The sequence below is a fragment of the Balaenoptera musculus genome, chromosome 15 (genome assembly GCF_009873245.2).
Source record: "Balaenoptera musculus isolate JJ_BM4_2016_0621 chromosome 15, mBalMus1.pri.v3, whole genome shotgun sequence".
NCBI lineage: Eukaryota > Metazoa > Chordata > Mammalia > Artiodactyla > Balaenopteridae > Balaenoptera > Balaenoptera musculus.
In genome coordinates this window covers 27738141-27809971 of record NC_045799.1, presented here as the reverse complement: position 1 = coordinate 27809971, position 71831 = coordinate 27738141, and the positions used below count along the sequence as shown (strand labels likewise).

General features: G+C 44.0%; 2 protein-coding genes across 3 annotated transcripts; one reads left to right on the top strand and one right to left on the bottom strand.

Annotated features, from left to right (window-relative positions):
* Positions 1-17601: 17601 nt before the first annotated feature.
* Positions 17602-20883, bottom strand: ZCCHC3 (zinc finger CCHC-type containing 3). Its single transcript, XM_036827467.1, has one exon. It carries the CDS (start codon positions 20275-20277, stop codon positions 19063-19065), a length of 1215 nt encoding a protein of 404 aa, XP_036683362.1. The 5' UTR covers positions 20278-20883; the 3' UTR covers positions 17602-19062.
* Positions 20884-30350: 9467 nt separating this feature from the next.
* C15H20orf96 (chromosome 15 C20orf96 homolog) lies at positions 30351-48912 on the top strand. Of its 2 annotated transcripts, XM_036824119.1 has the most exons (10): positions 30351-30543; positions 31062-31179; positions 38185-38297; positions 42277-42435; positions 42914-43013; positions 43926-44083; positions 44164-44265; positions 44426-44512; positions 45230-45348; positions 48571-48912. In XM_036824119.1, exons 2-10 carry the CDS (start codon positions 31152-31154, stop codon positions 48629-48631), a joined length of 927 nt encoding a protein of 308 aa, XP_036680014.1. In that variant the 5' UTR covers positions 30351-30543; positions 31062-31151; the 3' UTR covers positions 48632-48912. The 2 variants fall into 2 exon arrangements, with proteins under 2 accessions (XP_036680014.1, XP_036680013.1); XM_036824118.1 differs by lacking the exon at positions 31062-31179.
* The last annotated feature ends 22919 nt before the right edge of the window (positions 48913-71831 follow it).

The window sequence follows — 71831 nt, the reverse complement described above, 5'->3', positions numbered from 1 at the left end:
TGGACTCTCCAGAGACGCCTGCCCTGACCACTCTCTGCTGTCGCCCACCCACATTCCCCTGCATCTCAGGTACACAGAGTTGTTGGTCTGTGACATTGTTATCATTGTCCACGATTGGTTCAGTTCATGTTTGTATATATTTATTTATATATAATATAGTAAAAACCAGTGAAATCAGCAACCCAACACAGGAACTGGAACATGGATAATAACCCACCTTTCCCTATGAACTTCTCTCCCATCCCATCCCCTGCTTTCCCTCACCTGATGTAATGTCTATCCTGAGTCTTCCCTTACACTTAAAAAAAGCTTAGCAGCTATATTGAAATACCAGAGTATTCATGCATTTAAAGTATACAATTCAATGACATATTAAGGGAGCTGTGCAACCATCACCACAATCAATTTTAGAATATTTTCATTGGGACTTCCCTGGTGGTCCAGTAATTAATACTCTGCGGTCCCAATGCAGGGGGCCTGGGTTTGATCCCTGGTCAGGGAACTAGATCCCGCATGCAGCAACAAAGATCCCGCAACTAAGACCCAGTGCAGCCAAATGAATAAATAAACATTAAAAAAAACCCCAACAAAATATATTCTCTTGTCTTTAGCTTTAAAAAAAGGGTATCATAAAGAGGAATAAAAAAAAAAAAGGATATCATGCTGTATGTAATACTCTGGTATTTACTTTCTCACTCAATGTTATAGTGGTAAGATTCATCTAAATTATTGCACCTGTGTGGGGTTCATTCATTTTCCACTGCAGGAATGTACCACAATTTTTCTGTCTAGTGTCCTGTCCCTGGACATTTGTATTATCGCCAGGTTTTTGCTCTTATGAACAAGTGTTCCTGTTAACAATCCTAAATGTGTTCCTGGTGCTCAAGTGCAGGAAGGTCTCCCAGGTATTTTATGGGAAGTGTGGTGGCTGCATCTGAGGATATGTGAGTGCTAACTTTTATAAGGTGATTCGAAACTTCCAAGTTGTACCAATTTACTTTTCCACAAGCAACATAGAAGAGATCCTCTTCGTCTACATCCTGTCCAAAGTTTGGTATTGTTAGACATCTTAATTTTTGCTTGCATTCTTCTAACCCATCACCCTTTCTATTTGCTTCATAGCACTCACCACATTCCGGAATTATTTTATTTGTTCACTTGTTTTTTGCCTATCTCCCCTCCACTGGAATGCCAGCTCAAAGAGGGCAGAGATTTTTGTCTGTTTTTTTTTTTCCTGCTCTGTCCCTAGGAGAGTGCCTGGCACACAGTGGGTGCTCAATAATTATTTATTAAATGAAAGTCAGTGCTCTATCATAAGTGTGCTCAAATTCCTCCGGGAGCCCAGAGGAGGAAGTGAAATTTTGGAACCCAAAACCCAAAACTCTGGTCTGCCACTGGGATGTGGTATTTATCAGTGCACACAGACTATCCTGAGTCCTTTCAAATGGGTGCCCCAGAGTCTAAACCTTGCCGGCCACAGGAGTTCAAGGCTTGGCTGACCACTGAGCTGTTCAATCCGGACTGTGGTAGATAGATGGTAAGGTTCTTGGAGAGATGCTGACCACTGCTGCCCGACTGGTCCAGGCCACCATCATCTCTTATCTGGGTACCTGCCCAGCCTCCTTTCTGGTCCCTGTACCCAGCAGATCTCCTTCCATTCCATTCTCCTCCCTGAAGGCAGAGTGATGGTGTCTTTCAGTCAAAAATCTGATTGTGCATCTTCCCTTGTTAAAACCCACCAGTGGTTTCCCCACTACTCTCAAGATAAACACCAGTCTTTCACCTGGCCCACTAGGCCAAGCTTGGTCTGACCCCTGCTCACCTATCTGACCTCCTCTCCCGGTTTCTCGGTCTTGATCCACTCTCTAGTCACACAAGTCTCATTTCAGTTTGTGGAACAAGCCAAGCTTCCCCACACAGGGTGTTGTGAAGTCCATTCCTTCACCCTTTCCAGCACTCCTGCCTCTGTCTGCCTCCTTAGAGCTCTCCTAACCCCATGTTCCTTTTCTTCAGTGCACCAGTGACCTGCCTAGCTCATTTGACACTCAGAACAGATGGCTCCCTTAAATGACATTATTTTCAGCAGCAGTCATGAAATACAATGAATGATACTAATGATAATGGCCAGAAAAGAAATGCAGATGGTGACAATACTCTTTTATTGAACTTTGTATACATAATCATGTCGGTAAAAATAAATATTACAGTACAAAAAAGGAAAAGAGTATTTGATCCATACTTTTCAATTATATTACTATATTTCTTTGAAAAATAAAAGAAACACACCCACACAGTGGTCTGTTGCAATAATAATTCCATTCCATTCCATTAATTACATTACAGTTTAAAAACAAATAAGAAATCACTTTAAAAATAAGAATCAATTTTAATATTAAATATATGATTCAGGGGCTTCCCTGGTGGCGCAGTGGTTAAGAATCCGCCTGCCAATGCAGGGCACACGGGTTCGAGCCCTGGTCCGGGAAGATCCCACGTGCCACAGAGCAACTAAGCCCGTGTGCCACAACTACTGAGCCTGCACTCTAGAGACCGCGAGCCACAACTACTGAAGCCCGTGTGCCACAACTACTGAAGCCTGCGCGACTAGAGCCCGTGCTCCGCAACAAGAGAAGCCACCGCAATGAGAAGCCCGCGCACCGCAACGAATAGTAAGCCCCCCCCGCCCCCCACACCCCAGCTCGCGGCAACTAGAGAAAGACAGGGCACAGCAACAGAAGACCCAACGCAGCCAATAAATAAATTAAATAAATAAATAAAATAAATCTATTAAAAATATATATATGATTCAAATTCGGTAAAACACAATTTTACTAAATAATAATATTATATATAATACTATTTTACTAAATAATAAAATTTGCTGTTACCACGCTTGGCCGTTCACTCTTTGTTTCACTGTTTTAAATTTTAAATACAAAAGCTTCAAGTGGTCACATAGAATGACAGAATTGAAGCAACTCAAGTTCTGGTTCTTCAGCTTCCTAATCACTGTGCTATCATTGTTTATTTTGAATCTATTGTTTAAACACAGCCATATGTTGTACCAAAGGGGCTGGAGACACAAGTACTCAGGAAGCGAGCTTGAACAATTCCGGACTGTTACGAACTTATTCTCAAAACTAACGCGTGTAGCTGTGTCTGACTTGGTGTGTGTTAGGGGCTGAATGTATAGCTGTGAGTGCTCTGAATTATCTTCCTTGTAGGCGATTATGTTTATTAGTGTACAAGTGATTAAAATATGCTGATTCGAAGCTTACAAATATATCATTAGGACTCAAGGTAGACCAACAACTTGATTTTCAGAGAGGAGTGTCTTAACACTGACATGGTTTAGAATTGCGGGCACATGGTAATAATAAAATGCAGAGAGATGTTCAATCAGTTTTATTGTTCTCAAATTCTCCGCAGACAATACACCCTTTCATTGCCTGCAGAGCCCCACTTGGTACACCACAGCAGAGCAGAAGCTCCATGGGATCAAAGGACCCACCTGATTTCCACTCTCCCCAGCACTTAGCAGATCTTGGCACAACACAGACTCTCAATACCTGTTCGGTGAAGGGAGGAAGGAGCCAAATCGGGTGTGGGCGTGGCTGTCACAGACACCATCATGCAACTCCACCCACCCCAACTGTGTCTAGCTCTAAAACATCAGTCTTTGAACCAGCACGGTCCTCAAAGACATTCATAATAAAGAGGGAGAGCAATAAGAACAAGGTAATTCATTTCTTGATTCATCTAAATGTCTTCTTTGAAAAATTCAAAGATTATGATCGTGTGTGTGTGTATGTACATTACAGGGCTCTTTTACTGAATAATGTTATAGAACTGCACATGGGGCTCTTGAGCACTTAAATATGGCTACTGCAAATTGAAATGTGCTACAGTGCAAAATTCTCACTGGTTTTCAAATACTTAGCAAAAAAAATTAAAATATCGTATTAATATTTTTGAGATTATAACATTTTGGATATATTGGGTTAAATAAAATATGTTAAAATTAGTTTCACCTGTTTCTCTGATTTAATTTTTTTTTTACTTTTTAAAATGTGGCTTCTGGAAAATTTAAAATAACACTTACGGCTTGCATTATATTTCTAAGAGGCAGTACTAATAGAGAAGATGGAGGTTTTCCTCATCCTTACTTGGCAAAATAAAAAGTTGGCAATTTTTGTCCATCTCCAAATTTTAAAATAAATAGTTTTTTTCAGGGGGTGAGAGGAGTTTTTTAAACTTCTCTGTGAAATCCCAAAGTCTTAAAGATCCTGACGGAATTCTGGGTTGCCTGTCCATAAGATGTAGTTTGAGACTCAGAGAAGCACAAGGCAGCAAGGAGAGACCAGACCTGGAGGCATGTTCATGGGGAGAAGAGGACAGCATCAGGGGCATTCTAGCAGCACCAGCAGCGCTGATGGAATTGGGGAATCATCAGATTGGGGAAGGAAGGGGACGGTGACTAGGATGGAGGAGCTGATTTTACCTGGACAGTGGGTTCCATCTGGTGACTCACATCACACCCCATCGGTACATCTCCACATCTCCTAGAGTACAATTCCCACAACCTGACTCTGAAATTCATTAGACTTTTCCTTTGGAGGTGACCATATTCTTTATCATGAAAGGGGACACTATTAATAATTATGCTGGAACAACAGAAATAAACTGGGACTGCCTGGGGAAACTGGGAAATAAGTCATTCCCACCTTATTGGATAAATATAGAGGACTCCCATAGGTGACTCAGAAGTCAAGCATGGAAATACTGGGGCTTTAAACAATCAAAGCACCCAGTATTTGAAGTCAAACTTTGTTCAATGTTATGAGTTTTTAGGGAGTTTCTTCAACTTATTTGCCTCAGTTTTCTCATCTGCAAAATGGGAGAGCATAATATTTCAGGACATGGAGCATGGTAAAGAGTCAATGAGTTGTGGGACTTCCCTGGCAGTCCACTGGCTAAGAGTCCGCGCTGGCACTGCAGGCAGCGCTGGTTCGATCCCTGGTTGGGGAACAAAGATCCCACATGCTGTGTGGCGCCGCCCAAAAAAATAAATTAAAAAAAAAAAAAAAAGTCAATGAGTTGTAACAGGAGCAACAACAAAAGTACTCTATTGTGTGTATTCTCTTTAAAAGAAAATGTACAAAAAGGCAAAACTATAGAGATAGCAAAAAGATCTAATGGTTGTCAGGGTTTGGGGGGGAGAGGGTTGGATAGGTGAAGCACAGGGGACTTTTTAGCGCAGTGAAACTCTTCTGTATATTATAATGGTGGATATAAGACCTTATGCATTTGTCAAAACCCATAGAACTATACGTTAGAAAGAGCAAATCTTAATGCATGAAAAATTAAAAAATCATTTATGACTGGGGAGAATCCCAAAATGGAATGCAGAATGTGACAAAAGAAACTGTATTACAAATGTATGAAACAGCCTCATTAAAGGGGGTGGGGGAAAGGAGCTTGACTTAAGCAACTTTAGAAATGAGTGGGGTCTGTAAAACTAAAAGCAAAAGAAAGTGTACATAAAGTTGATAATATTTCCCACAGGGGTATGGGTTGCTATACATTTTTCCTGGTGAATGCTGGGAGCCGGTTTCTCATTGTTGGAGTGGGAATTTACAGATGAGCAAGGGGAGGAGGCGAGAATGATTCATGTGGTAATGGATTAGAGCTGGAAATATAAATAGGACCTCACCTTTAGCTTAATATAGATGCAGATGGTTACATACAGAAATATTCATAGATATGTTTATGTACACAGGTTAGCATATACACATATATTTCTTTGTTCTGTTAGTTGAAATAGGAGGAATCTGGACTTTTGAGAAACAGCTAATTCTAGGACTGGGGCAGGGAATATACAAGATGAGTCTGGGGCAACATATAGTGCCAGAAGGTAAGAAAGTGCTCAAGAACAACAAGAGACACACAAAGATGGGAATATGTCAAAGGGACACAGGAGCCAACTAAAAGAGCTGCCAAAGGCCAAATCTGGACCAATTTGAGCAACAAAATTAAGCAGTACTGGATTATAACTGAAAGTATGAAATAAGTATCTATGAGTCCATTGATGTAAATAAATGACTAAATAAATAGAGGAAAAGAAACACATCTTCAGTGCAGAAAAACTACAAATAACTTACATAGATACTCCACCCTCAAGGGGGTAGAACATTACTCCCCACTCCTTAAGTGTGGGCCAAGCATAGTTACTTCTTTCCAAAGAGGAGAACATGAAAAGGGGTAAAAGAAGAGCAACTTTACAGAGGAGAAACCTGACAGATACTACCTCAGCCAGGTGATCAAGATCAACACCAACAGTGATAAGTCCTGTTGATGTCTGAGAAACTGCCACAGCCAAGAAGAATCTAGGAGACATGAGATAAATGCAATGTGGCATCCTGGATGGGATCCTGGGATAGAAAAAGGACATTAGGTAAAAACTAAGGAAATCAGAATAAACTATTAATGGTAACTAATGCACCATATTAATGTAAGATGTTGATAATAGAGGAAACAGGATGGGTTGGGGATATAGGAACTTTGTACTATCTTTGTAATTTTTCTGTAAATCTAAAACTATTCTAAAAAATAAAGTTCATTTTTAAAAAGATGGCACAGGGTTTTAAAAACACATTTAGTTTATTTAGACTTTAGAGTGTTAAAGCAATTACATAGTCTGCCTTAAAAATGGAATTTCTTCAATGGATTAAGAGAAATATTCATTTATCCTACAGTTTTAATATGTTTTGTCCAATAAAAGTCAGCTACCAATTACTTAGGTCAATGTCTCAATGACTCAGCGTCTTTCATTTGTATGCATTTGAAATACAAACAAGGAAAGATGACTAGCTTTTTGATCATTTAAAATTAAATGAAAATACCTATATTGAAAGAAATCCACGTAGAGCAGATATCAACCCCATTGCCTAAATTTTCATTGCCTAAAATTGTTTTAGTAGAGAACGACATATATTGTTGTCTAATTGGAACAGTTTTGCTGTCCTTAAATAAAATACCAGCCAAAGATTATTCAGGCTGCAACTGACAGAGGCGTTACTGCTAGTTCCTTCTAATTTGGATAATTCCTTTTTTTGAAAAATCGAGTATTGTTGCTTCATTGAAGCTGGAGGGAGAGCAGGACCGAAGCTCACTGGCGGTGTCCCTGAGCGGAAGGCAGGACTCTAAGCCAAGGGACCTGCCCATTGGTGGGCTGCCGGGCAGCTGTGGGGCGGGGACGCCTGGGATGGAGCTCATAGCCCATTGGCTGCGTCGCTGCAGGATGGTGTAAAGGACCGCCAAGGCCTGTGCTGCCGGTTTCCACGGCAACGGAGGCTTGAAAGAGCCACTCAGATTTCGGCGTTCGTTCCCAACTCCCCCCTTCCGGAGGGGGGATGGGCGGCCTGGATTTGAGGGCTGGTGGAGGAGGCGTGGGGGCTGGGAGTTAAGGGGACAGGGCTTTCTTCCGACCAAACCAACCAAGCAAAGCAGCATTTGAACTGGGTTCGAGAAACCTGGCCTGCGTGCTCACTGGAAAAAAATCAGACAAACAGAAAGGCGTTAAAGACGAAAGAGAAGAATGACATATAATTCCATCCTCCCTTGACCTCTCCATTGGTAACATTTTGCATGTGAACGAACACAAAGCCTAGCACAGAGTAGGAACGAGATACTTAGTGGGAGGGAGAAAGGGAGGAAGGGAGGAAGAATGAGGAGAGAAGGAGGGAGGATCCCTGATGTGGGCAACGTGGCGTGAGACAAGTGCCCGCCCTTTGAGGCCGAAAGTCCGCAGACAGACCTGACGGGGTATGACAGCCTTCAGTATGGGGGCTTGAAGGAGAGAGGTCTCGCCGGCGCACTGGAAGGACGGAGGGGGCGGCAAACAGGATCGTGACTAGGCATTTGGGAGACCTATCTCTGTAGTAAGACCGGGTTCACATTCCCAATGGCCCTGCCACTTACCAGATGCCAGTGCTTCAACTCTCCAGATACCAGTGTCCTTGTATTTGGGGAATGATAAACAGTACCCACCTCGTTGTGTTGGTGTCAGAACTGAGTTGAGATAATGCATGTCAACCTCTTAAAACGATGCCTGAAACTTAGTAAACTGCAGTCACCAGCAGCTATTACCTTAATTGAAGACAGGGTAGGATTTGACTAAGTGGAGAGAATAGGGGGTTATCCTTATGTGGAGGGAGGAGCAGTGCGGAAATCTTACAAAAGAGACCAGTTTGGATGTCATATAGAAAATCATGGGAGATGTTAGCCAGAGGACAAAAAGGAAAAAATAACGATGAGAGCTATGTTTACTGAGGGTCTGGCACTCTGCGAAGCCCTTTACATGAATTTTTATTTAATTTTCTCATCAGCCCTGATAAGGCAGTTACCATTAAACACACTTTTCTGGTAAGGAAACAGGCCCAGAGAGCTTACATTTCTTGTCTGAGCTAAGAAATGGTACAACCAAACAGGGGCATTTGTAGTGCCCAGGACAAGAGTTCAATTGGAGGCCCATATACCACATGTCTCTGTAGTTAGAAGTGATACATCCATCATCAATCTAAGGTGTTAAATGAAATATGTTATATTCTCCTCCTTGACGGATCTACTTTCACAACAACTTGGAAGAGCCAGGTTCGAATTAGAATTCCAGGACCCTTGGAGGTCTGTGCCAGGGTGTGTTGGCCCAGGGAGGGCTACCCCCTGGATCCTGCATCCAACCCCTGTCCGGCTACCTCCCATCCCATCAGTGAGGGACCCAGCACGTATGAGTGGACACCCCAGCCTCCACATCCAGCTGTCTCTTGCAAACAGCTACTCTGAGACCTAAGCCTCAGGTCTGTAAGGGGTGCATCAGGCAGTGCAGCCTGCCCTCAGCTGAGATGAACCCAGGGATGAGGCCACGAAGGTTCTAATTGAGCTTAGGGATATTTTGGAAGGGAATTCTGGGGTTTCAGAGAATGGTCTGGAAAGGGAGGGCACAGACTCTGGGTGGGCAGTTCCTCTTGTGCCTACAGATTCCCACCCCACCTCCTGAGGAGGGGCAGGGCTCAGGGCCAGAGCTACTCTTGCCAGGGATAAGGGAGTGTTTTGTTGAAGCTAGGTATTCACAATCCACTGTGCCTCACAGTGCGGGGGACATGCAGGCTAAGTCTCAATGATATGCCCTCAGAGGAATAGGGGAGGATGGGCCTGACCTCCAGGCTGAAGGAAACCCTTACCAAAAGTGAGAAGACTGAAGGAGTGAATTCGATTTTTGTTTTGTTTTGTTTTGTTTTTTACATTGAATTTTTAAAATAATTATTTATTTATTTTTGGCTGTGTTGGGTCTTCGTTTCTGTGCGAGGGCTTTCTCTAGTTGCGGCAAGTGGGGGCCACTCTTCATCGCGGTGCGCGGGCCTCTCACTATCGTGGCCTCTCTTGTTGCGGAGCACGGGCTCCAGACGCGCAGGCTCAGTAGTTGTGGCTCACGGGCCCAGTTGCTCCGCGGCATGTGGGATCTTCCCAGACCAGGGCTCAAACCCCTGTCCCCTGCATTGGCAGGCAGATTCTCAACCACTGCGCCACCAGGGAAGCCCTGAATTCGATTTTTAAAAAAAAATTTTATTATTATTTTTTAATTGAAGTATTGTTGATTTACCGTGATTCAGGTGTATAGCAAAGTGATTCAGTTATGTATATAACTTTTTCAGATTCTTTTCCATTGTAGGTTATTACAAGTTATTGAATATAGTTCCCAGTGCTATACAGTAGGTCCTTGTTGTCTATCTATTTTATATATAGTAGTGTGTATCTGTTAATCCCAAAATTTGAATTTGCTTTTTTTTTTTTATAAGTTATATATTTTATTTTATTTTATTTTTTTAATCAGTTATTTATTTATTTATTTATTTATTTATGGCTGTGTTGGGTCTTCGTTTCTGTGCGAGGGCTTTCTCTAGTTGCGGCAAGCGGGGGCCACTCCTCATCGCGGTGCGCGGGCCTTACACTATCGCGGCCTCTCTTGTTGCGGAGAACAGGCTCCAGACGCGCAGGCTCGGTAATTGTGGCTCACGGGGCCAGTTGCTCCGTGGCATGTGGGATCTTCCCAGACCAGGGCTCGAACCCGCATCCCCTGCATTAGCAGGCAGACTCTCAACCAGTGCGCCACCAGGGAAGCCCTGAATTCGATTTTTAAAAAAAATTTTTATTATTATTTTTAATTGAAGTATTGTTGATTTACCGTGATTCAGGTGTATAGCAAAGTGATTCAGTTATGTATATAACTTTTTCAGATTCTTTTCCATTGTAGGTTATTACAAGTTATTGAATATAGTTCCCAGTGCTATACAGTAGGTCCTTGTTGTCTATCTATTTTATATATAGTAGTGTGTATCTGTTAATCCCAAAATTTGAATTTGCTTTTTTTTTTTTTTATAAGTTATATATTTTAATTTTTATTTATTTATTTATTTTTGGCTGTGTTGGGTCTTCGTTTCTGTGCGAGGGCTTTCTCTAGTTGCGGCAAGTGGGGGCCACTCTTCATCGCGGTGCGCGGGCCTCTCACTATCGCGGCCTCTCTTGTTGCGGAGGACAGGCTCCAGACGCGCAGGCTCAGCAATTGTGGCTCACGGGCCCAGTCGCTCCACGGCATGTGGGATCCTCCCAGACCAGGGCTCGAACCCGTGTCCCCTGCATTGGCAGGCAGACTCTCAACCACTGCGCCACCAGGGAAGCCCCTGAATTTGCTTTTTGAAGATGAATGAATAAGCCCTTATTCAGTAGAGAGTCAGTGACAGGTGTGCTAAGGGATACTTTGAGTGTCATTTACAAAGGACAAGGAGGATACACACTACTGTACATAAAATAGATAAACAACAAGGACCTACCATACAGGGAACTACACTCAATACCTTATAATAACCTATAATGGAAAAGAATCTGAAAAGATATATATATGTAAAACTGAATCACTTTGCTGTATAACTGAAACGAACACAACATTGTAAATCAACTATACTTCAATTAAAAAAAAGGAATAAAAAAAGGATAAGGAGGTACATATCCTGATCTGTAACCACAGCTAAGTAATTTCTAGATCATTCATGCAATAAATATTTATTGGGCTTTTACTATGTGCCAGGCACAGTGCGAAATGTTGGAACTCTAACCAAGAGCAAAAAAAGTCCTGGTCTCTGCCCTCTGGGAGCTCAAAATTGAGAGACAGAGGCAGATATTAATCAAACCATGGCATAAATAAACATATCACTGTACCTGCAGTGACCACTAAAAGGAGGGGAGTGTAAGAGGGTTTTGTCTAGAAGGTTAGGGAAGGCTGCCGTTAGGAAGTGGCATTAGAGTTGAGCGCCAGGGAAGGTAAGGGTTAACCACGGGTCTGGGAGGGTGAATTCCTGGAATGAGTAGCAGAAGCCCAGCCAGGGTGAGGGGGTGAGGCCCAGAGGAGGCTGGGCGGCCAGGCAGGGCCTGGTGGGCCCCAGGGAGGACACAAAGTCTTTGAAGGTCTTTTAAGCTGGGGCTTAATGTGATCAAATTTTGTTTTGGGGACGATTTTCCTGGGTGGAAGGAGACCAAGCTTGGAAGCAGGGAGACCAGTGAGTTGGCTTGGCTGCTCTAGAGTTTTAAACTTTCCCATCAAAATGTCTTTTTTTTTTTTTTTTTTTAAGAAATTCACGTTCTTTTATTTATTTATTTATGACTGTGTTGAGTCTTCGTTTCTGTGTGAGGGCTTTCTCTAGTTGCGGCAAGTGGGGACCACTCTTCATCGCGGTGCGCGGGCCTCTCACCATCGCGGCCTCTCGTGTTGCGGAGCACAGGCTCCAGACGCGCAGGCTCAGTAATTGTGGCTCACGGGCCCAGTTGCTCCGTGGCATGTGGGATCTTCCCAGACCAGGGCTCGAACCCGTGTCCCCTGCATTGGCAGGCAGATTCTCAACCACTGCGCCACCAGGGAAGCCCAAAATGTCTTGTTTTTAAAGATAGAGGAAACGGACTCCTGTTTCTACAGAGTCTACAGGAATTTCTTTGAAGTCTTGTGTTGTGTTTTGCATTTTTTTGTTGTTAATTTTTTTTTTTTTTTTGCCAGAGATAATACATGAAATAGAAACAAAACCAAAGAAACCCCCCAGGGATATACCGTGGAAAATACATTTTCCTTCCAGCTCCAATCCCAAATATCCAGTTCTTCTCAGAAGCAACAGTTATCAATTTCACTAATATCCTTCCAGATTATTCTATACATAAATAAGCATATGTATATATTTATTCCATCATTTTAAAATGTAATATGTATATCAATTATCACATGGTACACTTTAAATATCTTACAATTTTATTTGTCAATTACACCTCAACAAAGCTGAAAAAAGTAAAATTAAAATGTAAACAGTAGCATACCATATCTTGCTTTGTTCACTTTAAAATGTGTCTTAGATGGTTTTTAATAGCCGTTCTTTTTAACAGCTGCACAGTGTTACACTATTTGAATGTGCCATAGCCTAACTACTATTGATACATAGCTGATAGATAATCAGGTTGTTTCCAGTCCTTGGTACCTTAAGTAATGCATCAGTGAACATACATAACATCTGACATATAACATCTTTGTGTACCTGTCCAAGTTTAGCTATAGATTCATTTCCTATGACTGCTGTGTTAAAGATTATGTAAATTTAAAATTTTGATAGTACCAAACAAACTGCTTTCCAAAGATGTTGGTCCATGTTTTATTTTAAAACTCTGCAAAGTTTGCATTCTCCTCCATAACATATCTGTTTATTTTCATGAAACATGTCCTCCCCCAAATATTCTTAGTCACTCTGACAAGCCAGCAAGTGGTGCTGTATGGATCCACTGGCTCTGCCCACGTCTGGTAACGCTCCCGTGGAATTCCACCTTCAACTTGGTATGATCTGACTCCTTACCTTCCTCTTATACCATTCCACACTCCATCATACTGAACTCCTTCTGGTTGCTCTTTGTCAGCCATACCTGAAGTTGACATGAAGTAGGGAAATGGGCACTCTGGCTGACAATAAAGTCCCAAAGGGGCCCAGAAGCCTCTTGCAAAAGGAATTGTATGCTAGGCTGACTCCCTAGAGCAGTAGAGAGCCCCAGAGGGAGTAAAAGGGTCAGAGTGCTAGATTGGCATTTTAGGAAGATTACTTGTTCCTTAGTCCACCTCTTTCTCCCAACACTCTAAAAGGTCTTCACCAATGACCTCCACATTATTCAATCCAATGGGCACTCTTCAATCCTGACTTATGAATCTTGACATTTCTCAAGGCCAATTTTACTTGACCTCTTGCAGCACTCAATACAGTTAATCCCTGCCACTTACAGCTATCCTCCCTTGGTTTATGTATCTCTACACTCTTGTTTTCCTTCTCCCTTTCTGGCTGTCCTTTCTTAGTTTGTCATGATATCTTTTTCCATCAGGGAAAACTCTCACGTGTCAGAGTTGCATAAGGTATGGTCCGAGTTGCTATAATCTTTTTCCCCTATGCTTTTTCTCATGACCCATTAGGAGATTATAAAATCAACTTAACGGGTCATATAAGCATTTATAAAAGAAGAAGCAATAGAATAGAAAATATCAGAGCACACCACCCACAGAGATCATATTATTTCTTTCTATATATAAACTTGTTTCTATGTATAAACTTGTTTATTTATATATAAATATACATATGTATATGTTGGATGGCTGCAATGTAAAATGTATGCCTTCTGTGGAATGTGGTTAAAGAGTTTGAAAACCATTGCTACAGGACACCTGTGTTTATATCTCAAGCCCAGAGCTCTCCTTAGAATTTAAGGCCTGTGGATATTGAACCACCCATCCCACACCTTCTTTTAGATATCCTCTACAGGGACCTCAAACTCAACACAGCCAAAATCAAACTGAAGACCTTCATCCCAAACTTGGATTTTCTCCTCTGTTCTACACTTCAGGGAGTGGCCCCACTATCTCTCCAATTGCAGAAGCTGGAAACCTGGGTGACATCCTTGGTACTTACTTTTCCTCCAGCCTATGTCTGTCTTGTTGACTTAACCTCCTAAAAATCTCTTTACCCTGCCTGCTTTTCTCTATCTGCATCATCCAGCTCCAAGGTACCCTCATCTGTCACCTTGGTAAACTGGACTTCTCTACACTTGGGCTTCTCTCTGACCCATTCTCTACAAAGTATCCGGAATGGTCTTTTAAAAATATAACCCTGGGGACTTCCCTGGTGGCGCAGTGGTTAGGAATCCGCCTGCCAGTGCAGGGGACACGGGTTCGAGCCCTGGTCCGGGAAGATCCCACATGCCGCGGAGCAACTGAGCCCGTGCGCCACAACTACGGAGTCTGCGCTCTAGAGCCTGCGAGCCACAACTACTGAGCCCACGTGCCACAACTACTGAAGCCCACGCGCCTAGAGCCCATGCTCCGCAACAAGAGAAGCCACTGCAATGAGAAGCCTGCGCACCGCAACGAAGAGTAGCCCCCGCTCGCCACAACTAGAGAAAGCCTGCGCGCAGCAACAAAGACCCAATGCAGCCAAAAATAAATAAATAAAATAAATTTATTAAAAAAAAAAAAATATATAACCCTGATCATGTCACTTCCTTGCTCAAAAATTTTTCAATGGCGCCTCATCATTCTTAGACTCAAATGCTAAACATGGCTGACCAGACCTCCCCAAGAGATCTCCAGTCTTATTTTGTACCATCATCTCCCTCCCCCTCTCTGCATTGTAGCCACACTGGCTGTGCCAGATGTGGTTGGTCGGCAGACAGCTCCCATTCCCACTGTTAATGTGCTTTCTGTGCTACTCATGCTGGAAAGCAAAAGCATTTCCTGACTCCCTTGCAGCTAGGGCTCCAGCAATTAGGTACACTTACATGAGGTTTGGAAGGTGGTAGTAGGCAGAAGTCAAACAATTTTGGCTGTTTTTGCTTTTAAGTAAGGCTGTGGAGACTCTAGTGTATGATCTCTGGCTTCAAGGGCTTGACATTCCACTGTCCTAGCAGTAGCATTGGCAGTGGCATCCTGTCCTTGAGAGGCAGCTTCCGCAGCGTGTCCTCAAACTCAGCCTTTCCAGTGATGGCCTCCTGGCTCCTTTCTGACTGTGAGAGAGGTAGTAGCTCCCCTGGTAGGTCAGTTCCATGGTGTTCTAGGAATCATTCCTAATATACAGCCTAGAGCCCATCACTTTCCTCAATACCTAGAGTGGTTTGTTTCTAAACACTGGCTTTCATTTGGTTTCTAGAATCCACTGTGCCTCCTCCCACTATAGGGTTGTTATACTTACGCAAACCTAGGCTCATACCCTTACCACCACTTAACCCCCACGCCCACCTTTCAATTAACTTTTTTTTTTTAATTAATTAATTTATTTTTTTTGGCTGTGTTGGGTCTTCGTTTCTGTGCGAGGGCTTTCTCTAGTTGTGGCAAGCGGGGGCCACTCTTCATCGCGGTGCGTGGGCCTCTCACTATCGTGGCCTCTCTTGTTGTGGAGCACAGGCTCCAGATGCGCAGGCTCAGTAGTTGTGGCTCACAGGCCTAGTTGCTCCGCGGCACGTGGGATCTTCCCAGACCAGGGCTCGAACCCGTGTCCCCTGCATTAGCAGGCAGATTCTCAACCACTGCGCCACCAGGGAAGCCCTCAATTAACTTCTTATATGGTCTTTTGATCTCAGTTCAAACATTTTGTCTGGGAAGTTATCCCTGACCCCTCAAGAACAAATCAAGTTTTCCTTATTAAACATGTCACTCTGTATGTTTCTTTCAATGCATTATTACAGATTATATATTGTGTAACTCTAGAATTCCAGCCCCAAAGGACTTGACTATTTTGCTGCAATCCATTGCCTTGAAAGAGTTGGTGCTTAACATACGAGTGTTAGAGTGTTAAATGAATGGAATGAAGGCGGCCAGAGTGGAGGGTGTTAGGACAAAATCAAGCCTCTTATTACACTGACAAGCTCTGTCACTTCCTCTTGGCCTTTTCCCAACCACATCTTCCTGTGACTCTCCAGCCAGCCTGAACACACCCTGTGCTCTAGCCTCCAGGTCTTTGCACAGGCTGCTTCTGTTGCTTGAATATCTTTTCCTTCTTCACTTGACTCCTTCATTTTGCAGGTTTCAGTCCAGACATCATCTCTTCTAGTAGAGCTGCATTTGAAACAATTCTATACTCTTTTCTAGAACATTAAAAAATACTTAATATTATTTTAAAAATTGCTTCCTTATTACTTATCTGTAGCTCTCTCTGCAAGTGCACAGTCTTATTCACGGGTGTATGCAGAGTGCCTTGTGTGGGGTCTGGCTCTTAATGGCCTTCAGTATTGTTGTAAGCTGAACGAATGAACGTCAGCTAGTCAGCCAGCCTCAGCCTGGGGATCTCGACACACTTCCCAGGAGCCCATGAACAGTGAGGGATTGTAATTTGGGGGCTGCTAGGTCAGGAGAGGAAGCTGGGGGAGGTTTGTTCTGCTCCAGCCCGTGGCTCAGTCCCCAGACTGCCAGGCTGGAGGCCCTGGAGCGGATGGGGGGTGGGGAAGGGAAGGGCAGGGAAACAGTTTCTTCCTCTGCTCTCTCCAGTAGAGTTGGGGGGGAGGGGCAGAGGGAAGATTCCTTCCAAGGAGGCTCCTTGGCACAGTGCCTGCTAGGAGGAAGGGGGAGGGGACTATGATGAATACAGGCTTTTTCCCCCCACGTCAGGCCTCCAGCACTGTGAGGGAGGGAAACCCGTGGCAGAGGATGGGGAGAGGAGGGGGAGAGAGAGGACAGAGGGAGGGAGGGAAGGAAGGAGGAGGGAAGACTGTGTTTGCCTTGGGAGACAGGAAGGAGAAAGGCTGAGCTGGCTCTGTAAGGCAGGATTCTGAAGAGCCAACCAGGCCTCAACTGTACCAGATCAGCTCTGGAAATACCCTCAAATCACTGAGTCAGAGAATCAATACACTGGGAACATTAATTCTTAGGATCAGATCATCTTATCATCTCAGAGCTAGAAAATCCCTCAGAGGGTTGTATCTGGAGTCTCCAGGGCTAGCTTGGAGGAGTGAGTCAGCTCTACGGGAAATTTCCTGGACCCTTTCTCTCTTCCTCCCTTATAGTTGGAAGAGATGGCATTTTTTCTAAAGCCCATGAATACTTTGTATCCAATTCAGTACACTTACAATAACTGTTAAGATGATGAAACTGACATCCTACCTCAGTTTTTCCCACTGGTTTGTAATCTCCTGAGGGCAGTCCCTCTCAGTCATGTTAGTACTATTCAGAACTGTGGTCTCAAACCTGGCTGCCCAACAGAATTGCTAGGGGTGCTTACTAAAAATATTTCACTCACTCCAGTGATTCCGATTGCTCGGAACTGAGTTAGGACTTAACACTTTAGTTTTAACAGTATGCTAAGTGATTTTGAAGCAAAGGTTTAGGTAACAACTCCCAAGGGCCTGGGAAAACATAGTAGGTGTTAAGTGTTGCCTGCAGGGCTGGAAATGTATATGCAGAGTAAACAAATGGAGTGTGGGAAGCCTTGGTTGAACTAGGGTCTGTGAACCTATGCATCGAACATTTCGAAAGGAAATAGTGCAGCAGTGTTAGCAATACAAAAGATAAATATTTATTCAGAACAAAACTTTAAACAATCGATTTTACATTCTAAGCCACAAGGAAATAGCAAAACATAAAGGAAAGACAAAAACTAAAAGAAAAGCAGTGTACTGTCTTTTCTACTTTAACTTGATAACACTTAGTAGACCCAATGCCCTCTAGCTTGGCCTATTTCCCAAGTACATTTTAGAGTTAACAGCTCATTTGGAATTCCGTTTTTCTCCTGAGAGTCCGGAGGTTGCAGATGAGCTCCAGTCAGCTGCTTCTCTGGGGACGCTAGCTATTGAGGCTAAGATGCAAATGTAAACCTTTCTTTACTCAGGAGCACCTCTATTTCTCACTGGTGGCAATGAACGGGGAAGGGGAAGGCCACAAAGGAGCAGGGCCACTTTAATCCAGATATGGTACCCCAGGGGGCAATGAGTACACCCTGGATTATGTTCCTTTGTCCCTTCCGTATCTCCCAAGTATTCTGAAGCTCCTGCCAAATCTTCTGCTTCCTTCCCCAGATGATTTCTTAGCATTCCTCTGGGCTCATTATTCTGGAAAGAGCAGACTTTCTGGGCCCTCAAGTGTTGAGGAAAATGTTGTGAGGTGTGAGAGGTAGTGGAATGAGCACCGGGCTTGGGGTCAGGGAACTCTACTCTAGGCTAGCTCTGGCACCAGACAGCTATGTGATTTTGACCCAGTCATTTAACCTCTCTGGTCCTGTTTCATCTGTTGGAAAACCAGTGGATTGGTCTAAACCAATTTTTAGGTCTTTTCCAGCAGGAAAATTCTAGATTCCATGATTCTGTGAAGAATGGTTTCTGAGCCACTGAAAGTGCTGTCACAAAGTCCATGCATTTTAATGCCGTAAGAGAGGCCCTTGGCCACCATTCAGAGCTTATTGACTCAGTTTACATACACTTCTAACAACACTGGTTTCACAAATTCTCAGACCACATAGATTAGAAGCAGCAAATTAAAAGGGGACGGGATGAGCTGCAAAAGATAAGACACCCTGACAGAAGCCAGGGTCAACAATGTTCTCAATTCAACAAACACTGATGGAGTGCCGACCATGTGCTGGGCCCCTACCTAGCACTGGGGCATAAAGATGAGCAGGGCAGCCGGAGAATGAAAATCCGGGGAGAAGACAAGGGGTGGGGAATAAAAAGTACCAGAAAAAAAATCTCCAAATACAAAAATGAAAATAAATTTTAAAAAAGGGAGGGGAGACATATCTGCACACTACAGTTCTCGGTCGGTAGTCGTTACTGATGAGAGTCACCAAATTCAGGAAAAGCTGAAATGGAGTAAACTCAGTTTAGGAAGGCAAAGTGAGATGTCTCTTGTAGTTTTAAGAAGATCTCCTCCAAAAACGATAAAAAATGGTTTAAAAAAAAGTTTTGGCACTTAAGAGGGGTAAGCTGGCTCTGTGTTCATCCTGGCAGGCAGGTGGGTGTTCAGTGCCCGGCCACGCCGGTTAGCTGAGCTGCCACGGAATTGTGAACCGCTTTGGGACACTGGGCAAAGGCGTGTCCTCGTTTGCCACAGAGGTTACACACGATGCCCTTCCGGCAGTAAGGGCTCAGGTGCCCCTCCTCCCCGCACCTGAAGCACCTGTCCTGTGTGCAGCTGCCACTCATGTGGGTCCGGGAACCACATTTAAAGCACGTCTTGGGCTGCCCCTTGTACCAGCTGTAGCCCCTCTCGGCCCCCAGGAAGAAGGCCCCCGGCAGGTGCCTGACCCCGCCCTCCCCCTGGCGCAGCTCGATCTCGCACTTGTACTCCCCGGTCCAGATCCCAAACCTGTCGGTCACTTTCACCGGCACGGCCAACACATCGCAGTGGCGCTTGAGCCAGGTCACGATGTCCTCCACGTCCACCGTCTCGTTCCGGAAGAGGATGAAGAGCGTCTTCAAGCTGGACTTGCTCCGCCCCAGCACCACAAAGTTCTCCCAGCAGTCCTCCTGCTCGCGCTTCTCCTCGTAGACGCGTAAGAATAGGGCCAGCTTCTCCGCCGAGCGGAAGCTCACGTCGAACTCCCGGCTGCCAGGGATCTGAATGACCGCGTAGATGTCGCTCGGATCCATGCCGATGGAGCGGAGGATGAGCGCGCCCACCACGAAGTCCCGGGTTGGGCAGGCGCCCTCGTCTCCCTGGAAACAGATGCGCACGAGGAAGCGGCCCTTGCCCGGGCCCGCCGCGGGGCCAGCCGCCGTCGCCTGCTCGTCCTGGGGGGGCCGCTCGGCCGCGTCTTCGGCCGCGTCGGGCTTGGTCGGGGCCGCCATGGCCGCCGCTTCGGCCTTCTTCCTCCTGCCCGCCTCGGCTGCACCCTTCTTCTTGCGGGCGTCCGTCGCCTCGCCGGCCGGGTCTCTCCGGCGGCCCTTCGGGTCCCCGCGGCCGGCAGGGGGGAAGTCACCGAGGCCCGGCGCCGCCAGGCCCGCGGGGGCGCTGAGCCCGCCGCGCGCGCCGTTACCGCCCTCCTCCTCCCGCCGCGGAGGCCGCGACTCGCGGAACTCGCCCTTCTTCTCGGCCAGGTTCTTCACCACCTGGGCCCAGCCCATCTTCTCGCGGCCGCCCTCGGCCTCCTCGGCCCGGGCCGCCGGGCGCGCAAGGGACAGGAGCTGCGTCCGCCCCCGCTTCCTCTCCTCCTCCGCGCCGCCGCCGGTGGCCATTTTACCTCCTTCCCAGCATCCTCCACTCGCTCCCGCAGCCAAAGGGCGCCCATGGCGCGCGCCCGCCCGCCCGGGGCTGTGGGGGTTTGGGCTTTTTTTTTTTTTTTTTTTTTGAAATTCGACGCTTCTCTCCCCCGCCCGACTAAGGTATTTACTTGCGGCGCTCGGCGGTCAGCGGCCGCGGGCCGGGAACCCCCTGGTAACGGCCTGGCCGCGTTTCCGTTAGTGCTCGCTCCAACCCTACCTCCTCGGCACCGAAGTGGGATGCGGAGCTTGGAGCGCGTCCCTGTCCCTCGCGAGGGTTTGGCAGCCTTGGGCCTCGCTCTCGAGGATTTGGTATTTCGCAAGCGGTCCTCGATGATTTCATTCAAGCAGTTTTACTAACGGCCCACAGCCCGAAGGCGGGAGAGAGTTGAGGAAGATTTCGCCCATTTTGTTTTCATTTTTGTACCTTTTCTATTAAAAAAACAAAGACAAAACTCCTACCTCCCTCCTCCCAGAGCAGATCACAATGCATTATTTTTCCAACGGTGGATTATGGACATTTTCAAACATACAAAAAGTGGAAAGAATTTTGCAGTGAACATTTTAACTTTTAAACTATTTTATCTTTCATTAAAATTTTGCTATACCTTATCACACTGCGCCTGTATCCATCACTCCTTATTTTTTGATACATTTCCAAGTAAGTCATACTGAATTATTTTTTTAAAAAACCTCCATCATATTCATGATGACAGTTATAGTGAGCGCTTAAGTGTTCGATACTGTTCTAAGCACACTGCAAGCTTTATCACATGGAATCTTCCAAAACAATGTTGTAATTATACCCATTTTACAGGAGGCAGGGGCTTGGAGATGGGAGTTAAATCACTTGGCCAAGTGGCAGAGTTAACAGGCAGCCTCCACGCGTAGGTGGCTTATACTTCTTCTACATCTTTGCTCTGACATTTTGGATAGACTCTTTGGATCACACTCTCCAGGAAACGCCGTTCGCACAGATTCCCTAACTAAAGTTAGCACTGGACACAATCCTTATTCCTCCCTCATCTGTCTCAACTGGTGCTTCAGAAGCATTGATAAAATTTGGGTAGTTGAGGGGGTGGGGTTAATACCACCTTTTGTCATCTTGTTTTCTTTACCATAGCTGCTTGTGTTTCAGGGTGCTCCAGTGATCTTTCTGGGTTTAGTGAAAGAAAAGGATTGTGGAGTCAGGGAGACCCTAGTTTGAATCTGACTGCTTCAAATCTCAGCTTTGTCACGTGTGGCCAATGACCTCAGTTTTCATAGCTCAATTTGCTCATCCATAACAAAGGGATATTAATATCTACTCTCAGAGGACGAATGTGGGGGTCCAAGGAGATAACCTGTGTCAAAGAGCTTAGTCCACAATGGGTTTCCAGGGAAGGTTATTCTTCCTTTCTGCCGGTGTTGGATTTTTCCCTATTTCTCTTGCAGTTCTGCTTAGCATCTGGGAGTCCCTGTGAGTTCTTAAGATCTTTCCCTTTACTCCGATTCCAGTACTGGTTTCAGGAAGACAGCATCTCCAACTCTTGTGCTATTTGGACCTTCCGATTCCTTCACTTTATAACTCCCGACGTGCTCTCATCCATCCCTTCTCTGCCACACATCCCCAGGATCGTACTGGGATCATTAAGCAGAAGCATCAAAGTCTTAGATTCACACATTCCACTCTTTTATTCTTTCTGCTTGCCTGCTCAGATCTTTCCACGGTGAGGGTATTTACATAGCCAAACAGAACTCTTGTATTTTAAATAATCTCTTTTATTCCTCTCACCCTAACTCCCCACCCCAGGTAACTAGCACACAATCAAATATCTACGAGGCAGGTACCTTAAATAAGGAAAAGTGCTGGGAGAACTGGAGGGCACATATTCTACCTGAAGGGGCAGCTGCTAGTCAACTCCAGCTAATTATCGTTCCCACTGTGGCCAGATTTTCCTGTTTTTAAAGTGAAGCCTAACTCTAGTTTCTTTTTTTTAAAATGGGAAACATTCTTCCTTCTCCTTCTTCTTCGAGGTTGTCTCAGCTATATTTGGATCCTCTGTATAAATTTTAGAACCAGCTTACTAAATTCCAGGAAACCACTTTTGGGGATTTTAATTGGGTTTGCATTGCATTTATACAGAATTGCCATATTGTAATGCTGACTCTCCCCATTAGTGACCCTCCTGGATTTCTCATTTATGTAAGTCTTATTTTATGAATTTCAATAACATTTTATAGTTTTCTTCCTAAAGACTTTGTATAATTTTGGGGGGGATTTATTCCAAGGTGCCTTGGTTGCTGTTGTAAATGGTATCTTTAGAAATCACATATTTGTTTTCGGTATTTAAAGGAAACACAATTGAATTTTTTGTATTGAACTCATATCTAGCAACAATGCTGAAATCTTTTAAGATTTCCAATGGCTTTTGTAATCAATTTGCTTTTCTATGTTGACAATCATATTGTGTGCAAATAACGAAGGTTTTTTTCTGTTTAGATCTTACACTTTTTCTTGTCTTACTGCGCTAGACAGGACCCCTCATGTAACCAACATATATTAGGCATTTTTGTTTTGTTTCTGACTATTAAGATATCTGTTTGTGTTTTGAAAAGGTTTGATCTGTGGACTGGGGTCTGGCTCCATCTCAATTTTTTTTATTTTTTTTTTTATTTTTTTTATTTTTTATTTTTTATTTTTTTTTTTATAGCTGTGTTGGGTCTTCGTTTCTGTGCGAGGGCTTTAGTTGTGGCAAGCGGGGGCCACTCCTCATCACGGTGCGCGGGCCTCTCACTGTCGCGGCCTCTCTTGTTGCGGAGCACAGGCTCCAGACGCGCAGGCTCAGCAGTTGTGGCTCACGGGCCCAGTTGCTCCGCGGCATGTGGGACCCTCCCAGACCAGGGCCCGAACCCGTGTCCCCTGCATTGGCAGGCAGACTCTCAACCACTGCGCCACCAGGGAAGCCCTCCATCTCAATTTTACTAACCATATCTTCTTCTATCATAAGATTTTGTTGGTATGGGTATGGCCATTATTCTTTCCATCAATGCCATTTTTCTCAAGTCAACTTTTGCAGATCCAGGTTTTCTATATTCTCTTTTTACTTTTATTTCTTGTTGATGATCACTATCAGCACTGTGAATTGGATAAAAGACTGAACTTTTATATTTATTTCTCACTGAATTTATTCAAAAATTGTCAGCCATTCTCCTCAGCAGTGCTCCAGCAGTCACCTTGGTCTATTGTAGAGATCACTGAACCAGGAGCTGCAGGGCCAGGCAGGTATCCTGCGAGCAAAGCAGTGCAGATGGGCACCGAAGCCATCTGAAGATGGCAGCCTTTACTCATTTCTGGCAGATTATCACCACAGAGGGTTGTCAGAATTGGTCAGTTTGGCATCTCAGTCTGGCTTCTTATGGACAGAGTTTTGGAATTTGCGCTATTTTTAAAAAGCTAGTTGGGAGACTGGGGAAGAGGCATGATTTGAGGTGGACTTTGAAAGAACAGGTTCTGAAGAGCAAGAGAGAAAAAAGTCTGTGGGTTAGAATTATTGTTCGTATTCACAGATGAGGAAATTAGGCTCGATCATGGAAGTGAGTTGCCCAGTGTCACAAAGCTTGTAGTAGCTTAGTGATTGTTAAAATCTGAACCCCCATCAACCCAACTCTAAAGCTTAAATGGTTAGCCACTTATGTGCTTCTGCCTCATGTCTGTGAAATGGAGATAACCATGCCTACATCAAAGTTACTGCTTACTGACAACTTACATTCATGGTTGTATTAGCACACAAGCTAGGCTCCTTTTTTTTTTCGCAGATGCTGATTACACCTGTTTAATTAATTAACAATACAGCAATTTTAACAGGGTGACATGGTCCAGAGAAAACTGTTACATTATGCACTTGATATTTCATTAAAAATTTTCCCTTAAAACTAAAAGGTTTCATTATAACAGATACATTTCAAATGTACTTTATTAAATCATTGCTAATTAGAGCCTAAGCAATTATAAAGAAATTACGCAATGATATTCAACCAGAAGTTATTTTTCTGGACATATAGACATATTAATGTACTTCTGTTGAAAAATTTTAATCTCCAGCAAAAATAACTGCATGTAGACATTATTCTGTTTTCTGGGAGAGATCTGGGAGGACAGGAAAGGGCTGGGTGTGTTTATAAGAATAGACCAGTAGGTGTTTCCATCAGGGAGGTGGTACTAATCAATATTGAGACTCAATACTCAGATAAATTTCAGGTTAAAAACATTTGTTAAGATAGGTGATAATTGGGCTATTTTTATATTGACAATTGAGACAAGACTATAAACTGTCAGTCAGTGTTTAGGGACCCAGCATCAAGGAGGGCCTTACGGTGAGGTCATCAGGTAAATAACTAGCACATACAAATCAAAGACTGTGTTCAGGACAACAGAGCCACACCCACTGCCTGATGGACAGGATTCACCTATTAACCTCATCACTTTATAGAGTCTGCCTAACACGAGAAAGTCCTCCAAGTTCTGATAGCCAGATACCGACAAGAAAGGCTGTTGAAACTTATTTAATTAGACACATTGAGGTACTACTGCTATTAGGAGCCTGTTGATAAAGATTTTCCATCATACATTATTACAATATTTTTTCAGGTAAAAAACTTGGTTTCAACTGTTACGGTCATAAAAGTATTTCCCCTGGGGTTTCCTGCACGTAGAGAAGTTATCCATATAATTATTTTTAAATAGTCTTCCTAACTTTGGGAAAACTTTGCCCTCCCTCCAACACACACACACACACCATGTGTGTGTCTTCTTCAGTTACTTTCATCAGTGTTTTGTAGTTTTCATTGTACAAATCTTTCACTTCTTTGGTTAAATTTTTAAAACATTTTATTGGCATATAGTTGATTTACAATTTTGTGTTAGTTTCAGGTGTATAACAAAATGATTCAGTTATACATATACATATATTCATTCTTTTTCAGATTCTTTTCCCTTATAGGTTATTACAAAATATTGAGTACAGTTCCCTGTGCTATACAGTAGGTCCTTGTTGGTTATCTATTTTATATATAGTAGTGTGTATATGTTAATCCCATCCTCTTAATTTATCCCCCCCACCTTTGGTAACCATATATTCGTTTTCTATGTCTGTGGGTCTATTTCTGTTTTGTAAATAAGTTCATTTGTATCTTTTTTTTTTTTCAGATTCCACATATAAGTGATATCATATGATATTTGTCTTTCTCTGGCTGACTTACTTCACTTAGTATGATCATCTCTAGGTCCATCCATGGAAATGAAATCATGAAATGGTCAGCCCATGTGCCCAGTAAAAATTCTAATACTACAGAAGAAGGTAGAGTGGATATTGGAGGTCATTAGCAGTCTTTACCACAATGGTGCTAGTCAGTCTTTAAAACGAAACAGTGAAGTAGGCATTATTATGCCTATTTTACTGACGAATATATTGAGGTTCAGAGAAATGAAGCAACTTGCTTAAGGGTGAGCTGGGATTGGAACCCTGACTCATGTTTGACTCACCATGTTCTACTCCCTCCCCAGTGAAATTGTTCCTTTGTGAGTTTTGCTGCTTCTCTTTTGTTTCCTTCTCACTCGGTAGTGCAATGTTAGCATGGATGTCTACACTCTCTGGGCTGTGAGCCTTCCTCCAAATGCTTATTCTCTGGCATAATAATCATGTCCCAGAGGGAGAAGATAGTGGACTTGCAAAGGCTGGGTGCCGTGGGGCCACATGTGTGAGCTGTTACTTCAGTATTTGCAACAGATGTTGGAAAGCAAGTCTATAAACTGCAACCTCTTCATGAAAGAGCAGTGTAGCCAGCTGACCCAGGAGAAGGAGGCCAAGGCCAAGAGAAGAAAGAACCACTTGACTCTCAGGGTCTGAACCTGGATCAACATCAGCCTATTCCATGGGAATGAGAAGCTGGTAGAGTCCATGAAGGGGACATGATCAGAAGCCCAGTATTATGTCCACGTGGACAAACTCTTTGACATTTTTCTGAGACCTGTCTTGGCAGTGGGTGTGGCTGGTGCATGTGCATGGAGAGTGAGCTGGAACACAGGTACAAGAGCACCTTCTGTGATATCGTCAGGTTGTACTGGACTCTCAGCAGACCCTGCCAGCAAAGGAGCACCTTGTAGAGTATGACTTGGGGTCCAAACTGATAGTTTCCAAGATGCTCAACTGAAGATGCCAAATCTATCTCATCAGCATGCAAGCAAATCCTATCAGGCTATGCACATTGATTCTGGCTCTTTAGGACTACTTGACTAAGTTTGTCCTCCTATAGCCTCTCACCACCAAGTGGGTCCAGGAGGACACCCTGTTGGACATCTTCACTGTGCTCAGGGAACCCAGAGTCTTGCAGACTAGTATTGATGATATTTCTTCGTCCAGACTGACAAGGGCTCACACAGATGTGGCCAAGCTGAAGATGGCCCATGAATATGACAGGGCTCCGTGGCTTGTAGACGCACCACTCTGATCTCTGCCTCTCTCGTTACATGGCATTTTCACTGCGTCTGGGTCTCTTATCTTCTTATAAGGACATTAGTCATATTGCATTAAGGGCCCAGCCTTTTCCCAGTATGACCTCCTCTTAACTAATTACATTTGTAACAACCCTAGTTCCAAATAAGGTCATATTCTGAAACTCTGGGAAGGACATGAATCTGGGGGGAACACCATTCAACCCAGTGCACTGTTGACTGCTTAGATGCAGAGCAATGACACACAGCACTAGCCACAGGGTCTGTAGTTTGTTCAGATGATGAAAAACTCAACTTACCATGAGGTTATCTGCCACAGCCCCCATGAAGCCATGTTTGTCTGCAAAGCCAAGCTTGGCCTGGCAACTCCAAGTCACCCCAGGAAGTTATGCTCACACTTAGGACTGGATAGGATTTGAAGAGGGAACAGAGACAACTGAAGAATAGCATCCATGTGCAACAAGAAGACAACAGAGAGATGAGACCTGGGAGTGAATTCAATGTTGTTCTTTCACATGTAGCTTTCATTAGAATGTTTTTGGCCTGAAAGTACCAGAAAACTCAACTCACAATGGCACACTCAATAAGGTGATTTGTTACTTAATCTCCAGTACTTTCTAGATAGGTGACAGGATTGGTTAATTTAATGACTCAGCATTGCTATTAAGGAACAGGTTTCTTCAACTTTCTTCTTCCATTTCCAGGATGTCCTCTTCAGCTAACTCTCCTCACAGTCCCACAATTCCAGCAATGTCACACAGGTATGATGATGTCTAGTAATAGACAAGGGAATGTTTTTCTGCAATGTCTTTTTATAAAAGTGTGATGACAGTCTTTCCCCAAAGTTGCTGAGTAGACTTCCCACCCCATCTCCTTGGTCAGACTTTTATCCCATGCCTATTACCAAACCTGTAATGGCAAGGGAAATGGGCCCACCAAGCCTAGCTCAGACCAATCATGACTACCAGAGCTGGAACTGGAGCTGGAACTGGGGCTGGGGCTGGGACCTGACTCTTCTAAAGCAAGTGAGCACTTGAACAAGATGAGGGTCCATTAGCTGGGATGAAGGGGAGGAATGGCTGTTGGGTAGACAACCCCCCAGGTCTACCACATATTGCTACCTCCTACTTCTTATTGGTTTCCTGGCAGAGCTTCCTTGCTGGAGTACTGTGGCTCTGCAAATGGGGTGCCTGACATAGTGATTCCCTCAGCCCTAGGGGCAGCTGGGAGGGTCTTGAATGGCCAGAGAATCCATGCTGATTGCTTTTGCCATAGCAGTCCCTTCTGTTGACCACAGCGTGCAGTGCTATTTATAACATTTTCCTATGATTTTTTTTTTAAAGCTTTTTTAAAAAAATTTATTTATTTAATTTATTTATTTATGGCTGTGTTGGGTCTTCGTTTCTGTGTGAGGGCTTTCCCCAGTTGTGGCAAGCGGGGGCCACTCTTCATTGCAGTGCGCGGGCCTCTCACTATCGCGGCCTCTCTTGTTGCGGAGCACAGGCTCCAGACGTGCAGGCTCAGTAATTGTGGCTCACGGGCCCAGTTGCTCCGCGGCATGTGGGATCTTCCCAGGCCAGGGCTCGAACCCGCGTCCCCTGCATTGGCAGGCAGACTCTCAACCACTGCGCCACCAGGGAAGCCCCTCCTATGATTTTTAAGAGGGGGAGAAGGTTGGGAGCTCTGGCCTTGTGTTCTATAGTAACATTCCCCTATTGAAGTGTGAGTGCTTTCAAATTATTTGCTCCCTCCAATTTATTTTTTAAACTGGAATGCACTTTAAAATCTGTGCTCTATCTAGCAAGTCTGGGGTGTGGAGAGAGAACTGGAGTGGGGTAAGGGTGGGAGCTGGTACTGTAGTCCCAGAGTGAAAGTGGGGTATATGTTTGTATGGGTGGTGGTAGTAGTAAGCGGTCTTATTCCAGATTACTTTGAAGGTATTGCTGACAGATTTGGTTGTGGGATGAGGATGAGTCAAAAGATGAGTTAAGAATGACTGCGGGGGAATTCCCTGGAGGTACAGGTCCAGTGGTTAGGGCTCCGCGCTTGCAGGCAGCATGGTTGATCCCTGGTGGGGGGAAATAAGATCCCTCATGCCCTGTGGTGCGGGAGAGTTGGGGTGAAGAATGAAAAAGAATGACTCCAGAAAGAGAGTTGCCACTTTGAGTTGAGGAAAAATGCTTTTGGGGAAATATTCAGTGTTAGAGTTGACTCTTAGGCGCCCAAGTGGAGATGTTGAGTAGGCAGTTGGATGTATGTGTCTGGAATTCGATGGAGAGGCTAGAGAAGTGAGTCTGGGAGGCATCTAGAGTTGGCATCTGAAGTCACAAGACCGGAAGGGAGCACAAATGTAGTGAGAATGGACAGAGAAAAAGAGAGGGATCTGTCTGAGTCCTGGGGCGACCTGGGAGTAAAGGGAGAAGAGGAGAAACCAGGAAAGGAGAAGAGAAGTAGGTAGGAAGCAACACAAGAGAGTGGTTTGCTGGACACCAGTTTAGAAAGTGTGTCAAGGAGGGAGTGATCCGTTGTGTCAAATGCTGCAGACAGTCTGAGTAAGATGAGGACTGAGAGGTGACCGTGGGGATTAGCAAAACGGAGGTCACTGGTAGCGTTGACAAGGGCAGTTCCAGAGGAGAGGTGGAGAGTGAAAGCCTGACTGAACAGGCTGAAAGGAATGGGAAACAGTAGGCAAACCTCTCTAGAAGTTTTGCTGTAAAGTGAAGCAGAAACGGGAGGGTAGCTGGATGGTAAGTGGTCGCTTTTTTTAATAGGAGAAATTAAAATATGTTGGTAAAGCGATGAGAATAATACAGAGGAAAGGGTGATGGAGAAAACGGGGAGAATTGCCCGGGTAATATCTTAGAGAAAATGAGTGAGGACAGGATTCAGTGCACAATTGTAGGAATCGGTGTCAGTAGGCAGTTTACACATAGTCTCAGGAGGGAGGCATGTAGGTGGGTAAATGAAGTGATGTGAAATTGTGAGTTTACTGAGCCCCATGATTTTCCTCGTAAAATAGGAAGCAACGTCATTAGCCAAGAGTAAGGATGGAGAAGGAAGTGATGGAGGTTTGCTGAGAGAAATATGACATAATTCTTTAGCATGATAGGCTGGGCCAGCTGAGGGGAATTTGAAACCACGATGAGAAAAATGTGGAGAGAGCTACTTTTTCCCTTGCGATATTAGTTCCTCTAGGCGCTCGGTAGTCTGCGTCCGTTTCCTTGGAGACCAAGACAGGCAAGAAAGCGGCAGGTCTCGCTGGGAAGTTTGAGTGGCCTTGGTTACCGCGCGACCCACGCTGAGACAAGGAAGTTGGAGAAGCCGAACAAATAGGCATTCCAAAAGATCGGGGCCCCAAGGCCTCCGTACTCTTCTTCCATTCTCCCTAATGGCGCGCGTCTTTCCGAAGTACGTAAAAGGCGTATGGAGGGGCGCTGGACCGCGCATGCGTGCGCCCAACCTATCTCTGGCTGGGTCCTCGCCGGGTGTTGTCCCAAGGTCTTTTGACCCCGCCCTCCTCCCGCCCCCCGCCCTTATCTCCCGAGCCCCGCCTCTCCCTCGAGCTCTCCAGCTCCTGCTTGGCTTGTGTCCCTCGAGGATGAGGTTTCGGCTTTGAGACCCCATGCCAGTTGCATGTTTGCTGCTTGCATCCCGTGGGTTGGGAATGATGGGAGTTCTTTCCCGCCCCAACACTTTCCAGACTCAACCACGCTGGGATTTGCTCCACAGCCCCCCAGTTCCAGGTTCTGGTGAGTCCAGGAGGGCTAGGGAAGGTATGTGGGTGGGGCTTGCTGACCCTGGGCTTGCAGTCAGCTTGCTCCAGGCCCGGCTCTGTCACGCATTTGCTGTGGGACCCAGGGCGTGGCTCTGAAGCTCAGTTTTCTCACCACCTATCAGGATGTAAGGGTGTATTATACTGCTCTCTATTTATCTCTGATTGCTTTCCTGTTGGGTCTTTTCCATGCCTTCTGTTTCTCACAGTTCTTAGCACCTCCCAGCCGATGTGCTTAGTAAATTCTGGCTGGCTGCTGAAAAAGTGATAGCTAACACTTACGGAACACTTACCACATGCTTTACAAATATCATCTTTTGGAATTTTTGTACCAACCTGTGGAGGTAGCTTTTATAATTAGATCCAGTTTACAGATGAGAAAATTGAGGCTCAGAGAGGTAAATCCACTTGATCAAGGTTACAGATAATCTGTAAGGGGGGAAGCTGGGATTTGAGCCCATGAGCTGTGTGACTGATTTGTGTTATGTCTGGTAGGATTGTGTTCCATGGCAGCAGTCCAAGCAGAAAGCCAAGCCATCTACTCTGCCTCCAATCCCACGAACTGTCAACACTAAGAAAAGCAAAATGAAGACCTGGACTACCATCCAGCCAGGTGGGCAGAGGCACTTGGGTGCTGGTGGAGATGGGGGCAGGATGGAGTGGATGCTCTTGGCCCTTGGTGACAACATTTATATCAGGGTAGGCTAACTACTGTAACAAACAATCCCCAGATTTCAAGTATTAATACAGAAACATATTTCTCATTTATGTCGAAGTACATTTGTGGATCTAGCGGGGAGGGAGTAATCTTTTTCACATGATCATTCAGGGATCTAGGCTCCTTCACCTTGTGGCAATGACATTTTTTAAGTCCTTGAAGTCCTCTGCTGGGTACTTTTGTATCCAGCAGAGAGAGAAGAGAGAGAGCAAGAGTATGGATGATCCCATGGGTAGTTCTTTTTCAGAGCGCAGACTTGAAGTGACACACATCACTTCTACTCATATTCCAGTGTCCATAACTCAGTCACATGCCTACCCTTAACCACAAGGGAAGATGGGAAATATAATCCAGCTCTGTGTCCAGGAGGAAGAGAAAACAGGGTTTGGTGAACTTGGGATAATCTCTGCCACATCACTGTCATGCCTTCCAGGGGAGTTCTGAGGCCTTGGCTCAGGCAGACATGGGTTCAAACCTTGGCTCTGCCATCTACTCTCTTGGGAAAGTGAGAGAGATGAATGAGTTTTTGTTTTCTCATTTGTAAAATGAGGACACTAATACTTACCTGATAGGATTGCTGTGAGAATTAAATGAGAAGATCTGTGTAAAGCATTGCTATTCAGACCCAACACTCCTTTTAATGACAAATATTACAAATATTTTGTAATATTCCTTTAGTATCCTGAAATAAACGTCATAGATAATATAACCTACCTACATATATAATTTTTAAATATTAATTTAATACCATAACTGTAAAGGAAATGGGAAGTTATTTATAGTTAAATAAAGTATATTTCAGTATGTAAATGCTCAGGATGGAGTCCACTAGAAGACATTAGAAAGTCATCAGAAGCTTACTCATAGATGTGGAGTCATATGTTATGGTGAACATAACAGTTGCAAATGCAGAGTGACACACGGTGGGAAATCAGGGACTCAAATAAAATACCAAGAGGGATTTTTCATTGCAACTGAGATTTCCAAAGTGGTGCCCATCTCTTGGTAAAGTTCTAAACAAAAAAAGCACAGTTTTCCCTTGATTGTAGTTGCTTTCTTGGAAAATTCAGCATTATAGTAAAACCCTGAAAAATATTCTTTGTGGCTATATGTAAAACAGAGTCAGGTTCTGGGATCAGATTGTTATAAATAGGGGTTTTACCTATGTCATATCTAGTAGGACTTAGGAGAGTTATGCCAGACAGGAGGATTCTATGTTTTATGGGGTTGTCCTGTTCTGGGGGATGTCTCGTGTCCCTGGCCCCCACCTATAGATGCCAGTTGGGCCCCCAATGAGAACCCACAGATCCCCCCCTGCCAATATATCTAAAACACCCCTGTTGAGAATCATTGATATAAAGTGATGAGTACAGAATGGTAGTGACAGAATTTTTGTCTTTGGTCCTAGACCCTATTCAAACAGCATCTACAAGGAAACTCTTGCCCTTTTCTTTCACTGGGGAAGCGGTGAGGTATGTAACAGACACAACCACAACCAGAACAAGAGCTGTTAACATATACCCAGCACTTACTATGTGCTAGATACTGTTCTCAACACTTTACACCTATCACTTCATTTAATCTTCCCAACAACCCCATGAGGTGAGTGCTGTTATCACCTCCTCTTACAGATGAGGAACCTGAGGCACAGACAGGTGTAACTCCCAGGGTCACAGGTAGGAGGGGCACATCCAGGCTGTGATATTTGGCAGTTTGGCTCCAGGAGCCACAGTCAACCACTGGAGAAATGAGTAAAAAATAAATATAAAATGTAAAACAGTAAAACTTTTAGAAAAAAACATAGGAGAGAAAAATCTTTGGGACTGATAGCCAAGTGAAGAGTTCTTTGACTTTACACGAACAGCTGGATCCATAAAAGAAAAATGAAATAAATGGACAAGTTGGACTTCCTCAAAATTTAAGACTTTTGTTCTTTTAAAGACTCTGTTAAGAGTATGAAAAGACAAGCTACAGACTTGGAGAAAATGTTTGCAAACCACATATCTGACAAAGGGCTGCTTTGTAGAATATATTGGGAACCCTCAAAAGTCAATAGAAAAACAATTCAGTTAGAAAATGGGCAAAAGACACGAAGAGGCATTTCACCCAAAGAGGAAATACATATGGTAAATAAGCACAGGAAAAGATGTTCAACATCATTATCCATTAGGGCTATGCAAATTAAACCACAGTGAGGTGTCACTGCACACCTATCAGAATGGTTAAAATGAAAAATAGTAATAACACCAAATGTTGGCAATGAGGAGAAACTGGGTCATGCATACATTGCTTGTGGGAATGTGAAACGGAGTCACCATTCTGGAAAAGAATATGGCAGTTTCTTATTAAACTAAACACACATTTCCCATAATGATCCAACAATTGCACTCTTGGGCATTTGTTCCAGAGAAGTGAAACTTATGGCCACACAAAAACCAGCGCAAAAGGATATCGAAAAGGATAAAATACCTAGGAATAAACCTACCTAAGGAGACAAAAGACCTGTATGCAGAAAACTATAAGACACTGATGAAAGAAATTAAAGATGATACAAACAGATGGAGGGATATACCATGTTCTTGGATTGGAAGAATCAACATTGTGAAAATGACTATACTACCCAAAGCAATCTACAGATTCAGTGCAATCCCTATCAAACTACCAATGGCATTTTTCACAGAACTAGAACAAAAAAATTCACAATTTGTATGGAAACACAAAAGACCCCGAATAGCCAAAGTAATCTTGAGAAAGAAAAACGGAGCTGGAGGAATCAGGCTCCCTGACTTCAGACTATACTACAAAGCTACAGTAATCAAGACAGTATGGTACAAAACAGAAATATAGATCAATGGAACAGGATAGAAAGCCCAGAGCTAAACCCACGCACATGTGGTTACCTTATCTTTGATAAAGGAGGCAAGAATATACAATGGAGAAGAGACAGCCTCTTCAATAAGTGGTGCTGGGAAAACTGGACAGCTACGTGTAAAAGAATGAAATTAGAATACTTCCTAACACCATACACAAAAATAAACTCAAAATGGATTAAATACCTAAATATAAGGCCAGGCACTATAAAACTCTTCGAAGGAAACATAGACAGAACACTCTGACATACATCACAGCAAGATCCTTTTTGACCCACCTCCTAGAGAAATGGAAATAAAAACAAAAATAAACACATGGAACCTAATGAAACTTAAAAGCTTTTGCACAGCTAAGGAAACCGTAAACAAGATGAAAAGACATCCCTCCAAATGGGAGAAAATATTTGCAAATGAAGCAACTGACAAAGGATTAATCTCCAAAATTTACAAGCAGCTTATGCAGCTCAATATCAAAAAACAAACAACCCAATCCAAAAATGGGCAGAAGACCTAAATAGACATTTCTCCAAAGAAGATATACAGATTACCAACAAACACATGAAAGGATGCTCAGCATCACTAATCATTAGAGAAATGCAAATCAAAACTGCAATGAGGTATCACCTCACACCAGTCAGAATGGCCATCATCAAAAAATCTACAAACAGTAAATGCTGGAGACGGTGTGGAGAAAAGGGAACCCTCTTGCGCTGTTGGTGGGAATGTAAATTGATATAGCCACTATGGAGAACAGTATGGAGGTTCCTTAAAAAACTAAAAGTAGAACTACCATATGACCCAGCAATCCCACTACTGGACATATACCCTGAGAAAACCATAATTCAAAAAGAGTCATGTACCACAATGTTCATTGCAGCTCTGTTTACAATAGCCAGGACATGGAAGCAACCTAAGTGTCCATCGACAGATGAGTGGATAAAGAAGATGTGGCACATATATACAATGGAATATTACTCGCCATAAAAAGAAATGAAATTGAGTTACTTGTAGTGAGGTGGATGGACCTAGAGTCTGTCATACAGAGTGAAGTAAGTCAGGAAGAGAAAAACAAATACCGTATGCTAACACATATATATGGAATCTATAAAAAAAAAAAGGTTCTGAAAAACCTAGGGGCAGGACAGGAATAAAGATGCGGACGTAGAAAATGGACTTGAGGACACTGGGAGGGGGAAGGGTAAGCTGGTATGAAATGAGAGAGTGGCATGGACATATGTACACTACCAAATGTAAAATAGATAGCTAGTGGGAAGCAGCCGCATAGCACAGGGAGATCAGCTCGGTGCTTTGTGACCACCTAGAAGGGTGGGATAGGGAGGGTGGGAGGGAGACGCAAGAGGGAGGAGATATGGGGATATATGTATATGTATAGCTGATTCACTTTGTTATACAGCAGAAACTAACACACCATTGTAAAGCAACTATACTCCAATAAAGATGTTAAAAAAAAAAAAAGGCGATGTGGTGTGTATACACACACACACACAGGAATACTACTCAGCCATAAAAAAGAATGAAATAATGCCATTTGCAGCAACATGGATGGACCTAGAGATTACCATACTAAATGAAGTGAATCAGAAAGACAAATATCATATGATATCATTTGTATGTGGAACCTAAAATATGATACAAATGAACTTATTTACAAAACAGAAACAGACTCACAGACATAGAAAACAAACTTATGGTTACCAAAGGGGAAAGGTGGGTGTAGAGATAAATTAGAAGTTTGGGATTAGCAGATACAAACTACTATATATAAAATAGATAAACAACAAGGTCCTACTGTATACCATAGGGAACTATATTCAATATCTTGTAATAAACTATAATGGAAAAGAATATGAAAAGTATATATATATATATATATATATATATATATATATATATATATATACACACATATATATATGTATAACTGAATCACTTTGCTGTACACCAGAAACTAAGACAACTTGTAAATCAACTGTACTTCAATTTAAAAAAGTGAAAAAAAAAAAAAAGTGCATGAAAGTTTCAGAGTAGCCTTATTCATAATACCCCCAAACTGGAAACAATCCAGATGTCCTTTAATGAGTGAGTAGTTAAACAAACTATGGTACGTCCATTCCATAGCATGTAGTACTGTTCAGCAAGGAAAAGGAAAGAACTTTTGATACATTCACTGACTTGGATCAATCTCCAGAGAATTATGCTGAGTGAAAAAAGCCAATCTCAGAAGTGACATACTGTATGATTCCATTTGTATAACCATCTGGGAATGACAGAATTTGTAGAAATGGAGAACAGATTAGTGATTGACAGAGGTAGGGTGAGCATGGAAGGGGAGGGAAGTGGGTGTGGCAATAAAAGGCAGCATGAGCGATCCTTGTGGTTGTGGAAATGTTGTCTTTCAATGTCCTGGTTGTGATAGTGTACTTAGTTTTGCAAGATGTTACGGTCAGGAAAAATTGGGTTAAGGGAACATAGGATTTCTCTGCGTTATTTCTTAAGTAAATGTAATCTGAATTTATTTAAAAATAAAAAGTTTAATTACAAAAAAGATAAATCAGGGCTACCACCATTAATGAAAAGAAATACTCCTTATTAAAGCGACAAATCTTCTTAAGTATTTAAGTTCAACTTAACAAATGTTATAATTTTTAAAAACCCTTGTGAAGGGGGTTTTGGAAGTTGGTTAATTAAATTCTCCTAAATCGTTTAAGCCACCTTTAAAATTTAATATATTCACTCTCATTTTCAAAAAGTTCACTTGTTCTGATTAACAAAACCACTGGGTATTTAATGTAATTCTTGTATATCTAATAAATAAACTACTAAATATGGATAATCTTATGTTCATTTAAAAGTTGTGGTAATTTATACACATTTAATAAGAGTGTATTAAACCTTTCAACTTAAAACAAATCTAAATCAAAATCTCACTTACACATTTTAAATTAGAACCACAAAATTAATCTATTAATCACTCCATCTCTCAAACAATACAATTAAATACCAGATACATACAGATAATTCATAACTTTAACACAAAATTACTCTAATTTACTTTGTCACTTCAACACTTAATACTAAATTAAGGATATTGATCCATAAAAGAAATAATATTTTTCAAAAATGAACTGCGTTGCACCTCCAACAGAGATGTTGGCGGGGGCTGACAAGGCAGCAGCAGCGTTTGTGATGATCTGTGTGATTTGCCTCATAACTGCGCAGGACGCGTGGAGAGGAAGCAGGGATTCTCAGAACATGCCCTCCGAATGCCTTTTTCTGATCTGAATTATTTTCGTGTACGTCTCAACTGGCAGGACCACAGCTTTTACAGGTATTCCGGAGACAGCTGGTTAGCATTTTGCATGGCTCCTGTGCCTTTATCTGATGCTGTGGTCCTGATCCCAATTCTCAGGTCATTGGTAATAACAGTGACAACTAGTAATTTATATTTAGCACTGAATATGGGTTAGGCACTATTCCAAATACTTTATAGTAACTTCTTATTTAATTTCACTACAACTCTGTGAGGTAGGCATGATGATTATTTCTGTTTTACAGATGGGAAAGCTGAGGGACAGAGAGGTCATGTGACCTGCCCAAGGTCATATAGCTAGTAGAAGGCAGAATCCGGATTCAAACCCAGGCTGTCTGGTTCTTTAGCTGTTGCTGTTAACCCCTACCCCTTCTGAGCTTGCCACCGGCCAGCTTGGTGGGAGAGACTGGGGATGTCTGGTCATCTCCTGCTGCTACCCCTCTCCTCCCCTCTGTTCAGTCCCACAGTCACTGTGGTATGTGGAAGTCTCCTAGGCTTCTCCGTCCTTTATAACAAGGCTCAGAGTGGGGCCTGGGAGCTAACTGATGGATGTGAGCTTCATTCCTCAGTCTCACTGTTGCACATTATAAGGACATGAGTGGATGGCATTGGGGTCTCTCATGGCTGGTGCATTCCCTGGGACCTGACCCCACATCTGCCTCTACCCTCACACTCTCTCTGTCCTTTCCTATACCCTAGGGCTGCAATCCAAGCCCACCTTGTGGATGACAAGCCAGCCGAGGAATCCACTAGAACTGCGCAGAGGAAAATTGGACTCGGGGAAGACACAGACCAAAATCCGACTAATGAGAGTATGAGGGGCATCTTTCCACAGGCACCAGGGCAGGGGGCGGGGGATGGTGATAGCAAACATGCACTGAGCACTTCATGGGTGCCTGACTTGACTCCTCCTCCTCACAGCAACCCCGTGGGCACGCTTATCATCATCCCTCTTTTACAGATGGGGAAACTGAGGTGCAGGGAGATGACACAGACCACGCAGCTAGAAAATGCAGTACCAGGGGTCAAAGCCAGTTAGGCAAACAGCAGTTTGCCTTTGTTTTTGTGTTTTTTGGCCGCGCTGCAAGGCATGTGGGATCTTAGTTCCCTGACCAGGGATCGAACCTGCGCCCCCTGCATTGGGAGCACAGAGTCTTAACCACTGGACCACTAGGGAAGTCCCTTGCCTTTGTGTTTAAGACTCAGGAAAATGATCAGAATCACTTTTTTTTTTTTTTTAACATTAATGACTGCAATGCATTAAAACATGAAATATATGAACATCTATGAAAGAACAAATAAAACCAACTCGCTGTTCACCTTTGGAGGATCCCAGGGAAACAAATCAGTAATTTTTTTTTTTTTTTGACTTAAAACAGTAGAAATTTATTGTCTCACGGTTCTGGAGGCCAGAAGTCCAAGATCAAGGTGTTGGCAGGACCGTGCTCCCTCTGAGCAGAATCACTTTTTATTTTACTGCATTAGGAACACAATTTAGTGGCTTGTTCATTTTAAAATTTCCAGTAAATTAGCCTTTCATGGAATACAGTGCATCTTAAAGCGAGGCTTAGGAGCTTACTATTAAAAAGTTTCACATCAACTAATAGAACTTTTGATAATTGGTTTTCTTACCATCCATTATTTTTTTATGGCTTCTGAACATTGTTTCAAAGTATTTGAAATGACTAGAAGAAGAGGGGGCTTTTGTGTCCACAGGAGAAAGTAAAATACCAAATACTATAAATACTACAAAATACTATAGAAGAACTCTTAACTTCTTCAGGAAAGTTTTTAGTATGATGAGTCAATGAACAATGACTGTTATATAAAGAAATAGGGAAAAATGTATTTGCCTTGAAACCTTTTTTTTCCCTTTAACCTTCAATTTTGCAAAAATGGTTTAGAGGCAGCCCTGCATTCGTAAAGTAGGAACTCGTATTTCTGATGTTATTTTTATCCTGACTTTAGAAGGGTTTATGTGTTTTTGTTTGAAACATGAACTTGGACAATTGGCTCTAAAACTTGTGCTCCTAACCAGTTCCTAATACTGTCTCTTGTAATCAGTCATTCATTAGTTTAGTCAACAAATATTTGAGCACCTACTATGTGCCAGACCCTGTTCTAGGTGTGGGGATTCACCAGTGATGTGGCCTCTGACCTTTGGGAGCTCACATTCTACTGGGGGAGACAGACAATAAGTAAGACAGATAAAAATGTAATATGTGTAGTGAGGGTAAGAGCTATGAAGAAGTGTAAAATAAGGTTAGGGGCTAAAGAGGCACAGAGGAGGGAGTGGCCATGACTGTTTTAGGAGGGTGGTCAGGGAAGGCTGCTAAGGTGGTGACATCTGAGGGGGAATGTTCCAGGCCGAGGAACTGGAAGTGCAAAGGCCCTGAGGTTGGTGTGAGGTCAGTGATGGGCCAGGTGATGAGGAAGAAAGATGGTGGGCTGTGGGGGGAAGGAGATAGCTTGGTATACAGCCCTGTAGTCCATGATTAGGCTTTGTGTTTGTATAGAGTAAGGCAGGAAGACCCTGGAGGATTCTGAGTAGAGTGGGGATATGATCTGACTTAGATTTTCACAGGAGTCCTTGGGCTGCTGCTGCTGTGCGCAGAACAGGCTGTGGGGACAAGGGGGAAACAGAGCAAGGGAGCAGAAATGACTCAGTTGGTTTGTTCTTGGATACGAAGTAGGATCCTGACTCTGCCCCTCAGCCTTAGGACAGTCACTTATTTGATCAACAACTCCTGAGAGAATGCCTACGATGTGCCAGGCACCAAGCCGGGTGTTGGGGACACAGCTATGAACACGGCCCTTAGAATTTGTGTTACGATGGAGCTTATACTTTAGTGGGGAGACACATAATAAATTAATTAAAACCCCCAAAGAGTAGTACTCATCAGTTTATTCAACCCATACTTATGGAGCTCCAGGCACTCTCCTGTGTGCTGGAGATACATACAGCTGTGACAAAACAACCAAAGCCCCTGCCCTCCTGGCTGTAAAATTCTAGTTGAGTAGACAGACACGAAACAAGATAATAAGAAAAACATGTTATGTTTGGTAGTGATGAGTCCTAGGAGAAAAATAAATTGGGAAAAGGGGAGACATAATTACGAACTGTAATTATGTAATTACAAATTGGGTAAGGGTCAGGACCGACACAAAGCAGGGTTTCTACCCTAGAGCTGGTGGTCAGGGAAGATCCATTTCTAGAGCAGAGGTCATTAATTCTGCGCTTTATCAGAATCACCTGCGAGTGGGGCTCAGTGGGCCCGAGACTCAGAGACTGGCATTTTTCACAAGATGCTTCTGGTCCCTGTGGGCCATATTTGGAGATGTTTTGGTCTGGAGATGTGAAGGCAAGATGGTGGAGCGGCTAGGAGCCCAGACTTCAAGGACAACGGCTCTGCGATGTGTGACCTTGGGTAAGGTGCTGCATCCCTCTGACCCTAAAGTGGGGATAATAATAGTCCCAAGTGAGGGAGTGCATGAGAAGTGCTTAGCATACTTTAGAGTTCATAATAAGTACTCTATGCATTTGCACTATTAGTCATTATTGTGTGAGGAATATGGGAGCTGAGGGCTAGGAAGAGGTAGTTTCTAGCAAAGGACAGAGAAATGAGGAAGAACAGAAGGAATAAAGAAGAGAGCACATAGCCTGGCAGAGGTGGAGGGTGAGAACCGGTGAGAATGGTGACTAGTCACTGAGTGTGTGAGGCGTGCCACTAAGTGGCTTGATTGTGAATATTACCTCATCTGTTTTTTATAGCAGCAGCTCTCTGAAGCGGGCATTAGTTTCCTAACCTACAGAATGAGTATAGCAGGGTCTGGGAGGCTAACTGACTCGCCCAGGTTCCCTTAGGTGGGAAGTGGCAGAGCTGGCATTTGAACCAAGGTGTGTCGAGGCCTAACATCCAAGTCTTGATCACTGTGAGGTTCAGCCACGCCTTGCAGCTTTAGGCCCTCTCAGTTCCTCATCTTAGCGTAGTGGAAAGATAGACATTGGGAGTCAGAAGTCTGCCTTTCGAGTTCCGGTGCCACTATTTCCTGGCTGTGCAACTTTGGGGCAGTCATGTAACCTGCCTGAACATCCACCTATCGGTAAAATAGAGCTGGGGAACGTAGGGTTGTTGGAGGGTAAGCGGATACCCTGAGCCGCCTGCTGAGTGAGGAGCCCTCAGCAATTGTTCTTGTTATTATTATTGTAGGTTATGTGTACCTGCTTGGGGGCCCTTAGGCAAGTCCCTTAATCCCTTAGAGGCTCATTCTTTCCCCAGGGGCTGTTGTATGAAACAGTCCTCACTCAGCTCAGCTGCCTGACGAGAAACGGTAGCGACTGTCATCCACTCTGCCTCTCCTGCTTCTTCTCCAGACAAGGCCCGTCTCCTCGGCCATCTTCTTTCCTACTTGGGCGTTTTCTATTATTGCTAGTACTATAGTTCATCGATTCTAAGAAGCCATTGATAATAAGGCGTACCTTTATCTTAATTACCCACTAATAAAATATTTGTCAATTAGACTGTAACACGCCACCAACTATAAGATATATCCCCACCTCAGAGTGTAAAATTATGGGAAAATGGGTGTTTCAGAAAGGATGAAATAATTCAAGGTGCTCTGACCCGCAGACAATGGGGAACCGCCGCCCAGCTCGGGTGGCATTTACCAGTCGAGGCCGCAAGGGGGCGGATTGCGGCGGGAGGGAAGTGGTCCCTAGGCTCCCGGAGGTTCCGGCCAGCTCCGCGCATCACGGAACACTGCCCCCCTTCCCTGTTCCTCCGCCTGCAGACGATGCTCGGGAACCGGCGAACCGCGCACCAGGAGCTCTGCAACCACGAGGACTTCCTCACCAAGCTCTGTGGCGAACTGATCAAGACCATCCAGGACACGGAGGACAGCTCGGCCCTGAAAGTGCGGGTGATGCTGCAGCAGCAGGACGTCTTCACGGTGAGCCCCCACCGTGGCCCGGCAGCCCTGCCTCTGCCCTGCGTTGCGGTCCAGCCCGCGACGCCGCCCTCCTGAGCGCTTGGGCGCCCTCTTCTGCTTTCTCCCGGCCTCTCCCGGCCCGTTGCGCAAACTGCTTCCTCCATGTGGAGGATACATCTCTTACACACTCCGCACCCCGCCCCCTGCCCCCGCCCACCTACCTGGGCTTTGGAGTCAGACTGGGGGTGGTGGGGGGTGGGGACTCATCCCCATCAGCACTTATTAGCTGGAAGACTTTGAGTTAACCTCTGAGCCCTGTAAAACTGGGGCACAACAGCACCCACCCCGAAGAGGAGTTGTGCCTGGCACACAGTATGTGTGGGGTTGGGTTTGGAGACTCCTCTGAGGAAGTACTGAGTCCTCTGACTGTCTGTGCTTTGGCCGCACCAGTGGAGGCTTGGGGTGAGCTGACCCCCCTCCCCGCCCCCCACTCCCACAGGCCATCGCTGACATCTTGGAGTACTCAAACAAGAAGAAGCTGCACCAGATGCAGTGTGAGCTTCAGGAATGGGAGGAGAAGGAGGAATCCAAGATACACAGTAAGAATCCCTGGGGCTGACTCCTTGACCCTCGCCTGGCCCTCTGGGGAGGTCAGCTGCTGGGCATTCCCCCTGCACCTCCCTTTCGGAAACCATCAGGCCCATCACGTCCCTTCTGAGGCCGATGGGACTGCTAAGATGCACAGCTGACAGCTTACTTATCAAGCACTTAGCACTTGCAGGCCCTATGTGCTTTGTTTTTATGGGTTCACTCTCCGTCATTCCGACTACCTGTAAGGCAGGGAAGTTTTTCTTTTCTCCCATTTTACAGATGAGACAACTGAGGGTAAGGGAAGTGAAGTAGCCTGCTGAAGGTTATGCAGCTAGGAGCCAGCATCCAATCCCAGCCTCCCTCTTCCTTGCCAGGGTCGCTCTGGGAGTCAGTGGCTGGGACAGGTCACTGGCCACAGACCTGCTGAGCCTGTGGTCTCTTTCCCCTGAGCAGACTAGAAGCCTTCTGAGGGGAGGGGCGGTGTGTCAGGCAGCCTCAGACGCCGGGGATCCCCTCCATGGAGGGTGGCAGGATAGACTGTCTTAATCCTGCCCTGGTCATGTCTTGGGAGCCAGTGTTGCCCCATTTCACTGGGCTCATTGCCTTGGGAGCATGTGTATGAGGAGACTGAGGTCCAGAGAGGGAGGGTCTTGGTGAGGGTCATGCAGTGTCAGTGGCAGAGCCGGGGCTTGCCTAGGGATCTTGCACTGGGATAGTTTCTTTCCTACCCAGCATTGCCTCTTCTCCTGTGAAGGTAAAGAGCTCTCTAGGGGCTTAACTGTCCACCACCTCCCAGCCTTGTGTGAACTTGCTTCAGCCCAGACCCCAATTCATTGGACAAGGAGAGCTTTGCCTCTTGGGTCTCCCCAGAGGGGTTCTTGAGGGAGGATCCTGCCTTCTGTCCCTCCTGATCTCTTCAGACCTGGAGCAGCAGGTGGAACAGCTGGATGCCAAGATCGAGAAGGTCCACAAGAAAGTGAGCTTCGTGAGCACTTACAAGGACCGTGAGTATGCCGTCAAGTCGGTCCAGGTTGCCAACCTTGTGCGCCAGCTGGAGCAGGTGAAGGACAGCCAGCAGGTAGGTGAGCCCATGGCCTTGCCTCGCCAGACCACGTGGGAGGCAGGGCTGGTGGCCAACACCCTCCTGCTGACCCCCAGGATGAGCTGGATGACCTCAGTGAGATGTGCAGAATGGTCCTGGCGTCTATGTCCAACCAGATTCAGAATAAGAAAAAAAACCTTCTGAGGTCTCTGGTCGTGGTGAGTAGCCAGCCACTGTGGCAGGTATCCAGGTCCTGCCCCCGGCCCTGCTTTTTTCCCTGTCCTCTGCCTCCAGGCCCCCCACACACCCACTGTGCTACCCAGTGCATGGTAGCCCCTGGGGCCAGACTTGGGGGCCAGACCTCTCCTTCCTCTGCAGAAAATCCAGCATGCTCATCAGGAGGCGCTCCTGCAGAAGACTTGGAATAGCCGGGTCATACTGAAATACATGGACAAGTTCCGAGAAGTGAGTGGGCAGCAAAGGTGGTCGTCACCCCTGGGCTAGAGCAGGAGGGTGGGTGGTCCCCAGGACCTGTGGGAGTCAGGCTTGTCCTGATCTGGCGCTCATGAGGTCTCTGACTCTGGTGTTAGCCTTCCTCCTTGGCAGTGCCATTAATGCCACTTATCGTTCATCTGAGAAGGGGATTCATGCTGGCCTAGGGCTTGCCTCATTAACCAACACCAGCGGCCATGACCCATCAGCAACATCACCAAGCATCACCACACGGCCATCACTTTACTTTCACTACCCAACCCTGGTCTTCACCTCTTAATTCTTGTCATTGAGCATCACTCATGACCAGTGTTAATGAAGTCCACCATCACCACCCGCTCGTGGTAATTTTCGTTATCTTGCACCTTCATCAGTTATCCGAGTGAATGGCCTTCATCATCTCCACCAGGCCCCATTAATTCTCACTGTCAAGCGCTGCCACCCATTTGCAACCTGTCTCCATTCTCCACGATCCCCTCACCCTTTCCAGCACCACCAAACATCGTCAGTAACTTGTGAGCCAGCCCTGCCCTGCACAGCGAGGCCCGCCCACCTCTGGAGTCCAGAAGTCCCAGTGACAAAGCCCAGGCCATTTCCATAGATGAATGAGGAATAATCCTTGTTCATTTTGCCCTTTTCTCTCTTTGGTTGGGGAATGTTTCGTTTCTCACTTTCCCCTGCTCTCCTCAGTTTATAGACCATTTTGAGGAGGAAATACCCATATTAAGGGCTGAGATGGAACAGCTCCAGTTTCAGATCTGGGAACCCCGAGAGATTGTATTTGCGGACATTCTGCTTCGGAGATCCAAGTATGTGATCCTTGTGTAGCTACCTCTTAAACTAGCCATGCTCTGGACTCGAAGAAGCTCTCTGTTCTCGGGGAAGGCAGCCTGGTGGAGAAGGCAGGAGGCTGGGTTTTTGCCTTGGCTCTGCCGCTGACTGTGTAGCAGATGTGACCTTTCCCATCTTTGGGCCTTAGTGTCCCATCTCTGCACAGCAGGCTGAGTTAGGTAATCTCTCTGGACCCTTCCAATTCCAGATTCCATGTTTCAACCAAGTGGGTACACCCCTAAGCTCCTGGGGTGTTCAGGAAGACAGTGTTGAGTGGGGTGGTCGGCTCCAGAGAAGAATGGCCTGGAAGGCACACTGCAGGGAGAGAAGGGTGTTCTCTCTGTGGGGCAGAATTCTGGGCCCCAAAGGAGGGACTTCCCTCCTTCCAAAACCAGTTCTCTGCCTGCCCTCCCTTGGGTCAGGCCCTCTGGGTCTGAGGGTGAGGATCCCACCAGGCCACGCCTCTCTATGCGGGGCAGATCTTACCATCTGCAAATTATTTTTCTTCTTCTTAGCTTCTGTGTCTATCTCCTTCTCTTCCTCTCCCTTTCCTTCCTCCTCCTCTACCTCCTATTCTTCATTCTCCTCTTATTTTCCTTAAAAAGTACTGTCAAATTTATGATGTGCCTATGGAGCGCCAGGCACTGTGAGTGCAAGCAACCCTTGGCTCTGCCACCATGGAGCCAAGGAGGGGCCCAGACATTAATCGGTAACGAGCCACTGACAAATGTCCCGTTGCAGCTGACCCCAGAGCTGCTGAAGCAGAGGTATGGATGTGGCCCTGGCAGAGCGTAGCCCGGACAGAGAGGAGTCTGGAGGGTCAAGAGAGGTTTCCCTGAGAATGTGACAGTTTAAACCAAGGTCTGAAGGATGATGCGTACAAGTTCACTGGGCAAAAGGGGCTGAAGGAGGAACTGAAGGAAGAACATTTCCAGGTGGTGGTGCTGGCGTCTTGGGGGTGTGGTGAGTAGGCACCGTTGTCCTGATCTGAGTTCTGAACACACTGAAATAAGACTGAAAGGGGCAAGGCAGACATGGGCCAGACTCTCACTTTTATTCTGATAAAGCTGATTTTAGAGAATGTATCAACAGCTTCTATCTCCAGGTATGTCGGCTTCCGAATACTGAACCCAGAATTAGGCAAATCGAGCTCCTTGGTCAGCTGTGTTGGAGCAGAGGAGAGTGTAGTCCTTGCAGGCTGCTTGTTGCTGAGAGAGAACAGGGCAGGGCTACCCATGCCCCGTCCTATTCTCCAGACTCACTGTTCAGGTCGTTGTACCCCTTTCCAGGGGCAGAGTGAGTAAAGAGAGGCCAGGAGCAGTATGCCTGTTGATGCCCTTCCACGGGCAGGGAGACACCAGGAATGGGAAGAAGCTTCCTCCTCCTAAAATGTGGGAATGGCGCATCCCTAGGCAGAGCTTCTCCAACCAGAATGTGCACAGGAATCACCTAGCGATCTCGTTACAAAGCAGATGCTGAACCAGTGGGTCTGGAGTGGGGCTCAGGAGTCAGCATTTCTGAGAAGCTCCCGGGTGAGGCTGATGCTGGCAGCCCCTGGCTCACAAGCCGAGCAGTGAGGCTGTGGAGGATGTGCGGTAGGAGGGAGCTTGGTGTTCACCAGGAGCCGAATGAGGCTGGAATGCAGAGTGATGGGGAGGGTAACGGGGAGGAAGCAGGACAGCTCAGCCCCTAGGAACCTCCATGCAGGGCCCGGTAGACCGAGGGAAGAGTTTGGTACTTGACCCTGAAAGCAAAGACATTTTAAGCTGAGTGGTGACATCAGATTTGCATTCCAAGAAAAGTCACTTTGAAAAGAGGGTGGAGAAGATATTGGAGAGGAGCCAGAGGAGCTGCTGGGAGTCTGGTTGGGTGTGACGGCAGTCGTGTGTGGAGGCGGTGGTTGGGAGTGACTTGGCCAGGGTGGGTGGCAGAAGGCAGAGGAGAGATGGATGGAGTGGAGAAGTATTGAAGAAGGTAAATCCGTAGCCCTTGGTGATATTTGGATGTGGGAAGTCAAGGACAGGGAGGTGTCAAGAATGACCCCTGGGTTTCTGGCTTTTGTAACAGGGTGGGTAGTGGTGCCCGATCCAGAGAGAGGGAAGGCTGGGGCCGGGGGGGTGAAGGATGCTTGCGCAGGTCAGTCAGCAGTTGACTGGGACACTGAGTTTAGTTTGCAGAGACCTCAGCGTGGAGCTGTCAGGTGGGCAGTTGGGGGTATGAGTGTAGATATCAGAAGACAGATACTGACTGGAGATGGAAATTTGGGCATTGCCGGTACAGAGATGCATTTTTTTTTTTTTTACTATTATTTTGAACAATTTCAAATATACAGAAAAGTCGGGAGAGTATTATAATGAATACCCAGTTACCCATCTAGATTTAGAAATAGTTATATTTTTGCCATATTGGCTTCATCTTCATTTCTTCCTTTTTCTTTCTTCTGAAATGTTGTAAATTGCAGACATCCTGACATTTCATGTCTAAATACTTCAGCGTGCATCAGTATGTACCATGAGAGTGGGTGAGAGAATTGGGAGGGAGAATGTAATCCTGGAGCCTTATAAATGTTCTGCTGGTCACTGAGATGGGAAAATAGTGCAGATGGGAACCCACTGCTCTTGCTACTTTTATGGAAAGAATAATGCCTGTTTTTTACTGAGCACTTATTACATGCTGGCACGGTCTCATTTAATCTTCCCATCAGTGACTGAAGGTGGACCCTCCCCACTTGACAGATGAGGAAATGAGGCTCGCCTGGGGTCTGTCACATAGTGTGTGCTTGTTACATAGGTGCCCAGTGAAGCCCAGAGGCTCAGAGAGGAGAAGCAGTGTGCTCAAGGTGACACAGAGTTAGGCTTCCCAACCAGTCATCCTGACTCCAGAGAGAGTGTTCGTCCTGAGGGGCCCCAGCACTTCAGAGCTGAGCTCCTGCTCCCTCTTGACTTCAGAGCTCTGTGGGGCAACATGAACCCTGCCAAACCAGTTCCTTTTTCATTTTGACGTGTGTGTGTGTGTGTGTGTGTGTGTGTGTGTGTGTGTGTGTGTGTGTGTTTGCTGTAAGGTCACAGGTTGTGTTTTGGGCTCCCCAAGCGAGTACCCGTGTTCTAAAGAGCAGGGCTCCTCTGAGGCCGTGCTCCCCTATCTGCAGCTCTGGCGCCCCTGCTTGGTGTCTCACAGCCCTCTTTGCTTTTTCCTACCAGGTGCACGCCTGACATGGACATCGTCCTCAACATCCCTGTGGAAGAGCTGCTGCCCTTCTAGATGGCGGGGCCGTGGGCCACCCCTCCCTCCCTGGTCTCTTCCCCACACCTAGAGCCTTGAGTTCTCTCCTTCCAAGACCACGTCCCCATTCAGACCCTGGTCTGCAGTTCCTTCCTTCCTCATACTCCCTCCCTCCCTCCTTTCCTTCCTTCCGTTCTTCCTTTTTTCTTTCCGCTTCCTGCGTCCCCCTCTCCCTCCATTCTTTTGGTTGGTGCTGCTACTTGAGCCAGGTAGGAATTCCTAGTCAAGTCCTTTTTACCAATAAAGCTGGGTTTGCCTTTGCTCTTTGCCAGTGCCTGGGGCTTCCTGAGAAGCCTAGGTAGGAATGGATTTTGTCTTAAGATTAGGGGTGGGCAACTGTGCTGCCTGCATCTGGGGCTCCAAACTTCTTGAGAAGCGCTGGAGCGCCGCCCCCGCCTGAGTCTCCATGGTTCTGTGGCTCCGGGCCACCCCCTCCCTGGTGCAGTGGGACTCCAGTTTCCCACCTGATTTGTGCCCAGACCTGTTGAGGCCAGTTCCGGGGTGGAGGGGGGATTCCTTGAGTTTGGTACACCTGGGAACTTGCTGGACCTTCACGCTGCTGGCCATCTCTTTTCCAGTCCAGCCATCTGTCTGTCCACCGCTTCTACCCCAAGGGTGTATGGACGTGAACACCAACTCATCCTCAGGTGCCTAGGCAGGCACTGTTCCCTGCCACATACTCTTTCGCGGTGGACTTAAGAGGGGTGCTGCCTGGACCCCCCTCAAGCAAGGGCTTTTGCTCCGGTTACCGGGAGGGTCACTGGCAGGTGGCCTCCAGCTGCCAGTGCCTTCGGGGTTTGCCTTGGCTGCAGAGAGCCGGGCCTCTTCCCACCTTCCATGATGCTTAATGTGCCAACACCAAAGGCTGTTCTGGCTCCAGGGCTCCTTGGAGGGTTGGCTGAGACTGCCGCTGGACCTGCACTGCAGCTTGACTCCCCCCTCTGCCCAGCCCTGTGTGCCCGTCCCTCCTCCCTCCTTCAGCCGATCCCAAGGACACTCAGTCGTCAATGTCCTGTGCCCTGTGCTCTGTCTCAGAATTGGCCTCCCTGGGGACCCAGACTGCTCCCACTCCCAAGAGCCTCTGGCCGCTCACAGATCCACTCTGTGTGTCGGGAGACTTTCGGTTACAGGTAACAGAACATCCAAGTCAAATTGGCCCAAACAATAAAGGGCTCAGGTACATAAGTATTCTAGGTGAGGTGAGGCTTTAACCAGAAATCAAGCGACGGCACCAAGGACCTAGTTTCTATTTCTCTACTTCGTTCTCCAGGGTGTTTCCTCTTGCTGAGGTCGGCACTCCCTGTGGTCCCAGTATGGCTGCCAGCACCTCCTGGGGTGTAGGATTCCTTGTTCTTGTCCTGCTGGAAATAGAGAGTGTCTCTGTCCCAGAACTTTCAGCCAACGTCTTGAGATTGCTATGACTGGACAGGCTCATATCACATGCCCACCGGGAACCAGCCTAGGAGATGGAGAGTGCCTACTAATTTAGTCTAGATCATGTGCTGGACCCGTAGAGCAGGGGAAGGGGTGGGTGGGGGGGAGCACATGACCCAGGCTAAGCCAATAGGCACCCCCAGAACCATATGGCTCTCCAAACAGAAATGGACAGTGTTGAACATCATAATAGCAAATGCTTATTAGCTAGAACTTACTTATGCTTTACGTCTATCAACTCATCACATCCTCACAGGAACAACCCTAGGAGGTAGGTATGTTAGCAGTTCAATTTTACAGATGAAGAACCCAAAGCATGAAGAGGTAAAGTGACTTTTTTGAAAGTCACCAGGCTAATGTCAGTAAGTGGTGGAGAGAGCTGAGCTGCCAGGTGTCATAGGAGCCAATTAAGACAAGTCCAAATTAAAGTAACAGTCAGGCTTCAATCGTTCACTTCCACATGTAAGGAAGAGGCTACACTGGAGAAGCACTGACATCCCTTCCTTGGATTTTCCCCTTGGAACGAATGGCACCATCCCGTCAGGTGGATCCACCCTGGGTATGCTCTCACTGCTGGGGGAGCCCCAAACAAAAGGCTCCTTCAGTTTTATGGACCTGGGGGCCACGGGGAGGGGGGATTGGGGTGGGGTAGGGAGTGTGGGAAGGGCTAGGAGCAGGAAGGCCCTGACTCCTGAGGCAGAGTGGAGACGTGTCTTCCAGGTTTCCCCCTCCCCCCATAAGGCTGAGGCACCCGAGGACGGCCTCGGCCGAAGGCAATCCCCTTCCCGCTAAAGGTCTCTGAAGACAGCTGGGATAGGAATGCAGGTTGGGGCAGGGGCTTGAGTCCTTGGCTGTGACCCACTGAGAGACCGCGTGTGCTGGCGGTGTACCACGCTGGTGTGGGGAGGTTAGCCCTCCCTGCCAGGCCTGCCGGGGAGAGCCTCTGTAATGGCCTACGGTTGTGCCTAAGAAATTAACAGATACACACTACTATATATAAAATAGGTAGGCAACGAAGACCTACCCTGTAGCACAGGGGACTATAGTCAATATCTTCTAACAATGGAAAAGAATCTGAAAAAGTGTATACATGTATATATGAATCACTTTACACCTGAAATGAACACAACACTGTAAGTCAACTATACTTCAATCAAAAAATACTTAAAAAATCAGACATAGGTTTTTGGCCAGAAGCTGGATTCCTTATAGTGAAGGGATGACTGAGTTCTGAGGAGGAAAACCAAGAAACGACACAAGAACACACAGATTCCCTCACATCACACACAGCCATCGTGCCTCCAGATGTGACAGAGAGTAACCCCACACGTGCACAGCTGTACGTGGATGTGCTCCCACTCTTCAGAGCTGCACGTGGGTTGATCCTCACATGTGCAGGTATCGATGCATATGCACGCGGATACACACCAGGACTGCCTTCATCAATAAAAAGGACTGATTGCGTGTCTTGTCAGGAATTCTCTGTATTAGTCAGCTTTAGCCCCAATAACACTGCTGCATGAGAAGCAACTGCAGAATGCAGTGGATTGCAGCAGTAAGAGTTTATTCTTTACTCGGGGTCCTCAGGTCGACTGCACTTTGGCTGAACTCAGCTAGGCTGGTTGGGTGGCTCTGCTTTAGGTTGCAGGTCAGCTGGGCTTGGCTTCAGACTGTGGGTTAGGCTCAGGGGTGCCCTTGGGCTCTGGGGCTATCTCGGGTGTGCTTTTCTCAAGGAGGATCACAGGAGCAAACGAGTCAGGCCCACACTTAAGAGCTCTGCTTGCATATGTGCTAGCATTTCATTGGGCAAAGGAAGTCACAGGTCCAGGTCCCAAATCAATTAGGCAGAGAAGTAGCTCCGCCCCCGCACCTCCCCTTACCCGCCCATGGGAGGGTAAGGGGAGTGGATGTTTGCTGAACAGTGACCCAAGTGATCGTGCTTTTCTGCCTATAGAGGCAGGGACTGAGCTCCTGGTATTAGTTTTCTATTGCTGCTGTGACAAATTATCACAAACTGAAATAAAACAACACAAATGTATTATCTGAACTATCTGTAGGTCAGAAGTCTGACAGATCTCAGAAGGCTAAAATCAAGGTGTCAGCAGAGCTGTCTTCTTTCCTGGAGGCACTAGAGGAGAATCTATTTTCTTGCCTCTTCCAGCTTCTAGAGTCCGCTTGTGTTCCTTGGCTTGTGGGCCCCTCCTCCACCTTCAAAACCAGTAACTGCAGGTTGAGTCTTTCTCCCATCACATCACTCTGGCCTCTTCTACTTTTAAGGACTCTGTGATGACACTGGGCCGACCAGGATAATTCAGGGTACTCTCTCTTTTTTACGGTCTGCTGATTGGCAACCTTAGTTTTATCTGCAATCATAATTCCTCTTTGTCATGTAACATAACACACTCCCAGATTCTGGGGATAGGATGTGGACATCTTTAGGGGCTATTATTCTGCCTACATATAGTCTGCCCCAAAGATTCATGTCCATCCCACAGGCAAAATACATTCACCTCATCCCAAAGTCTCATCCCATTATAGCATCAACTCGAAGTAAAAACAACTCATCTAAATCTTATCAGCTCAAAAGTCCCAAATAGCATCTAAACCAGGTAGAGGGAGGCTCTGAGAAGACTTCATCCTTGGGCACAATTCCTTCCCACCTGTGAACGTGTGAAACTCAAGAAACAAGTTACCTGCCGCCAAAATGCAATGGTGGGGTGGGCATAAAAGTTATAGAGTCTCCCATTCAAAAGGGAGAAAATGAAAGGAAAAAGGGAGAAAATGAAAGGCAAAAAGGAGTCACTGGTCCCAAGGGATTTCAAAATTCAGCAGCTTTCTAGGCCTGGGAAGGAATAGTCCTCTGGGCTTGTGTCATCACAGAGTCCTTAAAAATGGAAGAAGAGGGCAGAAGAAGAGGCCAGAGTTTTCAGGGAGGCAGTGGCAGGGGTGTGCGATCGGCAGTCAAATGGTCCTTGGTAGCCTGCAAAGAATGGGAGGTAGAGGGGCAAAAGTAGTGGAAATTCTTAATTTTTGGAAATCATCCACCAGGGACAGGAGCGAGCAGCAGTTGGTTTGCTCTTTTAAAGGAAAGGAGGTGGTGGTCACACCTATCTAGATAATCTAGAGGATCTAGATCTGCCTCCAAACATTTTAAAGCCTTTAGGTCTTGTGGGGTAGATCTGTAAAACAGGTTTGTGTAAAGCTCTCTAGCAGGGAGTCATTAGCCTGAGTGGGTCTGCTTTTTCCATTTTCCTCTCTCTGCCTAGGGGCTGTTGCGTCCATGGGGGGATCCCATTAGGGAGTTCTATCTTTCAGAATTTTGCACAAAAGAGGCACTGAACAGAAAGGCAGGACAACGAGCTACCCTGGGTGGGCGGGCAGACACATCTTCAGAGGCTAAGTGCAGAAGCCAAAGATTAAATACACAATGGTCCAATGCACCAAAGTGTCACTATTTATCTGGGGCAGCAGGGCTGCCGGACAGTTGTGCCTGGACTCCACCTGTCTTAACTGAGTGTATTTGTGCTGGCGTGTGGCAGGGGCCATTCCCCATTGCTAGAGACGTGGGACATGCTCAACTGGTTGAGAAAAGAGCCTGGCCAATCTAACTGCTGCAGTGGTCCCAGGGTGTCATCTGGTGGGAAAGCCCAACAGGCAGAAGATCCTGTGAGGAAAGAGAGGGCTTGCACGGGGCGCTCGAGAGGCAGGGTCGCTTTTGTGCCAAAGTCCAAATTAGGGTCCCAGCTCAGGGTGGGGTCCTAGGCAATGCTGTCTCCTGTGGAGTCTTCCGGAGGGGTGATGTCACCTTAGGTGAAATCCTATGGAGAGGGGATGTCATCTCAGGTGCAAGGTTGGACAGGTCCTGAATGGAGGCCATTAGGGCCTGGTTGAGCCCAGGTGTAGTAATAATGGGAATTGACCTCTGAACGACCTTGAGACATAGAGTCTTTGTTAGACAGGGAGTCACAGACCCAGGCACACTTACTCCGCATGTTAATGACCTTCCCATTTGTCTGAGAGGTCACTCTTGCATTCAGGCTTGTGGAGTTCCTAGTGTGGGTGGGAGGAGCCCATCTACCTGGTAGAATTGGTTCCAGAGAGTGGCTGGCCCAATACAACCTGATGTCAAATGAGGATGAGAGATGGCCCAGTGGCCTTAGCAGTTTGGTTTGGGACTGTCCCATACCCATGCCAGGAGCCAAATGAGACTCAACACAGTTAAGCATAGCAAAAAAGGCATTTTCATGGTCTTGGACATTGTAGGGGACTCCCTCCTTCTTTCACTGTTGTCAGGAGCATGGGAAGGGGGCAGGGGGCCAGGGGAGTCACCCAGGGCTCCAGCAGGAGTGTGGATCCTGGGTGTCACCACTTTGCAGGGAGGGTCCAGGCGATACTATTTGAGGCTATTTCTCACATGTGTCAGTTTTAAGTTATTCTGCTCCCTAATCACTAGCCCTAATCACTGGGTACAATTCCCTCCACCTCCTGTGAAAGTTCATCGTTATTATTAGCTACGAATGGCCCTTGTATCCTGGAATTTAGGCAAAGCTTCTGCCTTAGGCAGATTAGGATTCCAAATCAGCGTACTTGGGGTGGTGGTACTGGTGGGAGGAGGTGGAGCACTCGATAATGAAAGAATCCTGCCCTGTTATCTGCCCTCTGTCCACCATCCTTTACTGGAGTATTGGCAGGCGACAGGAGTGAGAGAGAATAGGTGTATGGGGATCCGGAGGAGGAGGGGAAAATGAGGGCTGGATATCACCTTTGAGGGCAAGAACAGGCAGTTGGGGTGTCTCCAGAGCGTTTTGCTAAGGTGCAGAACGCCCCGAAGGGGGAGAGTTTAGCATAGTAAGGATTGCGGGCAGGCACGAACCAGGTGCTATTATATGACCAGGCACTATTTTTTAATTTTAATAGGAGCTGTTTGAAAAGCCTATTCTGGTGCTCAGTGAGGCCAGGTAATCCGATAAATGGAAGTTTCCTGTTCTCAGGCCCAACTCTGTGTATCTTGTAAAGTGCATTGTGACCCTTGATCTGAATCCAGTTTAGGGCACCAGTAGGAATTAGGAGGGCCCTGAACAGTGGCGTCCCACCCGGAGTGTCAGGTATAAGCCCGCCTTAAGCCGCCGTGTTGACCACGGCCTGGGCATACCGAATACTGCCAGCAGATGGCGGTAAAGGCCCAATAAAAGGAACCTGTTAACGACTTGTAAGGGCGGGCTCTCCGGGAATGAAGCCCCAGGTTGTAAATCGCCATTGGTGAGTTTTTACAATTGGACATTTGGGCCGTTAGTGTGGTGAGTGGGAGGCTTTCGTTATGCGTCCATTGCTATGGCCTGCTCCCTGCCTACTTGAGCTGGCCTCCATCCTCATTTGTCACCATTTTTCTCGCGTCCCTATTTGTAGTCCCACAAGCCTTCCTTCCTCCCGCCAAACAAGCTCATTTCCTGCTCAGCCTTTGCACTGGCTGGTCCGCTGCTCTGAAGGTTGTTCTCAGGGTCGGTCTTACCTGACCACCATTTCTAAGGTAGTTCTTTACATCGCATCACTCTGTTTTATTTTCTTTATAGCAGCAGTTACTATCTGGTGTTACACATTCATTTACTTCTTTTTATGTTTGTTGTCTGATTTCCCCAACCATAATGTGAGTTGCATGAAGGTAAACAATTTGTCATGCTTGTTTACTGCTACCTGTGGTGTGGGGAGCACTTCCTGGCACATAGTTGGTGATCAATAAATACTTATTAAATTATCAAATGGGTGAATGACTCTATCTATTGTAAAGCTAGGTTTCTGCAGAGACACTCACATCGCCATGGAAATGAAGCCCCCACCCAAGGAAAACGATCCAATGAAGAGGCAAAATGGAGTATATGGCTAAGATACTGTCTTAGAAGATTGTCCCCAGTCTGTGAGCTTGTGATGGCAGGCTGGTTTTTGGTCATGCCTCCCATTGTACTGAGGCAACGGACAGAACACATGTGAACCTGAATTGTCCCTCATCTTTTCAGTGGCTTGTCCCTGTGTTACACATTGCAGAATCTTTTTTGTGCAGCTTTTTTTCCCTGCTTGGATTGAACCTACGAATTGTCTCCTGAGAATGAAGCGGCAACTAGTGCCCCACCTCCTCCCTCCCACCCCCAACCTGGGCAGGGTTCAATTACCTCCACCTCCTGTGAATGTTCATCATTGTTATTAGCTATGAATTGGCCCTTGAACACATGGAATTTATTCTGCTTTACTTCTGCTTTATGCAAAATAGGATTTGTGTAGGAGGATAAATAGAGGAGATAATGCAAGAGGGAAGATCAGCAGATACAAGCTCTTGCTGCTTAAGATGGTGATTTGGTTATTACTAGTCAACATCTTAGGGCTGGGGTGGATACTTTTTTTTTTTTTTTTTTTTTTTTTGAAGGGGAACATTAAAATTATAGATTAAAAATAAGTGTTTAAATAACTAAAGTTTTATGTAGATGTGCATAGTCATGGGCAGAGTCGTTTTGAACAACTCAATGAGAACACAGGTATAACATTGACTAAACAATTTTCTCTTTTGAAATGTTTACTGTAAAATCAATTCTAAATGAAAAGCAAATCAGAACACTTAGCTCTCACAGTCCTGAGTCACTTCTGAGGGCAGTGGGGTGTATTCCATCATGATGCATCTCAGTGTGACTCCAGACTCGTGTCCCTAATACTGCCCATCAGCCTTGATTTCAGTTTTTTCATGAGAGTTGAAAAAGGTGCTTTAGAGAGTCAGTTGAACACAAACACAACCAGAGATTTCAGGATGGTTCTTCACTTCATATCTCATTTCCGGGTTTCTGGGGACACAGTATGTGCTCGGTGGGGGTAGCTTGCTCTCTGCTTGTGCCGGACATGTGCTGCTTTTGCTGTCCAGCATCTACTCTACTCCCTTGATAACAATTCCTAAATTTCCATTTGGGGAATCCACCCTGACTCCATTCTCACTCAGCCCATGAAGAGAAGCTGATTCTATTTCTGGTTTTGGGGGTGGGGTTTATGACCAAGACTGAGGCCATCACAGCATTCCATTTCCCAGTCACTGACTGGTTCAACGATGAGCACGTGACCTAAGTCAGGCCAGATAGGGCTAATGAGCTTCAGGTCTTGGACTTCCACTGGGGAAGGGAGCTCTCTTTCCCACTGGGTTTGATATTAGAGTTGATGTGTTCTTGTAGTTGCTTGAAGCATCATGTATAGCCTGACAGTGAATCCAGTACAGCAGGAGGTAGCATATTACCTTTGGAGGTGAAAGGAAGATGGGTTTTTTTTTTTTCTTTTTAATAAATTTATTTATTTATATTTATTTTTGGCTGTGTTGGGTCTTCGTTTCTGTGTGCGGGCTTTCTCCAGTTGCGGCGAGCGGGGGCCACTCTTCATCGCAGTGCGTGGGCCTCTCACTGTCGTGGCCTCTCGTTGCGGAGCACAGGCTCCAGACGCGCAGGCTCAGTAGTTGTGGCTCAAGGGCCCAGTTGGTCCGTGGCATGTGGGATTCTCCCAGACCAGGGCTCGAACCCGTGTCCCCTGCATCGGCAGGCGGACTCTCAACCACTACGCCACCAGGGAAGCCTGGAAGATGGGTTTTAATGACAGCATGTGAGCCCTGACCAGTTGCCCTTGAAGACTGTCCCTGGCCTTTAAGTTGTGTGAACCAATAGATTACCTGAAGAGCCTTGACTGATCCATAGCTTAATCACTCCCTTGTGTAATTATGCCTGCAAGTTGATAGCAAGCACTTTCTACAGTTTGCAGTCTTAGGAAAGGAAGATGCAAAAGTTTAAAGAAGCATTCTTACTTATCAAAATACTTGAATAAATTCTGGAAGTGCAGCTTCATGGCTATTACATTCTGTGATTAATCCAACCAACATTATGGGCCTCCTCTGTGACAGTGCTAGGTTCCCATTTCAGCAAGGTCAGGGCGCCTCAGCCATGGGAAATAAAAGCAGTCCCTAAACGTTTCTTTCTTTCTTTTTTTAAAATAAATATTTATTTATTTATTTGGCTGCACCGGGTCTTAGTTGTGGCACATGGGATCTTTTAGTTGTGGCATGCAAACTCTTAGTTGCAGCATGTGGGATCTAGTTCCCTGACCAGGGATCGAACTCAGGCCCCCTGCATTGGGAGTGCAGAGTCTTAGCCACTGGACAACCAGGGAAGTCCCTCTAAATGTTTCCATTTCCTTAATTGGCGTGCCAACTCAGTCCGAATGTCAGCACCCCCATGAAGAAATGAGCAATTTTCACCACTACAATGGCTTCAAGTTCAGATTTTCTGATTTGTCACATCAGTAAAAACAATTACCTCGTTAACCATGGGAGTCAGGGCTGGCTTCATGGGTGTCTTGTGAAGTCACACAGGTCCCCATACTCAAAAGAACTCTCTGCTTGGTTTAATATTCTACTACAGCTGTCTTGAAATTCTTAATAATTTTAGAACAAGGGAGCTGCATTTTTATTTTGTACTGGGCCCTGTGAATTATGTGTCTCGTACTAACTGGAATCCAACAAGTTGAATCTCATATTCTTCAAGTCCCCCCATTTATTGACTTGCAGAAGCAGCTCAATGCATTCTTCGTCAGATTTATGCCATCAGCCTGCAATTCTACCACCCGATTCTATGAAAATGAATGAATTTCTGTGTTGTGTTTCATAGCCTCAGGACACACTGGATGATGATTAAGGACACGGGCATAGAGCAATGTCACATCTCTCACTTATTTCATCATGTTGCTTGACTGATAAATTATGCTGTGGAAGAAGAGCTTGAATAACCGCTGGAACATTCTCTTCTGGTTTGCATTGCTCTAGGGAACTCAGCTTTTCACATTCATGCTAAATTTAGTAATTATTTACCGGCATGCCCAAAGAGTTATGGGTGTTAAAATAAGGCCCAAAGCTTTTGCTAAAAATATCAAGATGGACACACTTTGCTCATAGTTCACAAGTTGGATGCTTCTTAGAGGGATCCTTTGTCTAAGTAAAAATGGCACCAATGATGGGACCTGGGAGAGTTTGAATGCCAGGTGAGAGAATGGTTCTTTCTAACTGTAAGATACATGGGAGGGACTCTCCAAGCATCCTCCCCTCCTTCACAGAGTTGTTTTTGGAAGCCATGACATCTTTTGTGGGGGGCAGTGATCAAAGGCAGCTGCCCAGGAGGCACAAGTAAAGAACCGGAAGTGCCTTAGGAGACCTTCAAATGTGAAAGGAAAATATACTTGTGAGTGAGAAGTAACCTCACAAGTGGTTAGCTTATTCAAAGCCTTCATTTAATACCAGATTCAGTTCCTCGAACATTTTCTTATGAAAAATTTCAAACATAGAGTAAATTTGAAAGAATTTTATGGTAAACACCCTTTCTCCACCTAGATTCTACTCTTGACAATTTACTCTACTTGCTACCATACTGTCCGTCATCCATCCATCCATCCATCCATCCATCCATTTACTTTTCATGATGAATTTCTTTTATTTCAAATTAATTATGAATTAAAAGAACAGTTAAAAACACATAACATAAAATTACCATCTTAACCATTTCTAATAAAATTTCCCATCTTAACCATTTCTAAGTGCACAGTTTAGTTGTTTTAAGTATATACACATTGTTGTGCAACTAATCTTTGGAACTTTTCAACTTGCAAACTGAAACTATATACCCATTAAATCACAATTTTCCAAATTCCCCTTCCCCCAGCCCTTGGCAAACACTATTCTACTACTGTTTCTATGAATTTGACTACCCTAGATATATATCTCAGTTAAATGGAATCATACAGTATTTGTCTTTTCTGCAACTGACTTTTTTCACTTAGCATAATGTCCTCAAGGTTCAACCATGTTGTAGCATGTATCAGAATTTCCTTCTTTTCAAGTATTAATAATATTCCATATGGTATGTACATACCATCTTTTGTCTATCAGTTCGGTGGTTGATGGACTCGTGGGTTGCTTGTGAATGGTGCTGCTATGAATATTGGTGTGCAAATAACTTTTCAAGATCCTGCTTTCAATTCTTTTTTTATTCCAACTTCATTGAGGAATAATTGACAAATATAATTGTATATATTTAAAGTGTATTAAAATATGTTTTCTATTTCCTTAATCCATCCATCATTCTATCTAGAAGGACCATGGCAAAGACAGATTCTCTCTTTCCTTAGTAGCAGAACCCCAAATTTTAGCTCGACACATTGCCTCTAGGAATAAAGACAACATTTTCTAGCTTCCCTTGAAGCTGGTGTGACCATGTAACTAAGTTCTAGAGAGTGGTATGTAATCAGAAGTGTTGTGTGGGAATTTTGGGAAGGCCTCTTAAAGGGGTGGTGATAAGGACCCATTCTCTCCCATTCGGTCTATTCTTTGTAACAAAAGTGTGATGGTTGGAGACCCAGCACCCATTTTGTGTCATGAGGTGATTTTGAGTATGGAGGCTATTCATCAGGGATGGTGAGAGAGCAAAGTAACAACCTGGGTTGTTGATGACCTGGTTGACCTGTCAAATCATTCCCTTGATTGATTTCTACAGAATTATTTTGAATAAGAGAGAAATAAACTTCTATATTGCTTAAATCTTTTTGATTTTTGATTTCTCCATTATATGAAGTTGGATTTAATCCTAACAATAAAAGGAGCTTTCCCACATCCTATTTCTTTTTTATAACCTCAATTTTTTTCAAACAAAAATCTGTAATAAATTTCATACTTTTAAAAATCTAAGATTTAAAACATCATTTTAACATTCATATTTTCTATAATGACAAAAATTTTGGTGTATGAGCCTTGTGGTAGTAATTAGGTAGGTTTTTACTTCTTTGTCTCTTGTGGTTGATGGAACCAAGTGACTAGTTCACAATGAATTGTGAGAAGTGCCTGCAGTCACTTGAGCACTGGAGCATTTAAGTGCCAGTGTGAGGCTCTGCAGAGTTCCTTTTCCTTCTGGAATGGTAGTTGGCAATATTAACAACCAGCCTGTGTCCAATGAGGAGCAGAGCACCCCACTGACATGTGTTGGACATATAACATGAGCAAGAAAGAACCTTTTTCTTTAAGACCATTGAGATTTCAAGATTGTTTTTACTACAGCATACCCTAGCCTAGCTGTCCTCAAAGTGTGGTCAGTAGACTTCTGAGGGCCCCCCAAACCCCTTAAGGTGGTCCTCAGAGGGACCAAACTATGTTCATAATGACACAAAGACATTATTTGCCTTGTTTTGCTTTGCTGACATTTGCACTCATGGTGCAAAAGCAATAGTGAATAAAACTGCTGGAGCTATAGCATGAATCAAGGTGGTGGTACCCAGCTCTATTCTTCATCACCTCCTTCCCAGTAAAACAAATAAGCAAGCAAAACACCCAAACAAACCCAAAAAACTAGTTTTACTTAAGAATATCCTTGATGAAAATGATAACTTTTTAAAATCAAATTTCATTCCTCGAGTATACATCTTTTTAATATTCTGTATGATGAAATGGGAAGAACATCAAAACTAATTTTGAAATATAACGGTGTTTCAAGGAAAAAGCTCTTGTGTCACTGAGTGGTGAGCTGGACTAGCTGCTCTGTTCATGAAACATCATTTTCACTTGGATAAATGGCTTGCAGACAAGCTCTGGCTATCCAGAATTTGGTATTTGCTAGACTAATTTTTTTTTTTTTTTTTTTTTTTTTTACAAATGATTCAAGTGAGCCAGTCACTTGAAGGACAATGACAGATAGTGTATGTTGGTCTTGACAAAATCCAAACTGTATCCACCACTATGAATTTGAAGCTTCTCAGGTCTTAAAGACTTTTCTGATCAGTGGTGATATTAACAAATATAAAAAAAATTTTTAATATCTTTATTGGAGTATAATTGCTTTACAATGTTGTGTTAGTTTCTGTTGTACAACAAAGTGAATCAGCTATAACTATACATACATCCCCATATCCCCTCCCATCCTCCCTATCCCACTCCTCTAGGTTGTCACAAAGCATTGAGCTGATCTCCCTGTGCTATGCAGCAGCTTCCCACTAGCCATTCATTTTACATTTGATAGTGTGTATATATCAATGCTACTCTCTCACTTCGTCCCAGCTTCCCTGTCCCCCTCCTCCGTGTCCTCAAGTCTGTTCTCTACATCTGCATCTTTATTCCTGCCCTGCCACTAGGTTCATCAGTACCGTTTTTTTAGATTCCATATATGTGCATTAGCGTACGGTACAAATATAAAATTTTGATAGTGTGTAATGAAACATATCAGAATGTGGAAGACCTGTATAACTCATTAAATCAATCTTTTCCAAATGACCAATGCATGAAGTGACCAAATCTTCATGGGTAACAGGTCCATTTAAAGAACAAAATAGACCAATGCATTTTAACGTAACAGAGTACAAGAAATTTCTTTGACATGGTTTCAGACTCCATGTTACAAATAACCTTTAAGAAACTACCACTTGTTTGGGTTTGTATGTAATATCAGAGAAGACTATCTACAAATATCTTAAAAGGCTATTAAAATACTTTTCCCTTTTCCAACTACTTATCTTTCAACCGGAATGACATATGGCCCCAGAATGAATACAGAAACAAATATGAGAGTACTGCTGTCTTCTATTAAATCTAGGAAAGAGACTTGTAGAAATGAAAACAAAGCCATTTTTCTCCTTCAATTATTTCAAAATATTCATATTTTTCATAATATAATTATGTTAGCAAGTAATGAGTTTATTATTGCTATTTAAAAATCAATTAATAAAGAGATATTAAAAATTTCTTAGTTTTAACTTCAAATGTGGTCATTATTGACAGACATAACCCATATAAACAAGAGCTCTCTTTTAGGTCCTCAATAATTTTTGGTCTCTGGACCAAAAATATTTGAGACCTGCTGCCCCAGCTTATCCTGACTGATAGAATTATAATTTTTAGCTACATAGTTTAAATATTCTTTTATTTGATCATTTACATATTCATTTAACAAATATTCATTGAGCACTACTACGTGCCAATTATTCTTCTAGGCCCTGGGGCTTCAGCATTAAATAAAAGAGATAAAACCATTCACCCTTATGGGGTTTACATTCTAGTGTGGAGGGGGGAACAAAAAATAGACAAAACAAATAGGTAACATCTCTAACATGTTAGATGTCATTAAAGCTATGGGAAAAATGTGACAGGGAGAGGGAATAGGGAATTCATCGAGTAAGGGTATTTGATTTTACATAGGGCAGTCAGCGAAGGCCTCACCAAGGTGACATGTGATCAAAGACCTAAAAGAAGTGAGATAGGGAGCCATGTGGATGCTTGGAAAGGTCACTTTAGTAACAAGGAAGTGCAGGAGCTCACTGGTTATGTTCAAAATACCCAGGAGCCCAGTGTGGCTGGATTGGTTTATTGTAATCAGCATTATAGGATAGTTTATTACCATTATTAATAATATACTTTATGGAATTTTCCCTTGTCTTCCTGATAATCTACTGGTCCCAGGTATGGATCCTAACTTTTCCTCTGGTGTAATTTGGTGTATGTAAGCTATTTTGCTGAAGACTTTTGGTTGGTATCATCTTCAGAATGTGACCTATAGTGTTTCTCTCTGGCTGTTTAATTACTACTCATATTATCTCAGACAGCAGGTACTGTCATTATGAGGATTTATCCCTCAGTTTTATGAGGCAAGTGAGAGAAGATCCAATGCTTAGAAATATTAAAGGCTTTTGTATACGGATGTTACAGTTGGAAGAAGGTATTCATTCATTCATTCAACAAACACTTACTATTTGCAAGGCCCTGTTCTAGGCTCTTGAGATATACCTGTTAAGAAAACAGATGAAGATCCCTGCTCTTGTGAATCTAGCTTATTAAGTAAGGGAGGTAGAGAATCAACGATAAACATCACAATTAAGTAAATTATATGTTATATTAGAAGGTAATATGATGGAGAAACCTATGGCTTTTATTGTGATGATGATTTCATGGGTGTATACTTATCTCCAAACTCATCAAGTTGTACACATTAAATATATACAGCTTTTGTATGTCAATTATATCTCAATAAAGTGTTTTAGAAAAAGATGATAAATGCCATGGAAAAAAAGAAGAGTAAGGAGTTGTTGTTTTTTTTATAAACACATTTTTAATTTATTTTTAAAAAATATTTATTCATTTATGGCTGCTTTGGGTCTTAGTTGCAGCATGCAGGCTTCTCTCTAGTTGTGGCGCACCACGTGGGATCTTAGTACCCTGACCAGGGATCGAACCCATGTGCCCTGCATTGGAAGGTGGATTCTTAATCACTTGACCACCAGGGAAGTCCTGAGTAAAGAGTTCTGCTTAAGTCTTTGTAACTTCTACACATAAGTACATCATTAAGTAAAAATTCTTTATTTTTAAAAATTCTGTGGCAAATGCTCTTTTATTTCCAAATTTAGACTCACAGAATCTCCTTAGATAGTAACCTAGGAAGATTGATGTGGTCACTGATGATTATCAGGGTAACTCTTTTTTCTTATGTCTAGATAATCTTAGTAACTGTTATTTGAAGGCTTTCTTCTTTGACAGAGGAGAGATTAGTACTGTAAATATTTTGTCTCTGTATCTTGTCTTATGTGGTAACATTAGCTTGTATAGCAAACGAATTCCCCAATTCAGCAGCTTACTCCCCACATACATCCTCATCTGCATTGTGAGGGGTGGGGTTTGTTCCTCTACTCAGTCACTCAGGGACTCAAGCAGATGGAGGCTCTGCCATCTTCAACAAGTGGCTGCCAAGGTGACCCCAGGTATCACCATCCTCTGGAAGGATATTCGATGAAAGAGAGTGGGATATAACACAGGAGGATTTTACAGGTCACCAAGAAGTGGTATAACTCACTTCCACCTGTATTCTCTTGGCCAGGACTCAGTCACATTAGCCCCTTAACTGCAAAGAAGTCCATGAGATGTAGTCTAGAGGGGTACCCAGGAGGGAAAGAAATTAGTTTTGATGACTAGTTAGGCTGATTTTGTCACTTTTCCTATGGAAAAAGATAATTGTCATTTTTAGTAGGGAAAAGGGGCTGTGTATTCTTTCTGCTCTAGGAGCTGTAACCTCACATTCAGCTGCCCTGTGATCAAGTCAGTAACCGGAGAAACAGATACGGAGGTGATGACATTTCATGTGGTCAGAGGCTGCAGGTGGCAGTAGTTATCCCATGTAACTACACTGTCATTTTTTCCTTGAAAAAAAAAATGAGTACCCAAACTTCTGGTTACAAATAAAAAATATCCAAATATTAAAGCTTTTCAATTACTTTTTTTCTTTTTTCTGATTTTTCTCATTCTTCCTCTCACTTATAACTTCTATTACTATTTTAAACCTTAGGTAGTATCCTATTAGCGTCTTAATCTTATCTATATTGTCATATCAAAGAATGTGTTTAAATTATAACATTATTTAAAACTTGAAAACAATCTTAATTAAAAACACAATTAAAGCTAAATTAAGCATATAATTAAGATAATACCTACAATGCACTATTTCATTTTGGGTTTTAGAAAAGTCAGGGTGTTTATATTTAGACTATACATACTGATAAATCTTACCCAGAGACATGGGGTTACAGTATATCCTTTTCTTTTAACATTTTATAATTTGATAGCTTTAGAATTAAATTCCAATTAAAAAATGTCTTTAGATATACACAGATACTTATCACTGTATTTTATTAAAGTCTCAAAGGCATTTTAAAAAAAGCAGAAGATACAACATCCCAATGCAAGTAATATTAATTGGAAATCTGTTTTTCTTTGCCATTGCTACATAACAAATGACCACAGACTTAGCAACTTAAAACACACTATAGTTATTAGTTTACATTTCTGTGTGTCAGAAGTCCAGGTGGGCTTGGCCGAGTTCTGTGCTTGGGGTATCACAAGTCTGAAATCAAAGTGTCGGCTGGGCTGGCCTTTTATCTGGGGGCTCTCAGAAAGAGTCAGTTTCCAAGCTCATTCATGTTGTTGAAGTCCCTGTTTCCTTGTTTCCTTTCTGGTTGCTACCTGGGGACGGCTTTCAGCTCCTCGAGGCCACCCACATTCTTTGTCTTGGCCCCCCTCCATCTTCAAGCCGGCAAGGCTGTGTCAGATCCTTGTCACGCTTCACAGCTCTCTGACTCCTGCTACCAGCCAGAGAAAATTCTACTTCTGAAGCCTGGTCTGCCTGAATAGGCCCATGTGAATAATCTGTATATTAAGGCCAACTAACTTGGGACTTTAATTATATCTGTACAGTCCCTTCGTAATGGTACTTAAGTCAGTGTTTGACTGAATAACCAGGGGACAGGAATCTTGAAGGGGGGCAACGTTAGAATTTTGTCACAAAATCCATGTTTGCATTACGTTTACATATCCTTGAGTGTCATTTTAGGTAATGGAAAATCTCAAGCTTTAGAGAAAGGCAAAGGAAATTAAAATGTTTGTAGACAGCTTTGCTTTAGTGTTAAAAGCTAATTAAAAAAAAAAAGAAAGAATTAAACATGCCATGTCTGTACTTTCAAAACTTTTTACATTGTGTAATCAATGCACCTTCATAATTGAAGCATGTCTATATTCATTTTTCTCAGTTACAACTATTTACCAATAGGTATTTTTCTTTTTGCCAGTTGGTAAAATTAAGTATTGAAACACCAAAACTGAGTGTTATGGACTTTTGTATCTCCCACCCCCCACCCAAATTCATATGTGTCTGTTTGCAAACTTGGGAATTTCCAGGGTGAAATCTGAGCCTGGCCCCAGTACACGGAGGGCAGGGAGAGACCAGAGAACAAGGCAGCCCCTCCAGATTGGTAGGCGGCAGGTTAAATAAGCAAGGGAACTTACATTCGAGGCTTGTCTTGGGTGTCTGCAAGACAGGTAGGTTTCCACACCTACCTGCCAGAATCTTAAAAGTTTGTGCAGAGGCCTTTATGGGGTTCAGTGTTGTACACAGTCCAGATGGCCTCAACAACACATTGCTCTCAAGGTTGCAACCATGAAATGGCTCCAACTAGGGGAATGGTGGACCGAAGGTACATTCCAAGGATGGGGAGAGGGTGAGGAGCCTCCGACTGCCTGGCTCCAGCTCAGGGTCAACTGACGGTCACGTCCTCTCCACGATCTCCTCCAACAATGTGTTGAAACTGTAAATCCCACCTCCCCCACAATTTGACTATATCTGGAGATAGAACCTCTAAGGGAATAATTAAGGTTAAATGAGGTCATAAGTGTGGGGCTCTGATCCTTCAGAATTAGTGCCCTTATAAGAAGAGACACAGGAGAGCAAACTCTCTCTTTCTACCTTGTGTGGACACAGCAAGAAGATGGCCATCTACAAGTCAGGAAGAGAGCACTCTCCAGAAACTGACCTTGCCACCCCTTGATCTGGGACTTACATCCTCCAGAGCTGTGAGAAATATATTTCTTTTGTTAAGCTATGATATCTTGTTATGGCTGCCTGAGCAGATGAATGTACTAAGAAATATTAAAATTTACAATACATTTCATACATTTTATTATTTGCCTTTAAATTTGGAAATAAGATAATTATTAAAATTAAGACATCAGGGACTTCCCTGGTGGCGCAGTGGTTAAGAATCCACCTGCCAATGCAGGGGACATGGGTTCGAGCCCTGGTCTGGGAAGATCCCACATGCTGCAGAGCAACTGGGCCTGTGAGCCACAACTACTGAGCCTGTGCGTCTGGAGCCTGTGCTCCGCAACAAGAGAGGCCGTGACAGTGAGAGGCCCACGTACCGCGATGAAGAATGGCCCCAGCTTGCCACAACTAGAGAAAGCCCTCGCACAGAAACGAAGACCCAACACAGCCAAAAAATAAATAAATTAATTTAAAAAAAAATTAAGAAGTCAATCTATACATAGGCTATATTGAAGAGTGGTAGCTTATTGTTTTCAACTTAAATACCAGGGCCATTACATGTACTTTTTAGAAAAGGAAAATAATCATTTTCAAAAACCTCAGGATTTCAGCCTTAGAAAAGAATGTCTTGAGACACAGATGTAGAGAACAAACATATGGACACCAAGGGGGGAGAGCGGGGAGGAGGGGTTTGTGGTGGTGGTGATGGGATGAATTGGGAGATTGGGATTGACATATATACACTAATATGTATAAAATAGATAACTAATAAGAACCTGCTGTATAAAAAATAAATAAATAAAATTCAAAAAAAAAAAGAAAAGAATGTCTTAACAGAAAATGTGCCATTTTTCTGGGCATAATGCCATGGCAAATGCCATGTTTTTATCAATTTCATGACTTGTTGCCAATTTGCAGTTTGGTAACTCACAGGATCAATTTTCCCTCCAAATACAAATAGCATTTTGATTTATTGATTAAAATTCATCTTGAAGTAGATTAATAGTACAACCTCTTAAGATATTTTTCCTCCTCCTCCCTCTCCCTCCCTCTCTCCTTTTCTTCTTGGCCAATCATCATAAAATTAGTTTTGAAATAAAAAAATTTAGAATTTTTTTTTCTTCTTTTTCTTTGAAAGGCAGAAAACTAGCCAAGAAATAGGAGGAAGCCAAGTACATACCTATTCAGTTATGAAACTGAGCATAGTTAAAGCTCTATTTCCACATTTTTAAGCATTCATGCTTGTCACAGTTACTATTTTAGTAAGTCTTAAGACTGTTCTTTGTAGCAAAATGAGAAAGGGAGAGGAAAAGAAAAGAGTCATCAAGTCGTTTCATAGGAGAATTGTTTACTTAAGTTATAGGTAGAAGTTTAAGTTATAGCTCTTGAGAATTTATATTTTAATATTTTATTAATATTTTATTTTATGAGGGACAAGTTTGTATAAATTAAAATGCTTTATGATCTTGGTATACCAAAAAAATTTATCCCCCCAAAATGGCATTTTTGTGATGGTGTTTTTAACTATTTAATTTCTAAAATTAACGTTCAGTTAATCACTGTGTTTTGGGTGGACAGTTGTGAGTTTTAACTACCACCAAAATCAGGATACAGAACACTTCTATCACCTCTCCAAATTCCCTTGCTATCCTTGACTATCACAGAAACGAATTCTTTCATCTCCTGTCCAGGAAATCTAAGCCTGGCAGGCAGGCCAGTTGAAGCAGAGAGGGGGAAGGAACCAGCCCTCTTATCATTAGTTAATAAATGTTACTTCAGTCCTTCTATTTTAGTATGTCTTTCAGCTCCAGCATTTCCTTGTTCATACTGTCTATGAAGTAGACATTTGTTTTTCTCTTTATAATTAATTTCATCTTATTTTGCTCTGAGTAAAGACTGCAACGTGTTTAATTTCTGTTTTTAATTTTATTTAAAAAATTTGATTGCAACATAAAATGTTGATAATCCTTATGAATCTTCCACAGGCTTTTGAAAGAAATGTTTATTTTTTTTTCCCTAGACATGCAGAATGTTCTCTCTGTATTAATTACTTCAAGTTTGTTAATTGTTTAGTAAAATTTCTCTATGTCCTTATTTTTTCATTTTTGTTCTTGATTTATTGATTTCTAATAGAATTGGTGGCGATTTACCTGGAAGAAATTTTAGGGGAGACAGTCTGGCTGGGAAAAACGTTATAAGTAGAAATATTACAACACCTTCTCTAGTATTATCTCAATTCTGTCTCCCTCCCCACTCTGTGGGTGAAGGGGGTAGAAAAGAGCTGTAGTATCCTATCTTGGGGGTTTTGTCTTAACCTTTGATTGTTCACCATTGATAGTACCACAAACAATTTTGAGATTGCGCCTTGAAGAAGCAATTTACCTAAACTGTATGTATCAATGGAACTGTTCCTTTTCGTAGTTATATTCTTTAATCAATTATTTGGAATAACAGAAAGACAATGAATATATATATATATATATATATATAGTTTTTTTGGGGGGGCATTTATAGCCGTTCTGCTCCATGGATCCCCATGAATCCTTGACAGAGAGTAGGGGAATGAGTAGAAAACTGGAGGATATTTGGCCAATTTGAGCTGTGATATGCTTTATAATTATAGTTGTGCTTCTGAAAGAATATTAGAATATTAAATTATACACATAAATAATTAATACAAAACACTATTCATAATCCCATATCTTTGTATCAATTTAGGACCTCTTGCTATCAGAAATGTATTTATATGATAAAAAAATTATTTATAATCCATGTTATTTTCTAAAAAGATTAAATACTAAGAAATTTATTGTTTGCTGACCTGGTCATGGATGTAAGGATGTGACTAGGAGAAGCAGAGAGAGGGCAAAATGGCAAAAAGAGGGGGAGAATCAGAGGTGGGGCAGGAGGACTGAGGGGAGGAGTAGAGTGACTTTGAGACCTGGAGTCCATGGGCTGAGGTGTCAGTGGCTGAAAAAGAACTTGAAAAAAAAGGGAATTGTTATGAAGATTTGCTGGATAGTGGTGATGCAAAATTTCTCCTACATCTCCCCAGAATAGCTAAATGCCCTCCAGAATTTACCCATTTAACCCTAAATAGGAGTGTCTGATGACGAGACTTGTTTCTATTTATACTTTGTCAAACTTGGGTTTGCAAATCTTCTGAATATCTAACTGATAGATAAAAAACGAGATCTCGTTGTACTTTTAATTTGCATCAATTTGATTACAAGTAAGATGGATTTTTTTCCCCCATATTTTTTGGCTATTTTAGCAGTTAAGTTGCTAGTTCATGTCACTTATCCATTTTCTGTTGGGGTTTCATGTTTTCCTTGTTACTTAATGATAACCTGTTATATTTTAAAGGTATCAACACTCATCTATGTCTCAGTTTATCTTTTATCTTTTAACTATTTATGATACTTTAATTTTTATGTTTCACTTTGAGATTTATTTTAACAGTTTTAAAAAAACTTATTTATTTATTTATTTATTTAGTCACCACATGGCATGTGGGATCTTATTTCCCCAACCAGGGATCAAACCTGTGCCCCCTGCAGTGGAAGGGCAGAGTCTTAACCACTGGACCACCAGGGATTTCCCTTTAAAGTTTTTTGTTTGTTTGTTTGTTTTTTTGTTTTTTGAGGTATCATTGACATACAATAAACTGCACACATATAAAGTGTACAATTTGGTAAGTTTTAAACTTATGTATACCTCTGCTAGGCCATCACCACAATCAAGATAATGAAATAACCATCACCCCTCCAAGTGTCCTCATGCCCCTTTGTAATCCCTCCCTCCAGTCCTCTCCACCCACCCCTTATATCCCTAGGCAACCACTGATCTGCTTTCTGCCCACAGAGCTTACTTGGAATTTTCTAGAATTTTGTATAAATGGAATCATACAGAATACACTTTTTTTTGGTAATTAATTATTAAGGAAATGCAAATTAAAAGCACCATGAGATACCACTACACACCTATTAGAGTGGTTAATTTTTTTTTTGCCTGTGTGGCATGCGGGATCTTAGTTCCCCAACCAGGGATGGAACCCGTGCCCCCTGCAGTGGAAGCACAGAGTCTTTTTTTTTTTTTTTTTTTTTTTTAATTTTTTTATTAGGCATCAATTTTATACACATCAGTGTATACATGTATACATGTCAATCCCAATTGCCTAATTCAGCACAAAACCATCCCCACCCCACCACAGTTTTCCCCCCTTGGTGTCCATATGTCCATTCTCTACATCTGTGTCTCAACTTCTGCCCTGCAAACCAGCTCATCTGTACCATTTTTCTAGGTTCCACATACATGCGTTAATATACAATATTTGTTTTTCTCTT

Excerpts from the sequence above, each read along its gene's own strand:
- C15H20orf96 (XM_036824118.1), top strand. The coding sequence starts at position 30,417 with ATGCCAGTTGCATGTTTGCTGCTTGCATCCCGTGGGTTGGGAATGATG. Across the intron at positions 38,298-42,276 it reads CCAAAATCCGACTAATGAGA|ACGATGCTCGGGAACCGGCG; the intron begins GTATGAGGGGCA and ends CTCCGCCTGCAG. Across the intron at positions 45,349-48,570 it reads ATTCTGCTTCGGAGATCCAA|GTGCACGCCTGACATGGACA; the intron begins GTATGTGATCCT and ends TTTTCCTACCAG.
- ZCCHC3 (XM_036827467.1), bottom strand. The coding sequence starts at position 20,277 with ATGGCCACCGGCGGCGGCGCGGAGGAGGAGAGGAAGCGGGGGCGGACG.